The 72,089-nt window shown below is 40.8% G+C and overlaps 3 protein-coding genes across 3 annotated transcripts; all 3 read right to left on the bottom strand.

Moving 5' to 3' along the window:
* Positions 1-36,699: 36,699 nt before the first annotated feature.
* Positions 36,700-37,542, bottom strand: LOC133748704 (vomeronasal type-1 receptor 4-like). Its single transcript, XM_062177638.1, has one exon. It carries the CDS (start codon positions 37,540-37,542, stop codon positions 36,700-36,702), a length of 843 nt encoding a protein of 280 aa, XP_062033622.1.
* A 9,347-nt stretch (positions 37,543-46,889) lies between these two features.
* Positions 46,890-47,813, bottom strand: LOC133748703 (vomeronasal type-1 receptor 4-like). The gene has a single exon (XM_062177637.1). The coding sequence runs from the start codon at positions 47,811-47,813 to the stop codon at positions 46,890-46,892; it is 924 nt and encodes a 307-aa protein (XP_062033621.1).
* An 11,564-nt stretch (positions 47,814-59,377) lies between these two features.
* Positions 59,378-67,972, bottom strand: LOC133748702 (vomeronasal type-1 receptor 3-like). Its single transcript, XM_062177635.1, has 4 exons — positions 67,448-67,972; positions 66,278-66,348; positions 61,508-61,657; positions 59,378-60,350 (listed from the first exon to the last, which is right to left on the bottom strand). Exons 1-4 carry the CDS (start codon positions 67,970-67,972, stop codon positions 59,378-59,380), a joined length of 1,719 nt encoding a protein of 572 aa, XP_062033619.1.
* Positions 67,973-72,089: the final 4,117 nt, after the last annotated feature.

The raw sequence follows: 72,089 nt of genomic DNA, 5'->3' as shown, positions 1-72,089 counted from the left end.
CAAACTCGGGTGGCTTTGGTTACCTGATGAGAGACATTGCAGGGGAATCTGAGCTTACCCTGAGGACTGCACAGATCATATGTGTGGTCCTTGGGACAGAGCAGATGAATATTCTACCCACTGGGGCTAGTGCTCAGGCACTGATTGACATCAAGGAAAAGAGCTCAGCTGACTGGAATTACTTCCATTCTAAATTTTAAAAAAGAGAAGATTTACCACATCAAACCTTTGTATGTCACCTTTGGCACACCCTTAATGCTAAAGAAAGGAATAGAGCTCTCTGGCCACACCCACAACAAGCCTCTAGAGATTCACCAAAAGCAGACAGTCCAATTTATCTAGAGTCATAGTATAACAAGAAAAGCCACCACAGTGGAAAAAAAATAAGAAACCAAAGAATATCTCCACAATGCCAAATAACAAATGCAAAAAGCGAGGAGCAAGAACAAAGAAGACATCATGATGCTCCCAAATGAACATGACACTCCAGTACAAGATGATGAAGATGATGAGATAGAAGAAATACAGCACCAAAAGGGAAACCTGTGGGAGTGAAATGGACACTATGAGAAACAGTAACTTGATCAGCTCTTGTGCTGACTGTTGTTGTACAATGTAATACTTTATCCATTTTAGTATTTTTTTGTTCTAGTACTAGTGGTTGAACTCTGTAATTAACACAGAGTTTTAGGTGTTTAAATTTTAACTGAAAAGTGATCGCGGTTAAATATAGGAATGGGAAAAAGAGAGGGAGGAGATATACAATTTGGGACATGCTCAATCGGACTTGCCCCAAATGATGGAGTTAGAAATGTGCCAGGGAATTCCAATACAATCCCATCAAGGTGGCATGTACCAATGCCATCTCACTAGTCGAAGTGATCAAACTCAGTTCAGAATTGATCACACTGATAGGTATAAGAGTCAAAGGGATCACACAAACAAGACTAATGGCTGCTAATACTAACTGATAAAATCAAAAAGGGAGAGAAAGATCGAATATGGGAAAGGATACACAGCAGACTCATAGAATGGCAGATGTCCTAAATAGCACTCTGGCCTCAGAATCAGCCCTTAAGGCATTCAGATATGGCTGAAGAGCCTATGAGAGTATTTTAGGCATAGAAAGCCAAGACACTTTGGAAAAAAAGAAGACCTAAATGAAAGGTCTCAGCGAGTGTGATCCCAGTGGAAAGAACCGGGTCATCAAGGTAGGAGGTACCTTTCTCTGAAGGGAGGAGAGAACTTCCACTTTGACTACGACCCTGTCAGAATAAGATTGAAGTCATCAAACACTAAAGGCTTCCATAGCCTTGGCAACTCATGACTAGAGCCTAGAGAGATTACTGATGCCATAAACAAGAGTGTCAAATTGCTAAATCAACATCAAGAGTCACTGTGTACTTACGTCCCATGTGGGATCTGTCCTTAATGGGTTGTCCAATGTGAAGTGATGTTATAACTAGTACTGAAACAGTATTTTTACACTTTGTGTTTCTATGTGGGTGCAAACTGATGAAATCTTTACTTAGTATATACTGAATCGATCTTCTGTATATAAAGATAATTGAAAATGAAAAAAAACCTTGGGGTTAAATTGGAAATTACATAAAGAATTAATTGATTTTTTAAAAAAATATATCATGTAGGATCTCTGTCTTTAATGTGCTGTACACTGTTACTTAATGCTATAACTAGTACTCCAACAGTATTTTTCACTTTGTGTTGCTATGTGAAGGCAAACTGTTGAAATCTTTACTTAATATATACTAAACTGATCTTCTGTATATAAAGAGAATTGAACATGAATCTTGATGTGAATGGAAGGGGAGAGAGAGCAGGAAAGGGGAAGGTTATGGGTGGGAGGGAAGTTATGGGGGGAGGGAAGCCATTGTAATCCATAAGCTGTACTTTGGAAATTTATATTCATTAAATAAAAGATAAAAAAGAAGAAATACAGATTTCAAAAAAAATTGATAAGAACATTTAGAAGTTATCAAAAACAAATGCATAAGCTACATAAATCCATACAGGACAGGACAGAAAATTTCTCATTCAAATAAAATCTTAAGGAGGAATCAAAATGAAATGAGGAATTTAGTAGAATGTGAAATTGAGAAATTGAAGAGAAATCAAAATGAAATGAATTCAATAGAACAAATGAAAAACAACTTTGAGAGCATTAAAAACGGAATCAGTTATGCAGAAGAGAGACTATCGGACTTAGAAGACAGAGCACAGGAAAGCATACAGTCAAACCAAAGAAAAGAAGAGGAAATTAGAAATCTAAAAAGTATTGTTGGGAATCTACAGGATACTATTAAAAAACCCAACATTTGGGTTCTAGGAGTGCCTGAAGGCATGGAGAGGGAGAAAGGATTAGAAGGCCTTTTTAGTGAGATAATAGCAGAAAATTTCCCAGGTTTGGAGAAGGAAAAAGATATCCAAGTACAGGAAACACATAGAATCCACAATAAACGTGACCAAAAGAGATCCTCACCACAACACGTTGTAATCAAACTCACCACAGTGAAACATAAAGAAAAGATTCTAAAATGTGCAAGAGAGAAACATCAGATTACTCTGAGGCTCTCCAATCAGACTCATAGCAAACTTCTCATCAGAAACACTACAGGCTAGGAGGGAATGGCAAAATACAGCCCAAGTACTAAGAGAGAAAAACTGCCAGCCCAGAATATTATATCCTGCAAAGCTCTCATTTGTGAATGAAGGTTAAATAAACACCTTTCATAGCAAACAGAAATGAAAGAATTTATTACCACTCATCCTGCCCTGCAAAAAATGCTTAAAGCTGTGTTACACACAGAAACATGGTCATCAATATGAAAGAAGGTAAATGAAGGAAATCTCCCAGTAAAAGATTGTAGGAAGTTCAAAGCATATACTAGAAAATATCTTCGGGAAAATGGCAGGACAAAATTACTACTTATCAATAGTCACATTGAACGTTAATGGACTCAACTCTCCAGTTAAAAGACACAGACTGGTTGAATGGATTAAGGAACAAAACCCATGTATTTGCTGCTTACAAGAAACACATCTTTCCAACAACAATGCAAGCAGACTGAAAGTTAAAGGTTAGAAAAAAGTATTCTATGCCTTGAGAAACCAAAAAAGAGCTGAAGTAGCCATCTTAATATCAGACAAAATAAACTTTAACACAAAAACTGTTAAGAGAGACAAAGGAGGCACTATATAATGATTCAGGGATCAATTCAACAGGAAGATGTAACTATTATAAATGTATATGCACCTAATTACAGGGCACAGGCTTATTTAAAAGATATGTTAAGGAACTTAAAGGGAGATTTAGACTCCAATACAATATGGGATTTACCCCTCATGCCACAATGCCATCCCCATGTTTTTATTCCAAAGCAGAAATTCATGCTCTCTTGTTAACCCCTCTATGGTACTGAGATGGCTTCATAAATATGCTTATACTCCCGGATGGATTATTGTATGAAGAACTCACCATCTTAATGGCAGGTGTTTGGCCTATTGGTTAAGATCCCCGATAAAATTGCCACATCAAACATCTGAGTTACCAGGGTTCTGAACCAGCTCTGCCCCCAACTCAAGTTTTCTGCTCATGCAGACTTGGGAGGAAGAGACAATGGCTCAGTAATTGTGGTTGATAGGAATAGAGTTCCTTGCTCCCAGTTTTTGTACCTGAGCTATTGCATGCATTTGGGTGTGAATCATGAGATGTTGAGCTCTATCTCTGTCACTCTGTCAAGTAAAATGTAAATTAATTAGTGAATTAATGAAGTGACAATCATACTAAGATCCAACCATTGTGTATAGTCACATCCTTTGCACTCTCTTGTTAAGTACAGAGTTCTGTATTCCTGGTGCAGGCACAGCAGAGCCTCTGTACCCTGGAGTCATGGCTCATGAGAATGTAGGGGCTCACAGCAGGAAAACTCCCAGCAAGTAGTGCAGAGGTGTTCACCAGCCACAAACTGGGATTTCTTATAACAATCAAGCAAATATGTAAGATGGAGGAGAGAGTGAATAAAGACACAAAGGAGCTCACCAAGATGAGGATGCTTTGGGTGGCTCTGGACTCTGGGGAGGACCTGGAGGAGATGTTGGTCCCATGGATGTATTGGACCTGCTGCTTGTGCCTGTACAGGGTGACAACCATGGAGCTGCTGGACCACAGCAAGAGGACCACAAAGAAAACATCTCGGAATAACACCAGTGCTGCATAGAGTGTCCCATACTCTATAAGTCTGTCATTATTGCTTGAAGAGCAGTAGCCATAATCAGTTTTCTTTGTGACATTTTGTAGACTCCAGTTTGCACTCACATTCACAGGTACCAGGACATTTAGTATCATGTTCACCATCCAGAAGAGGAGAACTGAATGTCCAATGTACTTGTGAGCCTTTGCTTTGAGCTTGGCCCACCCTTTGTTCCTGGGACTGACAGTGATGGCCTGGAAGATGCTCAAGAGGCAGGTGCTGCTAATGGACACATCTCTGCCCACTCTGTGCACATAGAACACAAGCTTACACCAAATATCACTGAGGAAATGCTTCATCCCCAAAGCTGCCATGGTTTGGGGAACTCCTCTAGAGAGAATGACTAAGCAGTTGGCTACAGCCAGGTGTTTGATGATCTGATCTGTGGACCTAAGCTTGCATCCTGTGAAGAAGAGATAGAGATAATGAGAAAGAAGAGAGAAATTCCCCAGGACTCCTGTAATGGTCTGTGATAAGGAGATTGTCCCCATTGTCCAGTCTCTGGTGACCAATCCATCAGCTCCCAATGCCTGAATATTGTCTCTGAGCCTGAGACTCCTGAATGGGAAATGAGGCAAGAGTTATGTGTATTAATATCAACCAAAGTCAACACTCTCAATTCACAATATCGTCCACTTAAATCCATTCACACTTAAAGGTAGATCTTAAAATGTTTGTGTCTTATTTAAAGAGTGTTGAGGTGATGGTGCTGTGGCATAGCAGGTTAAAGCCCTGGCCTGAAATACTTGCATCCCATATGGGTGCTGGTTCTAGTCCCAGCTGCTCCTCTTCTAATACAGCTCTCTGGGAAAGCAGTAGGAGATGGTAAAAGTCCTTGGGCCCCTGCACCCATGTAAGAGACCCAGAAGAAGCTCCTGGCTCCTGACTTTGGATTAGCACAGCTCTGGCTGTTTTGGCCATCTGAGGAGGGAAGCAATGGATGGAAGACCTCTCTCTGTGTCTCTACCTCTCTCTCTAACTCTTTCAAATATATCCATAAATATATTAAGACACTTACAAAATATGACTAACAAATATGTGGTGAATTTGGGTAATTCTTGTATTCATAAATTCTGAAATGAGCAGTATCTACTTTTTTAATTAAAATTATCACTTAGGCAGCAATAGTCTTGTGATTTGCCTAAATTTTAACTTTGTATTGTGTGATTTCGTGAGTTGAATCTGCATCGTCATAAAATATATAAGAGTATTGATAGTCTTACCAAACTAGTTATCTGTGTTTTTCAAATAACACATAATCATATGATGTCAATTCATTGTAGACTAGTAACTTTTTTATTAATTTTTAGTCCATGTTTAATCTAAATATAAAGATTTATATCACAAGCCAACTTCAGTATGGATTAAGCATTTAGGTATCTTTTGATGTTGTAAATAACTGACTATAGTATTTTTTCTAATATCCTTCTCCTTTAAAATTTATATTTTATTAACAATGGGGTTGCATATTATGAAAGCAATGCAAACAGTAGTTGGCGTTTTTAGTACGAGAAACAGTTACCTAAGTGCTAGTCACATGTTCTGGTATAGACTATGGGACAGGAAACACTGTGATGAAGTCATATATGGAGGAAACTAAGTATAACCACTTTACTGTCATATGCTTTCACTGTGACTCATAGATAATTAATGATTGAGTTTTCCATTTGATGATTTTTAAAGGTTACTGAGTTCTAGAGCTTGTAAACCACATGGAATAGCTAGGTTGCCCAATCCTCTGTATTTTATTACTTGAAACTGTGGAGCTTATGAATGACATGAAAATATTTCCAGTTCAGAACAAATGCTGGAAGAGACATTCGTACATGGAAGCTGCCAGGTGACGGTCATCTACAGGACTTGCTTTCATGTGTCTTAAAAATCTTCCCTTATGTAAAGACCAGAATTAATCTTACCATCTCCATGGTACAAAGGATGTTTTCAGTAGGAACAACCACTGAGCGCTTGAGGATTCAGACAACAGAGTTACAGAAAACCTTGCTGTTCCAGCAACTGCTCCAGGAATCCACAGTTTCCTCCAGGAGCAGAAGATTCCTGTAGGATTTCCAAGTCTCTATCATAAGCACATACTAGATGTGCATTTGTGGTAATTCTGAAAGTGGAGTCTATGATTCCCATCCAGTAGTATGGAACAGCAGATTTACAGGAACCACAGTCTTTACATACCTCAACAGCAGATTTCAGGATTATTTCTTTGAAACCACGAACAGATGTCATTGAGGATGACACTGAATTATATTAGGATCCCCGAGGATTGGAGTAGGGTGTAGGATCCCATCTCCCTGTCCTAGCTCAGCACACATCCCAGAATGCTTCCTCCTTCCTGTGAGGCTGGGGCACAGGACCAGGAGCAAGCACAGGAGAATCCCCTTTCTCACTTGATCACTCACCCAGACTCCAGAGACTTCTTCCTTAAAGCTTCTTTCTTTTCCAAATACATGGAAAACCCCCTTTTTTTTCAGCTTCCAGGATGAAAAAAATTGTTGGCATGACGGTCACCAGAGTTGTACTGAGTGAGTTGGAGGCAGCTGGAGCACTAGAAATGCATTTGTGTAGGTGTGACCTCACCTCCCTTCAGAATGCAATTATCTTTTCATCTGTAGCTGCAGTGAATTGAAAATTGGGGATCTGAGAATACTGTGAAACTTTTTCACTCTTGGTAACTACCAGGACCCAGTGCAGCATTGCAGTTACTATCTCAAAGGAGACTGTTAAAGTCTCACACTGACTTGCTTTTTCTCAGCTCCCTGGAGCAGACAGGGTCTGCCCTAGAGGGAGCAGGAGATCCTGAGCCTGACATGGAAGGGATGGGCAGTGAAACTCCTGTGTCTCCCTGGATGCACAGAAGATTTCTGTCTACCCCACAGTGAGTTCTTTCCCAAACTTCAGACCAGTAAGCCAGTAAGCTCAGCATCATTTATGTAATGAGCAGAGACAATGCTCCTGAGAAAGGTTTTCCGAAACACAGGTGCAATGGAGAACATGATGACCATAGTTTACATTAGAAACCCTCACTCTCTGGTTCTGCATTGTGCTAGCTGGTAAAAGCCACTCCCTGTGATGCCAGCATCCTATAGGGACACCTGTTTCACATTGCATCCAGCTTGCTGGTAATGGCAGGGAAAAGCAACAGATGCTGGCCCAGGTGTTGAACTGCTGGCACCCACATGATAGAGCCCAGTTTAGTCCTGGCCTTGGCCTAGCCCATCTCCAGCCATTGTGGTCATTTAGGGAGTGAACCTGCTGATTTGAGATCACTGTATATAACTCCGCCTTTTGAATAATTAATGTTTCAAAAAGAGAAATAATCCATTGTTCTCTTTTTTAAAGAATATTTATTTATTTCAAAGGCATATTTAGGGAGAATCAGAAGCAGGGAGAGAGAGAGAGATCTTCTGTCCACTGCTTTATTCCTCAAATGGCTGCAATGGCTAGAGCTTTGCCAATCAGAAGCCAAGAGCCAAGAGACTCCTCTGGGTCTCAAATGCAGGTGCAGGGTTCCAAGGTCTTGGACCATCTTCCACCTCTTTCTCAGGCCATAGCAGAGAGCTGAATCAGAAGTGGAGCACCCAGGACTCGAACTGGCACCCATATGGGATGCCTGCACTGCAGGTGGCAGCTTTGCCCCCTATGCCACAGCGCCTGCCCCTTGTTCTATTTATATTAATGAAAAAGTGATTAAATGAAAAAATAAATGGAAGGAATGAAGACAGAGGGTATTTTATCTTTGAAAAAAGTATCAAAAAGAATTGTTACAATCTCTTGGAGGAAATAAATCACTCATTAGCCACTAAAGAAAGAAAGCACTAGATTCACCTGGTATTCCATGAAAAACTTTTTGGAATTAAGGAGGATGTGTGGATTTTACATCAAAGTAATCACTTTTTTAAAAGATTTATTTATTTTCTCTGAAAGTCACAGTTGCACAGAGAGAAAAGGAGAGGCAGAGAGAGAGCGAGAGAGAGGTCTTCCATCCGTTGGTTCACTCCCCAAATGGATGCAACTGCCGGAGCTGAGCTGATCCGAAGCCAGGATCCAGGAGCTTCTTCCAGGTCACCCACCTGTGTGCAGGGGCCCAAGGATGTGGGTCATCATCCACTGTTTTCCCAGGCCATAGCAGAGAGCTGGATCAGAAGCAGCCAGGACTCAAACTAGCACCCACATGAGATGCCGGCACTGCAGGCTGTGGCTGCACCACAGAACCAGTCCCACAAATTATTCCTTATCAGTTTGTAACTCCCTTTCTCATCTCCAGTGAACACAAGAAACTAAAGAAAATAACAACATTGGATATACAGAAGGTTATGAGCACTGCAAAATGAAATAATAATTTAGCAGGCAGATTCTACAATTCTCTCAATTACTAGATAAGTAATCTTACCTCCTCAATTCAAGAGAATTAAATGGTTACCATGATTTTCTGGCCACGCCCCCTTTTTGTTTGTAGTCTTGATTAACTTTATAATTAATAGAGATATTACATGGATTGAAATTCATCCTTTGAAATTTAGTTCAAGGAAATGCACTATTTTCCCAAGCCCACTCTCTGATACACCTTTATTTCCAGGTCAGAATTTAGATTCCTGGTATTGGACAGCCCAGAGACTGTTAATTGGTACCCTGTGCTCAGTGATGGACAGAGACGCCAGAATTCCCTGCCAAAATTCTCACATGTATCGTTCCTTTTTCTGCCCCAAATCTGACATGATAAAAATCCCCATATTTTGATATTAAATATATAGTAATTTGTGTATGAAGAGAATCAAACATAGCATTGAGAATTTTAAATTTCAATACTTTTGTTTCTCCTTATCATCAGCCTTATGATTAATAAATCACTATTTTCCTAACACTATGCATGTTATACTTGGGTGTTACTTCATCAATATGTAATATTACCCAGCAAAAAGAATGTTGCTAATGTGATTATGGTTACAGCTAATTCCTTTTTCTAAAAAAAAATTTTAATATTTATTTTTATTTGAAAAAGTTACAGAGACTGAGGGAGAGACAGAGAGCAAGGTCTTCCATCTGATGTTTCACTTCCCAAATGGCTTCCATTGCCAGAGCTGGACCAGACTGAAGCCTGGAGCCAGGAGCTGTCTCTGGGTCTTCCACGTGGGTGCTGGACCCTAGCACTTGAGCTGTCTTCTACTGCTTTCCCAAGCTATTTGCAAGGAGTTGAATCAGAAGTGGAGAAGCCAGTTTTTGAGCTGGAGCCCATGTGGGATGCTGGTGCTATAGGCGGCTTTACCTGCTAAGCAATAAAACCAGCCCCAGGAACATTTGACGTGATGAAAGTTTCTTTCATTTTGACTCTTTTAAACTTCTTAAGATGATATATTAAAATTTAACAAATATACAGAATGCTGTGCTCATATGGCAGATAGAACTAAACAAACTTGGAGAGAAACACACACCCATGAACACACCATCACAATCATTTACTTAAGTATATCCATCTTTTCCAAAACTTCAGTACACCCTTCTGATTTATTATTTTGTTATTATTACTATCTATAAAAAGGACACTTAAGAGCTACACTTTTAGAGAATTCTCAGTACATGATACAGCACTGTTAACCACACTGTGCTACATGACGGAATTCTGGGCCTTTTTCATTTTGCAAACTTAAAACTTCTTATGTCGTGATCCATGCTTCCAGTTTCTATTCTGTGCAACCCTGCAACCACCATTATACTCTCTGCTTCATTGAACTTACTATATTTTAATTTTTTATAAGAGTTAAGAGAGAGAATCCCCTGAGTCACTCCCCTAAAAGGGCACATTGGCCAGGGCTGGGCCAGGCTGATGCCAGGTGCCAAGAACTGCATCTGGATCTCGCATTGGAGTGCAGGAACCAAGTACTAGAACACTCTTCCCCTGCTTTCCCAGGCCCTATACCAGCATGCTGGATTGGAAGCAGGCCAGCTGGAACTTGAGGAAGAGCTCTGGTACATGATGACAGGATCACGGGCAGCAGCTTTACCCACTGTGCCACAATGTGGCCCCTGAACTTACTATTTTGTATTTCTCATATAAATGAGATCATGTAGTGATTGGCTTTCTGTGTCTGACTCACTTCACTTAGTGTCCTTCATGTCCATCCATGTTGGTCCAATGCTAGCACTTCTCTTCTTAAGGATAGAAAATATTCCATGTTTATATAGCACAGTATCTTTATCCATTCACTTGTCAGTACATACTTAGGTTGCTTCCATATCATGGATATCATGAACAATGTAGTAATGAACATGAGTTAGATGATGTATTAAAGATCTCATTTCATTTCCTCTGGTAACATAGGCACAAGAGGTGTCACAGGGTCATATGATAGTCCATTTTTAATTATTGAGGCACTGCCATGCTGTTTTCCATAATGGAAATTTACATTCCTATCAAAATGTACAAGAATTCACTTTTCTGCACATTCTCCCAACATTTGTTACATTTTCTTTATGTAAGAAGCTCTGTTAGGTTCTCATAACCTGCTAATTTCTGCCAAATACATTACATCAGATTCAGGGGACACCCGTGGTTCTCCATTTCATTGGAGCAAGGAACATTAATAACATTTCCATAATGTAGGCATTACTGTGACAATTACATAGTAATTCACTTTTATTTCTTAAATTATATTCTTTATTTTAAAAATTAAGGCATTTATTTATTTGAATGGCAGAGTTACTGAGTGAGAGAGAGAGAGAAGAGAGAATGAGAGAGAGATGTTCCATCTTCTGGTTTACCACCCAAATGCCTTCAGTGTCCAGAGCAGAGCCAAACTGAAGCAACGAGCCAGGAACTACATCCAGATCTCCCATATGGATGATAGGGATCAAGCTCCAGAACATTTTCCTCTGTTGTCTCAGGCTATTACAGGGAGGTGGATCAGAAGTGCAGCAGCCTAAATAGGAATTGGCACAATTTCAGACTAACCCCCTATGCCATAGTACTATTTCCATGTTCTTTTTTTAAAGCAGAAATGCATGCGGCCTTGTTAACCACAATCTGTTTGGGACAGATCCAGAAATACGCTTTCACTCCTGGATGGATTAGAGCATGAAGAGCTCACCATTGTAATGGCATGTGTTTGGCCTTAGTTAAGATCCCAGATAAAATTGCCACATCAAACATTAGAGTTACCAGGGTTGGATCCCCAGCTGTGCTCCTGATCCAGGCTAGCTGCTGAAGCAGACCTGGGAGGCAGGGATAATGGGTCAAGTAATTGTGGGAGACTCTAATATAGTCCCCTGCTTGCAGTATTTATGTTTTGGACAGCTATTACAGGCATTTGGTTGTGAATCATTGGATGGTTAGCTCTATGTCTGTATCCTCTCTTCTCATGTAGAAAATAAATTAATTAGTAAATTAATGTATTTTGAAACATTGAGAAAATTCATTGTGAATATTCCTATACTTTGCATGGTCTTGCTGAGTAGGGGGTTGTGTATTCCTGGTGCAGGCACAGCAGAGCCTATGTACTCTGGATTCTTGGCTCATGAGAATGTAGGGGCTCACAGTGGGGAAACTCCCAGCTTGTAGTGCAGAGGTGTTCACCAGCCACAAACTGGGATTGCTTAATACAGTTACTCCAATATGAAAGAATGAGGAGAGAGTGAACAAAGTCACAAAGGTGCTCACAAGGACGAGGATTCTTTGGGTGGCTCTGGACTCTGGGGAGGCCCTGGAGGAAACTCTGGTCCCATGGATGTATTGGACCTGCTGCTTGTGCCTGTATAGGGTGACAACCATGGAGCTGCTGGCCCACAGCATGAGCCCAACAAAGAAAATATCTCAGAATAACACCAGTGCTGCATATAGTGCTGTGTACTTTTTGAATCTGTCACTATTGATTGAATAGCAGTAGCCAAGGTAAGTTTTACTTGTGATGTTTTAGTCACTCCTGTTCCCAGTCCAATGCACTGGTACTATGGCATTTAGTATCAAGTTCACCCTCCAGTAGAGTATAATGGAGTGGCCAGTGTGCTTGAGAGTTTTGCTTTTTTATTTTTATTTTTGACAGGCAGAGTGGACAGTGAGAGAGAGATAGAGAGAAAGGTCTTCCTTTGCGGTTGGTTCACCTTCCAATGGCCGCCGTGGCCAGCGCGCTGCGGCCAGTGCACTGCGCTGATCCGAAGCCAGGAGCCAGAGACTTATCTTGGTCTCCCATGGGGTGCAGGGTCCAAGCACTTGGGCCATCCTCAATTGCATTCTCGGGCCACTGCAGAGAGCGAGCCTGGAAGAGGAGCAACCGGGACAGAATCCGGCACCCCGACCTAGACTAGAACCTGGTGTGCCGGTGCTGCTAGGTGGAGGATTAGCCTGTTGAGCCACAGCACCAGCCAGGAGTTTTGCTTTGAGCTTGGTCCACATAGTGTTCCTAGGACTGAGGGTAATGATCTGGGAGATACTCAAAATACAGGTGCTGCTAATGGACGCATCCCTGCCCACTCTGTGCACATAGAACACAAGCTTACACCCAATATCACTGAGGAAATGCTTCATCTCCAAAGCAGTCGTGGTTTTCACAACTCCTCTAGACAGAATGACTAAGCAGTTGGCTACAGTCAGGTGTTTGATGATCAAATCTGTGGACCTAAACTTGCATCCTGTGAAGTAGAGATAGATAATGAGAAATAAGAGAGAAATTCCCCAGGATTTCTGTAATTGCTTGTGATAAGTAGATCGTCCCTGTTGTCCAGTCTCTGGTGACCAATCCATCATCTCCCAATGCCTGATTATTTTCTCGGAGCCTGAGATTTCTGTATGGGAAATGAGGCCAGAGTTACATGTATTAATATTAACCAGATTTAAATCTCTCAATACACAGTATTGTTCACTTACATCAGTTAGCACTTAGAGACAGCTCTTTAATATGCATATTTATGTCTTAAGGCTACCTACAAAGTTTGATTTACAAAAATGTGGAGATTTTTGAGTAATTCATGAATCCATAACTCCTTGAAAGGCAGAAGTATCCATTTCATTTCAAATGAAATTATCACTTGGGCAGCGATAAGCCAGACATTTTTTTCCTTCGATCCAATTAATTTATTTTCCCCTTGTCCTATTATTTTATTTATTTATTTATTTTAAAATTTTTTATTTAGTAAAAATAAATTTCCAACGTACAGTTTATGGATTACAACGGCTGCCCCCCATAATTTCCCTCCCCCTCACACCCCTCCCATCTCCCGCTCCCTCTCCCATTCCATTCACATCAAGATCCATTTTCAATTATCTTTATATACAGAAGGTTGATTTAGTATATATTAAGTAAAGATTTCATCAGTTTGCACCCAACAGAAACACAAAGTGTAAAATACTATTTCAGTACTAGTTATAGCATTACTTCACATTGGACCATGATTTAAGGACAGATCCCACATGAGAAGTAAGTACACAGTGACTCCTGTTGTTGACTTAACAATTTGACAATCTTGTTTATGGAGTCAGTAATCTCCCTAGGCTCTAGTCATGAGTTGCCAAGGCTATGGAGGCCTTTTGAGTTCACCAACTTCGATCTTATTCTGACAGGGTCATAGTCAAAGTGGAAGTTCTCTCCTCCCTTCAGAGAAAGGTACCTCCTTCTTTGATGGCCCCGTTCTTTCCACTGGGAACTCACTCGCAGAGACCTTTCATTTAGGTCGTCCTCTTCTTCTTTTTTTAGTTTTGCCACAGTGTCTTGGCTTTCCATGCCTACAATACTCTCATGGGCTCTTCAGCCAGATCCAAATGCCTTAAGGGCTGATTCTGAGGCCAGAGTGCTGTTTAGGACATCTGCCATTCTATGAGTCTGCTGTGTATCCCACTTCCCATGTTGGATTTTTCTCTCCCTTTTTGATTCTATCAGTTAATATTAGCAGACACTAGTATTATTTGTGTGATCCCTTTGACTCTTAGACCTATCAGTGTGATCAATTGTGAACTGAGTTTGATCACTTGGACTAGTGAGATAGCATTGGTACATGCCACCTTGATGGGATTGTATTGGAATCCTCCGGCACATTTCTAACTCCACCATTTGGGTCAGGTCCAATTGAGCATTCCCAAATTGTACATCTCCTTCGTCTCTTCTTCCCACTCTTATATTTAACAGGGATCACTTTTCAATTAAAATTTAAACACCTAAGAGTAATTGTGTGTTAATTACAGAGTTCAACCAATAGTACTAGAACAAAACAGAGAAAAAATACTAAAATGGATAAAGTATTACATTGTACATCAGCAGTCAGCACAAGAGCTGATCAAGTCACTGTTTCTCATAGTGTCCATTTCACTTCAACAGGTTTCCCCTTTGGTGCTCAGTTGTCACCGATCAGGGAGAATATATGATATTTGTCCCTTTGGGACTGGCTTAATTCACTCAGCATGTTGTTTTCCAGATTCCTCCATCTTGTTGCAAATGACCTGATTTCACTGCTCAGTTAGTTGTCACCGATCAGGGAGAATATATGATATTTGTCCCTTTGGGACTGGCTTAATTCACTCAGCATGATGTTTTCCAGATTCCTCCATCTTGTTGCAAATGACCAGGTTTCATTGTTTTTGACTGCTGTATAGTATTCTATAGAGTACATGTCCCATAATTTCTTTATCCAGTCTACCGTTGATGGGCATTTGGGTTGATTCCAGGTCTTAGCTATTGTAAACTGAGCTGCAATAAACATTAAGGTGCATATGGCTTTTTTGTTTGCCAATTTAATTTCCTTTGGCTAAATTCCAAGGAGTGGGATGACTGGGTTGTATGGTAGGGTTATATTCAGGTTTCTGAGGAATCTCCAAACTGACCTCCACAGTGGCTTAACCAGTTTGCATTCCTACCAACAGTGGGTTAGTGTCCCTTTTTCCCACATCCTCTCCAGCATCTGTTGTGGGTAGATTTCTGAATGTGAGCCATTCTCACTGGGGTGAGGTGGAACCTCATTGTAGTTTTGATTTGCATTTCCCTGATTGCTAGTGATCTTGAACATTTTTTCATGTGTTTGTTGGCCATTTGGATTTCCTCTTTTGAAAAATGTCTATTGAGGTCCTTGGCCCATCTCTTCAGTGGGTTGTTTGTTTTGATGTTGTTGAGTTTCTTGAGTTCTTTATAGTTTCTGGTTATCAACCCTTATCTGTTGCATAGTTTGCAAATATTTTTTCCCATTCTGTCGGTTGCCTCTTCACTCTCCTGACTGTTTCTTTTGCAGTACAGAAACTTCTCAATTTGATTCTATCCCAATAGTTAATTTTGGCTTTGACTGTCTGTGCTCCTGGGGTATTTTCCCAGAAGTCTTTACCTGTACCTATATCTTGCAGGGTTTCTCCAATGCTCTCTAATAATTTGATGGTGTCAATTTGATGGTGTCTGGTCATAGATTTAAGTTTGTGATCCATGTTGAGTGGATTTTTGTGTAAGGTGAAAGGTAGGGAACTTGCTTCATGATTCTGCACTTGGAAATCCAGTTTTTCCAGCACCATTTATTGAATAGACTGTCCTTACTCCAGGGATTGGATCCTTGATCAAATATGAGTTGGCTGTAGATGTTTGGATTGATTTCTGGTGTTTCTATTCTGTTCCATTGGTCTATCCATCTGTTTCTGTACCAATACCATGCTGTTTTGATAACTACTGCCCTGTAGTATGTCCTGAAATCTGGTATTATGATGCCTCCAGCTTTGTTTTTGTTGTACAAGATTGCTTTAGCTATTCAAGGTCTCCTGTGTCTCCATATGAATTTCAGCATCATTTTTTTCCAGATCTCATTATGCAAAATAGACAGCCTGAAGGAATGTTTGACATACTGAAAGCTTTCCAGTTTTACTCATTTTTAACTTCTTAAGTTGATACATTGAAATTGAACAAACATACAGAATGCTGTTCACATACAGCAGATACAGCCTGACAGACTTGGAGAGAAACATACACCCATGAACACAGCACTGACACAAATATGTCCATCATTTCCAAAACTACATTCCACCTTTGTGATTTATTATTGTCATTTTGTTATTATTGCTGTCTATAAAGAGGACACTTAATATAAGGGTCACCCTTGTAGAGGATTTTCACTACATGATGCAGCACTGTCAGCCACAGTCACTGTGCTGCATGGAAGAATTCTGGGCCTTCTTTGGTTTGCAAACTTAAAACTTCTCATCTTGTGTTTCATGCTTCCAACTTCTCTCTGCAGCCCTGCAACCACCATTGTACTCTCTGCTTCTTTGAATTTATTATTTTTTTAAATTTTTTGAAAGGCAGAGTTAGATAGAGAAAGAGAGACTCCACTGATTGACTCCCCACAAAGGCCACAATGGCAAGTGCTAGGCCAGGATGATGCCGGGTGCCAGGAACTCCATCTGGATCTCATGCCGGGTGCAGGGACATAGTACTAGGGCCATCTTCCCCTGCTGTACCAGGTGCTTTGCCTGGGTGCTGGATTGGAAACAGGCCAGCTGGGACTTGAACAAGAGCTCTAAGATAGGGTGACAGCATCATGGGGAGCAGCTTCATCCACTGTACCACACGCAGCTGCTGGATCTGCTATTTTCTGTGCTCTATATAAGTGAGACCATGTAGTGACTGTCTTCCTATGTCTGACTTACTTCACTTACACCGTGCCCTTCATATCCATCCACATGGGTGCAATGCTAACATTTCCTCTTTTTTAAGGCTAGATAATATTCCACTGTTATATAGCACAGTATCATTACCCATTCACTTGTCAGTACATTCTTAGGTTGCTTCCATATCATGGATATCATGAACAATGCAGTAACAAACATGAGTTAGATGATGTATTAAAAATCTCATTTCAATTCCTCTGGCTACATAGGGACAAGTGGGATCACAGGGTCATGTGATAGTCCCCTTTTTAGTTTCTGAGCCACTGCCATGCTTTTTTCCAAATGGTTCCATCCAAATTATATTCCTATCAGAATGTACAAGAATTCACTTTTCTCCAAATTCTCCCAACACTTGTTACCACTTCTTTATAAAGGGAGATTTTATTATGTTCTCAGAACTTGTTCATTTCAGCCAAATTCATTACATCAGATTTAGGGGACACCCATAGCTCTCCAAAATATCCACATTTCTTTGGAGCAAGGAACATTAATAACATTTCCATAATATAGGAATTAATGTGACAATTACATAGTAATTCACATTTATTACTTAAAAGAAAATTCTTTATTTTAAAATTGAAACATGTATTTATTTGAAAGGCAGAGTTACTAGGGGTAAGGGGTAAAACAGAAAGGAGAGACAGAGAGAGAGAGAGAGAGAGAGAGAGAGAGAGAGAGAGAGAGACGTTCCAGCGGCTGGTTTACTACCCAAATGGTTCCATGTCCAGGGCTAAGGCAAGCTGAAGTCTTGAGCCAGGTCTTCATCCAGGTCTCCTATATGGGTGACAGGGACCCAAGCCTTCTAGCCATCAACCTCTGCTTTCTCAGCCCATTAGCAGGGAGCTGGGTTAGAAGTGCAGCAATCTGTGTATGAACTGGCACCAATGTGAAATTTACCCCCATGTCACAATGTTGTCTTGTTACCCACACTATGATATTGGGATGACTTCAGAAATGTGCTTACATTCTTGGATGGATTAGTGCATGAAGTGCTTATGCTTGCAATGGAAGGTGTTTGGCCGGTTGGTTAAGAGCCCAGATAAAATTGCCACATCAAACATCAGAGTTACCAGGGCACAATACCCACCTCTACTGCTGACCCAGGCTTTCTGCTGATACAGACAATGGAGGCAGAGACAATGGCACAGTAATTTTAGTAGCCCCGAATAGAGTTCCTTGCTCCCAGTGTTTGTGCCTGAGAACAGCTAATACAGGCATTTGGGTGTAAATCATGGAATATTGGGCTCTATCTCTGTCTCCTGTTCCATTGTGTACAAAGTAAATTAATTAGTGAATTAATGAAATGAAAATCTTACTGAGAACAATCTACTGTGAATATTCATAAACTTTGTATTCTAGCTAACCTGGGGATTGTGTGTTCCTGGTGCAGGCACAGCAGAGACTGTGTACCTTGGAGTCATGGCTCATGAGAATGTAGGGGCTCACAGCAGGGAAACTGCCAGCAATTAGTGCAGAGGTGTTTACCAGCCACATACTGGGATTGCTTAAAACAGTCAAGCAAATGTGAAAGATGGAGGATAGAGTGCACAAAGACACAAAGGTGCTCACCAGGACAAGGATGCTGTGGGTGGCTCTGGACTCTGGGGAGGACCTGGAGGAGACGTTGGTCCCACGGATGTATTGGACCTGCTGCCTGTGCCTGTTCAGGGTGAAAACCATGAAGCTACTTGCCCATACCATGAGTGCCACAAAGAAAACATCTCGTAATAACAGCAGTGCAACATACAAGGACTGTGTGGATCTGTCTCTTTTGACAGAATAGCAGTATCCATAATCAGTGTTCTTTGTGATGTTTTCATCACTCCTGTTCCCGGAAGTCACAAACATGGGCACCATGACATTTAGTATCAGGTTCACCATCCAGCAGAGGATATTGCAGGACCCAATGTACTTGGGAGCTTTTGCTTTGAGCTCAGCCCACAGAGTGTTCCTGGGACTGACGGTGATGGCCTGGGAGATACTCAACAGGCAGGTGGTGCCAGTGGACACATCCTTGCTCACTCTGTGCACATAGAACACAAGCTTGCACCCAATATCACTGAGAAAATGCTTCATCCCCAAAGCTGCCATGGTTTGGGGGACTCCTCTACAGAGAATGACTAAGCAGTTGGCTACAGTCAGGTGTTTGATGATCAAATCTGTGAGTCTAAACTTACATCCTGTGAAGTAGCGATAGAAATAATGGGAAAGAAGAGAGAAATTCCCCAGGATTCCAGTGATGGTCTGTGATAAGTACATTGTCCCCATTGTCCAGTCTCTGCTGACCATCCCATCAGCTCTCCGTGCCCAATTATTATCTCTGATCCTGAGATTCCTGTATAGGAAATGAAGGAAGAGTTACATGTATTAATATCAACCAAATTCAGCAATCTCTATTCACAGTATTCTCTATTACATCACTTCACATTTAGAAATAGCTGCTAAATATGTTTCTTTATATCATGTTTCAAAAGAATTGAGTATGTGACTGTTAGGGCTACTTACAAAATATGCTATATGAAATGGGATTTTGAGTAATTGTTGTATTAACAACTGCATGAAAGGCACCAGTCTCCATTTCATTTGAAATAATATTTTCACTTAGGTAACAGCCATTTTTCTAAATTTTAACTTTCTAATGTGTAATGTGGTGAATTGATCATGGTTGATCTATTAAAAAATGTAGGTTGTTTAACCATCTTGCTATTCTTATGAAAAGAGTTAGCTGTGTTCTTCAAATAACACATACTCATGCATATTTCATTGCATTGTCAATTTAGTGTAGACTAGAAGTATTTTATTTTAGCAATTAATGCAAGTTTAACTCTATACATAATGATTTACAGCATAAGCCAACCTAAGTATTGATTAAACATTTTTGTCTCTTTTGAAGATGTAAATCAACTGATTATAGTATTTGTCTGATGTATTCCTTGAAAGTTGTATTTTATTGCACTGCATTGTGGCACCAACTAATTAGCAAGCATGAATTTTTCACCCAAGAGTGAAAAAAAAGAAAATCTACCATGGCTTGAAGTTAAAGAGCAGAACTCCTGATTACCATGGTATGACTGATCAAGAGACCAATAATTAAAAACCTCAGCAGGCCTTGTTCACAATATGCAGAAAAAAAGTGCTGCAGTTTAGATACCTCTGGAATTTTTCCACAGTGTCACAGGTTTGTAATACTTGAAGCCCTACATTTCTAAGAATATATTTCTTGCTCAGTTGTTTCAAGCAAACCCAAGAGTGTAATTTTTAAAGGGCCCACGGTGTTTTTTCCAATGACAGACCAGCTTCTTTTTCCTGCAGTTACTGATGTAATTTCTTTTTTGTTGTCAAACATAAGGTACCAAATATGATGTAATAAATTGTTTTGGAAAACAGTTGTTTGAATATTTCAACTAATCTCTGTTGGGCGTCCGTGAAAATACACAGGTGGAAACAGAGGTGCAAGCCCGAGGCAATGCAATGTGCTCTAAGGCTAGTGGAGATGGGAGATTTTTAGAATGAGATATTGGGTGCAAGCTGGTGTCAAGGAACTCCATAATGAAGTAGAATGCTGTTCCTGTATTAATATTCATTGAGGGCTAGGATAGTGGCAGGTACTATGAATGTAATTCATAATTTGAAAGGAAAACTATAAACTGATATTTTGATTGGAAAATGAGCCTTAACACGTTAAACCTGTATCCTGAGAACTAGCCTCAGGCTCAGTATTCTCATTGCCTTTGCAAGATCTGAGCAAATAAGATGAAGTAAAATGAATCCACTGTATGTATAATTGACTTTTTGTGGTACTGTTAGTTTATAGAAAGTATACTCTCTAAAGGGACTTTTTAGAAGACCTGATCCTTTTACCGACTTGAACAGTGGTGCTAATATCAAGCTTTCACAGTAGATGAACTGCATTCCACATTCCAGTCTAACAGTTTAGTGATGTAAAGAGAAGTAGAAGCTAAACTACAGTGCTTTGATTTGTTTTATTAACTGGCCCTGTCTCAGGAACATCTTTAACAGATGGTAAGAAAACAAACTTTTTTTGAACTTCTCCTATGAGTGGCAACTGAAGTTCTTAATTGTTGGGAAAGAACACTAGTGCTACCTCTGCCACTAATGAGGTGTTTGGAGGAGGCACCAGCCATTTAATTGGGGGAGTTTGTGTGAATTTTGTCTAAACTCAACTGTATATTGAAATGAACTTCATCTATTTGTCTTGATAATGTTCAACTGATGTAGACTGTCTTAGAGTGAATATTCATATGTACCCAGAACTTTAAATGCAGATGTCACCCATGAAGAGCTAAGTTCCCAACATGTATATTGTATTCCAATTCAATTTTACTGGAACTATTGAATAAACCTTTTATTTTCTTTCAGGTTTATTTGATAGTGGATACATTGTCTGGCGTCAGAGGACCTTGAATGTGTTAATTTTATGTCCAGACATCACCCCCAAAACATTGTACTGTACTATCTTGCTCTGAGTAGTGTCAACTGGATCATCTCACATTTGCCTCATTCATTGTATGAATTTCCAATGATATTGTGGGGAGAAAACAGGGTTAGAGAAACAAGTGGAAAAATGCAGTGGTATTGTAATCTAAACAAGTGCCTTATGTTTATTGCTAAGAACTGGTGTTATCAACCCTTTTGGAAAGAAAGGGTCCCTTGACATGTATTAACATAGGAGTAAAATTCTTTTTGTTTTTCTTTAAAAAATTGTATTTTATTAAATCAAATCTATTCTTTGGAAGGCAATGCAAACAAAAGTTGGCTTTTTTAAAAATGCATAATAGTTCATCTATTTTTCAGATTTATTTTCTAATAGTTGTCTCTTATTATTTCCTTACTTTTTTAAATTTTGTTTAAGAAACAAGTTCATGCATTTAATTAGTATCAGAAACTGATATCTAAGTGCTGGTCACATGTTCTGTTGTAGACTGTGGAGCAGGAGAAAATGTGATGAAGTAATGTATGGTGGAAACTAAATACTACATTAATATCATATGCTTTTATTGTAACTAATCATTAATTAATGGTTAAGTTTTCCATAAATATGATTTCTGAAGGTTACTGAGTACTAGAGCATGTAAGCAACATGGAATAACTAGGGTGTCCAATCCTGTGTAGTTTGTCACTTGAAACTGTGGAGTTTGTGAATGACATGAAAATATTTCTGTTCAGAACAAACGCTGGAAGACACATTCATAAGTGGCAGCAGCCAGGTGATGTCCTTCTCTACAGGACATGCCTCATGTGGTTTCCCTTACGTAAAGAGTGGAAATAATCTCACCATCTCCACGGTACAAGGATGTTTTCAGTAGGAAACTGTCACTGACTCCATTGAGAATTCAGACAACAGAGTAGAAGAAAACCGTGCTATTCAGCCACTGCCCCAGGAATCCATGATTTCTTCCAGGAGTAGAAGATTCCTGTGGGGATTTACAAATTTTATCATAAGCACATGACAGATAGATGAGCATCTCTGATGATTCTGAAAGTGGAGTCTATGACTCCCATCCAATAGGCAGAACAGAGGATTTACAGGAATGGCAGTCCTTAAATACATCAACACCAGATTTCAGGATTATTTCTTTAAAACCAAGAACTAATGTCATTGTGGATTACACTGAATTACATTAGGAGCCCCCAGGATTGGAGTAGGGTATAGGACCCCGTCTTCCTGACCTTCTTCAGCACACATCTCAGATTCCTTCCTCCTTATTTATTTATTTATTTTATTTTTTTGCCAGGCAGAGTTAGACTGTGAGAGAGAGACAGTGACAGAGAGAAAGGTCTTCCTTCTGTTGGTTCACTCCCCAAATGGCCACTATGGCTGGTGCTGCGCTGATCCAAAGCCAGGAGCTGGGTACTTCTTCCCACTCTCCCATGTGGGTGCAGGGACCCAAGCACTTGGGCCACCCTCCTCTTCCCTTCCAGGCCACATAAAAGCTGGACTGGAAGAGGAGCAACCGGGACTAGTACTCGATGCCCCAACCAGGACCAGAACCCGGGGTTGGGGTGTGATGCCACAGGCGGAGGATTAGCCAAGTGAGCCACAGCACCAGCCAGATTACTTCCTCCTTGCTGTGAGGCTGGGGCACAGGACCAGGAGCAAGTACAGGAGAATCCCCTTTCCCACTTAATCACTCACCCAGACTCCAGAGACGCCTCCTTGCTTACAGCTTCTCTCCTTCGCACTGACATAGAAAGTCCCCAGTTTCTTTCAGCCTCCAGGACAAGCGTTGGCACAAAGGTCCCCACAGTCAGCATTGGGTGGGCTGGAGGCAGTTGCAGCACTAGAAATGGTGTGCACCTGTGACCTCACCGCCCTGAAGTGGTGCAATTATCTTTTCACCTGCAGATGCAGTGAAAATAAAATTGGGGTTCTGAGAACATTTGTGAAAACTTTTTTCCTCTTGCTCATTACCAAAAGCAATTAGAACTCTATAGTAATCATCTCCATGGAGAATGTGAAGTCTTTGAAGTGAGTGGCTCAAAATTTCCCCAGCTCCCTGGAGGCAGACAGGATCTGGCCAGGAGGGAGCAGGACATTCTGATGTCTGCCAGCAGAGGGAGTGGCAGGAGACTCATGGGTCTCCCAGCATTTGTAGATTTCTTTCCTCACAAGACTGAGTTCTCTCCAACTTGAGACCTCCAGGCTCAGTACCATTGATGTGATGAGCATAGCAGAGTTAAGGATGCAGCTGGGAGAGGCTTTCACAGATAACAAGTTCTGTGAAGAACTTGATGACCACAGCACACATGAGAAACCAGGGGCTTTGTTAACAATGACAGTCTGTTTGGAATTGCAGGAGATTATGGGAGTTTTATAGGAAAACATTCTTTATCCCAATTTAGCTTTCTTTCTCTTCTCCGGTAGATATAGGAAGTTGAAGAGAATAATATCCACAAACATACAGAAGTTAATGTGGGCTGGGGCTGTGGCTCAGTAAGTTAAGCCTCCGCCTATGACACTGACGTGCTCTATGGCTGCTGGTTCATGTCCCGGCTACTCCTCTTCAAATCCAGCTCCCTGCTAATATGCCTTGGCAAGCAATAGAAGATGGCCCAATTGATTGGGCCCTTGTACTCATGTGGGAGATCCAGAAGAATCTCCTAGCTTCAAATCAGCCCAGGTCTGCCTTTATGGCCATTTTGGGAATGAACCAATGGGTGGAAGATCTCCCTCTCTCTGTCTCTTACATGATTTGTCTGTAACTGTGCCTCTCAAGTAAGTAATTCTTAAAAAATGAGTTAATGACAACAACAAATACTAAAAAAGGATAAAGTATTACATTGTACTACTTTATCCTTTTTTAGTATTTGTTGTGTTGTTGTTTTTCTAGTACTAGTGGCTGAACTCTGTAATTAACACACTATTATTCTTAGGTGTTTAAATTTTAACTGAAAAGTGATCCCTGTTAAATTTAAGAGTCGAAAAAGAGAGGGAGGAGATGTACAATTTGGGACATGCTCAATCAGACTTGCCCCAAATGATGGAGTTAGAAATGTGCCGGAGGATTCCAATACAATCCCATCAGGGTGGCATGTACCAATGCTATCTCACTAGTCCAAGTGATCAATTTCAGTTCACAATTGATAGCTCTGATAGGTCTAAGAGTCCAAGGGATCACACAAATAATACTAGTGTCTGCTAATATTAACTGATAGAATCAAAAAGGGAGAGAAAGATCCATCATGGGAAGTGGGATACACAGCAGACTCATAGAATGGCAGATGTCCTAAATGGCACTCTGGCCTCAGAATCAGCCCTTAAGGCATTTGGATCTGGCTGAAGAGCCTATGAGAGTATTGTAGGCATGGAAAGCCAAGAGACCATGGAAAAGAAAAAAAAAAAGAAGACCTAAATGAAAGATCTCTGTGAGTGAGATCCCAGTGGAAAGAACAGGGCCATCAAAGAAGGAGGTACCTTTCTCTGAAGGGAGGAGAGAACTTCCACTTTGACTATGACCCTATCGGAATAAGATCAAAGTCAGCGAACTCTAAAGGCTTCCATAGCCCTGGCAACTCATGACTAGAGCCTAGGGAGATTACTGACGCCATGAACAGGAGTGTCAAATTGTTAAGTCAGCAGCAGGAGTCACTGTGTACTTACATCCCATGTGGGATCTGTCCTTAATGTGTTGTCTAATGTGTAGTGATGCTATAACTAGTACTGAAACAGTATTTTTACACTTTGTGTTTCTGTGTGGGTACAAACTGATGAGATCTTTACTAATTATATACTGAATCGATCTTCTGTATATAAAGATAATTGGAAATGAAAAAAAACTGATGTTAAATTGGAAATGGCATAGAAAATTAATTAATTTTTAAAAAAAATATTATGTAGGATCTCTGTCTTTAATGTGCTGTACACTCTTATTTAATGCTATAACTAGTACTCCAACAGTATTTTTTTTCACCTTGTGTTGCTATATGGGGGCAAACTGTTGAAATCTTTACCTAATATATACTAAACTGATCTTCTTTATATAAAGAGAATTGAAAATGAATCATGATGTGATTGGAAGGGGAGAGGGAGCGGGAAAGGGGAGGGTTGTGGGTGGGAGGGAAGTTTTGGGAGGGGGGAAGCCATTGTAACCCATAAGCTGTACTTTGGAAATTTATATTCATTAAATAAAAGTTAAATAAAAATAAATAAATAAAAAGTAAGTTAATGAGCCCTCATAAGTGAAACCTTGATTTAACGAGGAAATGTTTAAATTCCCTTACCAGATAAGCCATATTGCCTCCTTAATTCAACAAACTTGAATAGTTATCATAGTTTTATATCTATCTATATATATATGATATATATCAATATAATATATATAAGTATATATAATTTAATATATATTTAAAATTTTAGTTATCTTGGTTGATTTTGTAATTAATGAGAAAATGCCACATAAATTCAAATTTATCCTTTAGTTTTTAGTGGAAACAAATCCTTGATTTTCCCCAGTTCTACTGCCTAATTACCCCCAACTACCAAGTCATCTTTGGAGACTTGGTTTCCGGAGGCTACGAGCTGTTGCTTGGGACCCTTTGCTCAGTGATGGACAGAGGTGCCACAGTTCCCTGCATGTTTTTTGTCTTGAGATTTTTAATGCCCAAATCTGGCATGATAACAATCCTCATTATCTTAAACATTATTTCCGGAATATTGTATAAGTATAAATTTTGAATATCTACTATTTTTTTTTAATTTGACGCAGTTAGACAGTAAGAGAGAGACAGAGAGAAAGGTCTTCCTTTTTCCGTTGGTTCACCCCCCAAATGGCTGGAGCTATGCTGATCCGAAGCCAGGAGCCAGGTGCTTCTCCTGGTCTCCCATGAGGGTGCAGGCGCCCAAGCTCTTGGGCCATCCTCCACTGCCTTCCCGGGCCACAGCAGAAAGCTGGAGTGAAAGAGGAGCAACCAGGACTAGAATCCAGTGCCTGTATGGGATGCCAGCGCTGCAGGTGGAGGATTAACCAAGTGAGCCACGGCACCAGCCCCAATATCTACTATTTTATAAATATTAAATAACAGTAAACATCCAGTATTTTATAAAAATCATAATATTTATTTAAATATTTACATATCTGTTAATACATTAATATAATATACTAGAGTATATATTATTTCTTAGGTATCGTACTTGTCTTATTAAGAAAGAGTTAAAAATAGCATTATGGAATTTAAAATTTTGCACGAGCGTGAGCGAGTACACAGGGCCAGCGGCGATGTCAGAATTTAAAATTTCAGTCGTCTTTTGTTTTTCCCTTATCATCAACTTTAACAGAAATTAATTCTGGCAGAATTTTATGGGTATATCAACAATTTCATTTAAAACTTTTAATTTTCACTTATAATTCAGTAGTGTATATGGATTTCTTTCATCAGACGTTACTATGTGGTTACACTACATTATCATTTAGCCAGAGGGACATTCCAGCTGTAACCAGGCTGGCATCTATTTTTTATACAGCACTTTTCTGAGGAATGTTTAACGTGAAGAATGCTTTTTAAACTTTGATGTCTTTGAAGTTTTTAAATGGACTCATTTCAAATTTTACATACCACCATATTGCTGTACATATATAGTATATATAGTTTAATGCACTTGGACATAGATGTGTACCTGTGAAGACATCAACCTATTCTTCGTCCCCAAAGTTCCTTCCAGTCTCTTCATTTGTTGTTATTATCCCTGTATTTGTGCAAGGGCACCTCACAGAAGTTCTACCCACTTATTAATGACTTTAGTGTGGTATACCATATTGTTGGCCACGGTCACTGTGCTGGATGGCAGAATTCCAGGCCCTCTTCATCTTGCATATTAAATGTATTGAGACAGCCGGCACTGCTGCTCACTTGGTTAATCTCCACCTGCAGTGCCAGCACCCCTGGTTCTACTCCTGGTTACTCTTCTTCCAGTCCAGCTCTCTGCTGTGGCCCAGGAAGGCAGTGGAGGATGGCCCAAGTGCTTGGGTCCTGCACCCGCATGGGAGACCAGGAGGAAGCACCTGACTCCTAGCTTTGGATTGGCGCAGCGCGCCAGCTGTAGCAGCCATTTGGTGGTCAACAATTGGAAAAAGGAAGACCTTTCTCTGTCTCTCTCTCACTGTCTAACTCTGCCTGTCAAAAAAAAAATGTCTTGAGACATTTAACAATGTGATGAATCCCTGTCATTTTCCTCACTCCACAACTCCTGACAGCCACCACTGTACTCACCACAGTTTGAATTTATTATTTTGATTCCTCTCGTAAGTAAGTGGGATAATGTAGTGACTGTCCATGCATCTCTGGCTTATTTTACTGTCACAGAGTCCGCCATGTTCATCCATGATGTAAATTTCAAGATTTCCCTCTTTTTAAAGTAAAAAAAAATTCCACTGTGTTACACATCTCAATCTATCAATTCACTTGAAAATGGGCATTTATGTGGCTTCTGTGTCTTGGATATTGTGAACATGCAGTCATGAGCATGAGTGCTGATTAAGGCTCCAAATCCTCATTTCATTTCCTTTTCCTGTATACCCAGAAGTGGGATTACTGGCTCATCTGATAATTCCTTTTTTAATTTTTAAGGAGCTGCTGTGGTATTTTCCCATAACATTTCATCCAGTTAACATTCCCACAACTATGTACAATAATTCATTTTTTCCAAATTCTCCCCAGCAATTATCTTTGCTTTCTTCTTTCAATCTCTCTCACTCTCTCTCAGTAACAGCTGTCCTATAAAGTCTGTGATGATGTTTTTAACCTGCAAGGAGCCATTGTTGGGGGACTCTCTCAGGGGCAATGACTAGGCACCTGGTTATAGTCAGGTTCTTGAGAATCAAGACTGTAGACCTAAGCTTGCACTCTGTGACATAGAAATAGGGATAATGGCAAAGAAGAGAGAAATTCCCCGGAATTCTTATGAGAGTTTCTGAGAAGTAGATTATGCCCATGGACACGTCCCTGGTGACCATCTCACCAGCTGCTGATGCCTGATGCTTGTTTTCTGAGCCTGGGAGCCCTGCAGGGGAAGAAGAGGCCTGAGCTGCATGGGGCATGCAAACTGAAACACAGCATCTTCCCCTTAGTCTCCACTTAGATACTTTTACTGCAACGCTTCGCTAGTTCCCAGGCATCCCAAAGTTGACTGTGTCCCTTTAATAAGCATTCACAAAATAAGAATCACTGACAGGAAGGCAGAACATGCCTATGCCTTACGTCCTTTAAAACTCTGAGAAGAGCTGATGCTGTTGTGCAGTGGGCTAAGCTCCACCTGTGGTACCGGCTTCCCATATGGGTGCCGGTTCGTGTCCCGGCTATTCCACTTCCAATCCAGATCTCTAATATGGCCTGGGAAGTGGTGGAAGTTGACCCAAGTGCTTGATTCCCTACACACATGTGGGAGACCTGGAAGAAGCTCCTGGTTCCTGGCTTTGGGTCAGCCTGGCTCCACCATTGCAGTCATTTGGAGTGAACCAGCAGATGGAAAACCCCTCTATCCATTTCTCCCTCTGTCTGTAACTCTGCCTCTCAAATAAATAAATAAAATCTTTTAAAAAACTCCGTGAGATAAGTAGCACTATTTTCACTGTAAAGGAAGGAGTCACTTGTGTAGACTAAGGTATTGAATTGATTCTTCTCAGTTTCACACTTTCTTGAAAAAAGTGGAGAATTGAATCTATCAGGGCTGGTCATATTATGCTACAGAATATTCTTAAAATGATGCTGGCATTTATTTTTATGTTCATGCCTTGTGGTTTCATTTTACATTGTTGATATTTTACTTTAGAAATTTGTTTGGATTAAGTTCCCATATGTGTGAAAAGATTTGATATGTACAGATTATGAATTATTTTTAAAAGATTTCATTTATTTATTTGAGAGGTAGAGTTATAACCAGCGAGAGGGAGAGACAGAGAAAGGTCTTCCATCCACTTGTTCACTCCCCAAATGGCTGCAACGGCCAGAGCAGGTCTGATCTGAAGGAAGAAGCTTCCGAGTCTCCCATGCAGGTGCAGGGACCCAAGGACATGGGCCATTTTCTCCTGCTTTCCAGGCCATAGCAGAGAGCTGGATCAGAAGGGGGGCAGCCAGGACTTGAACTGTCACACATATGGAATGTTGGTGCCACAGGCAGATTAACCTACTGCATCACAGTGCCAGCCCCCAAAGGAGTTTTAAAGACAAGATACTTGCTTCTGCATGAAACAGCAACAGGCCAGGATCTGCTTTTATACCCACATTGAAATTGCACCTATCATGGGAATCACTGAACATTATATTGTGCCCTAAAATACAGAACTCTAAGCAGTATGTGACAAAATGTGGTGGGACAGAATCTCAATGTTACATCTTTCAAATCATGTACTTACATTTGATTAATACTTGACTCAAGTAGAAGTATTGCGGTTAAGGCAAGATTTGTAAATCAGTAAAATATAAGGTATAAGGAAAAGATAGTATATAAGGTGTTCAATTTTGTTTGTTTATTTTCAAAATTTCATTCCTATTTGCAGTTATGCATGGATTTTCTTCAACCAAGGCAGTGGGCATTGCCTTCCCAGGCACATTAGCAGGGAGCTGGATGAGGAGATGGAGCAGCCGGAACTCAAACCAATTGCCATATGGGATGCCGGTGCTGCAGGCAGCAGTTCAACTCACTGTGCCACAGTGTTGGCTCCAGTACCAGGCATTTTCAGTCTGTCTTGTACCTAGCCCTAACAATAAGAGTTCCTAAGAAACACATATATAGTGTCTTTGTTAATGCTGCCAAAGTCAGGTTAGAGAAGGAAAGAAACAAGAGGACACAGAGTGAAAGAGAAATTCCATGGCATTGAGAAAGGCACTAGCCAGACCCAACCGGTCAAGTCTAGCAGGGAGTGGTGTGGTATTTTCAGATCACCCAAGCTCTCCATTGATTTGGCAATATATTGCACCCACCCTCTCCTGCTAGGAAGAGAAGGAACAGCAAGCAAAGCACAGCATCCCATTTCAGAATGTCTGTTCCAGTCCTGGGTGCTCTGCTTCTGATCCAGCTTCCTGCTAATGCAGCTGAGAAGTAATGCAAAGTGGCCCAGGAGTTGGGCCCCTGTACCCATTTGGGAAGCCAGACTAGAGTTTTAGGCACCTGGCTTCATCCTGACTCAGAACTTGCTGTTGTGGCCATTTGGCGAGTGGACCAAGAGAAAGAGGAACTCACTCTCCCTCAGCTTTCTCCCTCTGTTGCTTTGCCTTTGATGCAATTAACATACTGAGTAAATAAATAATTTTTCATATTATACTCCATAAAGTTATAACACATGCAATAAATATTTGTCAAAAACTTAAATCTGATGTACATATATGAAATTTTATCCCTTTTCTCTAATGTCAATTTTTTTAAAGATTTATTTATTTATCTGAAAGTTAGACTTACACAGAGAGAGGAGAGGCAGAGAGAGAGAGAGAGGTCTTCCATTCAATGGTTCACTTCCCAATTGACCACAAAGGCCGGAGCTGCACTGATCCAAAGCAAGGACCCAGGAGCTTCTTCCAGGTCTCCCACATGGGTGCAGGGGCCCAAGGAATTGGGCCATCTTCTACTGCTTTCCTTGGCCATTGCAGAGAGCTGGATGGGACATGGAGCAGTCGGGTCTCACACCGGTGCCCATATGGGATGCCAGCACTTCAGGCCAGGGCGTTAATGTGCTGTGCCACAGTGCCAGCCCCACAAATGTCAGTTCGATTGCTAATTTGTTTTCATGTCTGTCTATGTACACAATATATGTTTATCTTCAGAACCCAATTTATTATCTAAAAATCTAATTTATAGGGCATTTCTTCTAAAAATATAAGTATATATATAGATAATTACAATGATTTCCTAATCCCAACTGAGATAACATTAAAGATGTGAACAAACACAAATGATTAGAGCAGCTCACACATATATCTGGGAAACATTCTGAGAAGTAGACTGTGGAACTGAAATTATCAGAGCATTTCCCAAGGGATTGTCTTCATCCCATAGAGCTGCCACAATAGAGTACCACTTACAGGAGACATAAATAGACACCAACATATTTTCATTGTTCTGGAGGTGAGAGCTTGAAGACCAAGGTGCCTGCATGGCAGGTTATATCAGGAGTGTCTTCTTTTGACTTGTGAATGATTCCATCTGGCTAGGTGCTCTCCTGATCTTTTCTTTGTTTATTCATAGAGGTGGGAATGGTGGAGAGGTCTCTGTTTTAGTCTCACAGGAGGTTAATCCTGAGAGCCACATTCATCACCTCATGTGACCCAAATTACCTCTGAAAGGACCCCCATCTCCAAATACAATCACAGTGGAGTTAGGGCTTCACAATGTGTGGAATATTTGCCCAATGGACATGTATGGTCTGAAGAGCATGTGAGGATAGGAAACAGGGAGGCCAGAGGATGGTGGAGGGGCCACGGAGGGCTTGATGAGACCTCTTATCAGGTAGACCAGGTGGTGGAGCCCATGGGTTCCTGCAGCTGCTGTCAGCTGATTCCCACTCTGGAATCTTTGGATCACGTTCATCACTCTGTGATGTAGGCCTTGGATTCTGAGTGAGGATCCGCCTGAACAGTTGCAGATGACAGTGGTGTTATTGTTTTGAGATGAAATTTAATGCACTTTGACTGTAGCTGAATAAGAAGTAACTTAATTCCTAATTTCCTATCCACAGTATTTTTCTCTCTTTAAAGGAATAGCATTTCTACTACTCTGGGAAGTTTTCCATGATTGTTTAGAAAAGTACTTATCCTTACAATAATCCATTTTTTGCATAGAATATTATATTTTATGTAAAATCTGTTGTTTTCACCATTTCAGGTTACATAAATAAATGGTTTGATCTTACCATATATCGATATCATACAAACTTTAAAGCCATTTTGTAAAGAATTTCTTGCTGATGATATATAGTTTATTTTCAAAGTGTATTTCCTAATAAGATTTCTGCAGTTAGTGTCTACACTCAATCCAGCTTCTACTAGGGCTACTTTCTGTGAGTAGCAGAATGTGACATGTGACTGCTGATGGAGGGTATTGCATTTGTACTTATAGTAGATACTGGCCATCCCCAGCAGGGTCACACTGTCTGCAGGACAAGAGTGTGAGAATACAAGGTGTCCTGGAGGGCTGGGCAGAGTAAAGAGAAGGTTTCATTTTTCATCTCTTCCCAGTAAGGCTCTGCTTCCCTCTCCTTTCACTTCTGTCTCCAAGGGAAAGCCTGAGCCTGAGTCTTGTCTGTTTTGTGCCCATGTATGCACCATGGGTATCCCTACAGTGCTGGGAACTTTTAGTCTGTCTGTACCTAGCACCCCTTCCCCCATGGAATCTTAGAAGTAGGAATGCAGCAAAGAAACTTCCATCCACAAAAGTTTTAAAAGTTAGTGTTTCTCAGACAGGAAAGTGCCGAGGTAACCAACAGAATGGGAAAAAAATATTTGCAAATTATACAACTGATAAAGGAATAATAACTAGAATCTACAAAGAGATCAAGAAACTCCACAACAACAAAACAAACAACCCACTTAAGAGAGGGGCCAAGGACCTCAATAGACATTTTTCAAAAGTGAAAATCTAAACGGCCAACAGACACATGAAATTATGTTCAGGGTTACTAGCCACCAGGGAAATGCAAATCAAAACCACAATGAGGTTTCACCTGACCCCAGTTAGAATGGCTTACATACAGAAATCAACTAGGCCAGTGCCATGGCTCACTTGGTTAATCCTCTGCATGCAGCGCCGACATCCCATATGGGTGCCAGGTTCTAGTCCCGGTTGCTCCTATTACAGCCCAGCTCTCTGCTGTGGCCTGGGAGGGCAGTGGAGGATGGCCTAAGTGCTTGGACCCTGTACCCGCATGGGAGATCAGGAAGAAGCTCCTGGCTCCTGGCTTCAAATCAGCACAGTGCCAGCCATGGCAGCCACTTGGGGAGTGAACCAATGGAAGGAAGACCTTTCTCTCTGTCTCTCTGTCTCACTGTCTACAACTCTACCTGTCAAATTAAAAAAAAATAAAGAAATCAACTAACAACAGATGCTGGAGAGGATGTGGGGGGAAAAGGACACTAATCCACTGTTGGTGGGAATGCAAACTGGTAAAGCCACTATGGAAGACAGTTTGGAGATTCCTCAGAAACCTGAATATAGCCCTACCACACGACCCAGCCATCCCACTCATCGAACTTTACCCAAGGGAAATTAAATTGGCAAATAAAAGAGCCATCTGCACCTCAGTGTTTATTGCAGCTCAATTCACAATAGCTAAGACATGAAATCTACCTAAATGCCCATCAACAGAAGACTGGATAAAGAAATTATGGGATATGTACTCTATGGAATACTACACAGCGGTAAAAAAAAAAAAAAATGAAATCCGGTCATTTGTAACAAAATGGTGGAATCTAGAAAACATGCTGAGTGAAGTAAGCCAGTCCCAAAGGGACACATATCATATGTTCTCCCTGATCTGTGACAACTGAGCACCTAGAAGGAAACCTGTAGAAGTGAAACTGACACTATGAGAAACAGTGACTTGATCAGCCCTTGTTCTAACTGTCAAGGAACAGTTCACTTACTATTTTATTCTTTTTAGTATTTTCTTTTTCTACTTAATACCACTGGTTGAACTCTTTAATTAACACAGAATTATTCTTATGTGTTTAAACCCAGCTAAAAATTGATCCTGTTAGAAATAAGAGTGGGAATAAGAGAAGGAGGAGATGTACAATTCAGCACAAGTTCCTTGAGACTTAACCCTAAGGCTAAAGCTAAAAACTTGCCAAGGGAATGCAAATCCCATTAAGTTGGCAGGTACCAATGCCATCTTACTGGTTAAAGTGACCAGTTTAAGTTCATAACTGATCATAAAGATCAGATTAAGTGTCAAAGGGATCACATAAATAAGAGCAATGTCTGCTAATACTAATTGATAGAATTAAAAAGAAGGGAATGGCGGCCAGCACTGTGGTGCAGTAGGTTAAAGCCCCAGCCTGCAGCACTGGCATCCCATATGGGTGCCGGTTCAAGTCCTGGCTGCTCCACTTTCGATCCAGCTCTCTGCTCTGGCCTGGGAGGGCAGTGGAAGTTGGCTCAAGTCCTTGGACTTCTGCACCCACATGGGAAATCTGGAGGAAGCTCCTGACTCCTGGCTTCAGATTGGCTCAGCTCCAGCCATTGCATCCATTTGGGAAGTGAACTGGCAGATGGAGTACCTCTCTCTCTCTGCCTCTCTATTTCTGTAATAGAGCCCCTCTAATAAATGCATAGAATTTTTAAAAACATTGATAATATATAGAGGTGAAACTGGCACTTTGAGATGCATTGATTTTGAAAAGCTTTTGCCTTGATTGTCAAGAAACAACACTTTTGTTTGTTTGATATTTTTCTTCATATTTATCAGTGAACGCTCTTCTTAGTGTAGAGTTAATTTTATGAATATAAAAATTAAATGAAAAATTGATCTCTGTAGAGGATGGGAGTGGGATAGTAAATGGAGGGAGGTGGGGTAGCGGGAAGAATCACCATGTTCCCAAATCTGTATGTATAAATGCATGCAGTTGTATTCCTTAAACAAAATAAAATTTAAAAATTAGTTAAAAATAATAGAAAAAGAAAAAACATTTTGGAAGTATTTCATGGAGCTGACTTAAAAATAACTGAACAGAAGTAAACTTTCACAAGGTAGAATCTTACTCAGCAATGCTAATTAGTAACCTACAACTGAAATAGTGTGGATAAATTCACAACTAATATAAGACAAGATCCTCCCACCAAGGTTAGAATTGTGAAATCCATGCCAACAGGGGCTTCAGAAAAATTGGGGAAAATGTGTGTCAAGAAAATTCTAGGCATGAATTTAAGAAAATTTTAGCATCAAAAGAAACTTATTTTTACTCCATTTTCCAAGAAAGGTTTGAGGTACACGTGTATATCTACAATATAAGGATTAAAACACAAAAAGGAAAATCATTCCAAGTAATTATAATCAGGTAATTATACCATCTGCTAGGAAAATAAGTAAAATAGAGATTTAGAAACCTAGAACAAATTAGAGTAAGACAATGGGAAGTACGGAATGAGGACACACAAGAAGATGAATTCATTCTTATATATATGTATGCATGCCCATGTAGGATTTTTAAGTCATTTTTTTAATTTTTATTTGACAAAGAGCATTGTATATATTTACTGGTATCATATGCTGTTTTGATACATACACTGTGTATTCTTCAAAACAAGGTAAATATATCTATCTCCTCAAACATATATCATTTCTGTATGGTGAAAACAATAAAAATATTTTCTGTTACATTTTTATTTGCAGATATATACAGAACATTATTTTCCCTGTAGTCCTGCACTGTAAAAAAATATATGCATTTACATTAACCATAAAGACTATTGATAAAATTCACATTTCATAGTGAATTCACTTGGATCTTATTAAAGAGATGTACAGAACATGTGACATTCATGGGGCCAGAGCCATGAATTCCACACTAATCTTTGCTCCACGGGAGCTTTCTTCCTCGTCTGTATTTCAAAGCCCACCTGAAATGCTGCTCCTGCTTTGTGGAGCTGATTATACATTCCCGTAGCATGTTAATTTCTGAATAAATCCATTATGTCAGATTCAGGTGACACTCATGACTTGTTCATAATCCTCACATTTCTTCCAGAGGCTGGCACACTAGTCATTGTCCATATTTCAAGAATTTTTGTGAGAACTACATAGGAATTCAGCTTTAATTATGAATCCATGTATTGCTTATTTTAGACCAGAAATTCTAGCTATTGGTCCAGCACACTGTGGTATGGGACTGTTTCAAGAGACACACTTAGACTTTGAGAGGGATTAAGGAGTACAGACCACACACTGTGGAGGCTGGTGTTAGGCCCAGCAGTTAACATGCTGATCACATGACCTTCTCCAGGAGCAGGGGCCTTGGTTTGAGACTCAGCTCTGACCCCAGCTGCAGCTTCTGCCTACACAGACCCCAGGAGGCAGTGGTGATATCTCCAGCAATTGAGCTCCTGGTTCCCATCTTTGCCCCCTACACAAGACTGGGATACACATTTGGGAGGTGAATCATATGATGACAAGCTCCATCTCTGTCTCTCAAGTAAATAAAGGAATGAATAAAATTTTAAAATTATAAAGAACTACCAACTGTGAATTTGCATACAGTTTACATGCTCATGCTAAGTAGGGCATTCTGTATTACTTGTGTAGTCACAGCAGAGCCTGGGTACTCTGGAGTCATGGCTCATGAGAATATAGGGGCTCACAGCTGGGAAACACCCAGCAACCAGGCCATAGGTGTACCCAGCCACAAACTGTGATTCTTTAAAACAGTCACGCAAATGTGAAAGATGAAGGTGAGTGCACAAGAAGACACAAAGGTGCTTACTAGGGTGAGGATGCTGTAGGTGGCTCTGGACTCTGGGGAGGACCTGGAGGAGACGTTGGTCCCATGGATGTATTGGACCTGCTGCCTGTGTCTGTACAGGGTGAAAATCATGAAGCTACTGGACCACTGCATGAGACGTATGAAGAAAACATTTTGAAAAAATACATGTGCTGCATGGAACAATGTTAAGTGTTTTCCAGAGTTCATAGCATAACAGTATCCGTGATCAACTTTCTTTGTGATATTATTGTCTTTCATTTTGCCAGTCATATACACAGGCACCATGACATTTAGTATTATGTACAGCATCCAGCAGGAAATAGTGGAGGGGCTTATGTACTTGTGAGCTTTTAGTTTAAGCTCTGCCCACTTGGAGTTCCTGGGGCTAATGGTGATGGCCTGGGAGATGCTCAAGAGGCAGGTGCTGCAAATACACACATCCCTGCTCACTCTGTGCACATAGAACACAAGCTTGCACCCAGTATCACTGAGGAAATGCTTCATCCCCAAAGCTGCCATGGTTTGGGGGACTCCTCTAGAGAGAATGACTAAGCAGTTGGCTACAGTCAGGTGTTTGATGACCAAATCTGTGGACCTAAACTTGCATCCTGTGAGGTAGAGATAGAGATAATGGGAAAGAAGAGAGACGTTCCCCAGGATTCCTGTAAGAGTTTGTGATAAGAAGATCATCCCCATTGTCAAATCTCCAGTAGCCATCCCATCACCTCCAATGTCTGATTATTGTCTCTGAGCCTGAGATTCCTGTATGGGAGATGGGGCATGAGCTCCATGGATTAATATCAACTGAAATTCAGTTTTCTCTGTTCACATAATCTCTGTTTGCATCAGCTCACACCTAATCATAACTGATTAATATTTTGAACATGTTTCCAAAGACTTGGATATATGATCTTTAAGGCTATTTACACATTGCTAATTACAGACATGAAGAGACACATGCACTGATTCCTGTGTTCTTCATAACTCCATGAGAAGGTAGCAGGATTCATTTCATTGGAAATAAAATGCTCACACAGGCAGCTTCAGCTTAGTGATGTGTCCAAATTTAAGCTTTATTTTATGCTCAAAGTGGAATATTGAACCTGCCTGGGCCTGTCCTAAAGCACTCAAATTAAAAGCATCGTTATTCTAGCAGAGCTACTTAGCTGTGTTCTTCAAATGACACATATGTACACCTTTCTATTTTCATGCCTGGTCAATTGATCTTAGACTGCTGGTATTTGTTTCATCATTTTCTGTGTATTAGCTTACCTTTATGCATGAGAGTTTGCTGGATAAGCACGCATCAATAATTATTTACATTCAAGTATCTTATTAAGATGCAGGGAACCTGAAAGTTGCCATTTGAAACTCATCATTACAGCATAGCACTTTTAAAAAAAAAAAAGTCTGCGCTTATGTGAAGATAAAAAAATCTTACTAAATCTGGGAACATGAGTATTTTCCATAGGAAATATCACTGTATCCATTGAGTAGTTCATACAACAGAGTTAGAAAAAGCATGTCTATTCCAGCAGCTGCCACTTAGGCCCACAGTGTCAGCCCAGAATTGAAAGAATCATTTAGTTTTGACTTTTCTAGATCACAGTATGTTCAGTTCTACAGGCGCATCTCTAGGAATTATGGGTCTGTGACTCCCACGGTAGGCTGAACACCAGATTTATTTTGGAACTGCAATACATACAGACATTGGACAGCAGATTTCATGATTTTGTTTTATTAAACACGAAGAATCATATCACTGTGGATGACACCAAATTACTTTAGGAGCCATCAGGGACTGGAGTAGGGTGTAGGACGTCCCTGTCCTAGCTCAGTCCACATCTCAGAATCCTTCCTGTTTCCTAAGGTTGGGGCACAGGACCAGGTGCAAACACAGGAGAATCCCATTTCTCACCTTATCACTCACCCAGACTCCTGATTGCCTCTTCACCTGAAACTTCACTCTTTCTCACTGACAAAGAAAATCTCCAATTTCTATCAGCTGCCTGCAGTCCTCTGCGTGAAGGTAACCCCAGTCAGTACTGGATGGGCTGGAGGCAGCTGGAACACTAAAAATGGTATGTGCCTGTGGCCTCACCTCCCTGCAGAGCTGCAATTATCTTTTCACCTTGCAGCTGCAGTGAAAATAAAATTGGATATGAAAGATATTTGTGCAAACTTTGCCTCTTGCTAATTAAAGAAAACAATTACACCCTGTAGTTACAATCTCCAAAGAGGCTGGGAAAGTCTTTGAAAGTGGCTCTTCCTGTTCTCAGCTCCCTGGAGCAGACAGGGTCTGACCTGGAGGGAGCAAGAGATCCTGAGTCTGACATGGGAGGGACTGACAGCAAAGCTCCTGTGTCTCCCTGGATTCATATAGATTTCTTTCTACTCCAGTTTGAGTTCTTCCCATAACTTCAGACCCCTAAGTGCAGCAATGGGGAGAATGCTCCTGAGAAAGGTTCTCAGATACACAGGTGCAGTGGAGAACGTGATGAGCATAGCTTACATGAGAAGCCATGGATTTGTCTGACACTCAAAGATAGTCTGTTTGGAATCGTAGAGAACATGGGGGTTTTATAGTAAAAATGTTTTACCAGTATTTTCCTTTCATTCTAATCTCCCATAAACACAGGAAGCTAAAGAGAATAACATCCATAGACATTCACAAGTATGTGAGCGCCCCAGAGAAGCTATGACATAGCAGGAATGTTTTGTGATCATGTTTCCCTTAACTACCACATCAGCCATCTTACCTCCTCAACTTAGTACATTGGAATGTGTATCACGGTTTTCTCTCCCCATGTTTTCTTTATGCTTAATTGTTGGCAGTCTTGATTGATTGCATAGTTTGAGAAAAGGTAACATATAAGCTAAAATTTGCATTTGTTTGGAAGGAAATACCGACTGCTTTTTCCTATGTTGTTATCTAATAGCTGCCAGTTCCCAAGCGAGACTTTAGATCCATGACCCTTATGTTCTCTATGATCGGTGACAACTAACTGAGCACCAAAGGGGAAACCTGTGGGAGTGAAATGGACACTATGAGAAGCAGTGACTTGATCAGCTCTTGTCCTGACTGTTGATGTACAATGTAATACTTTATCCATTTTAGTATTTTTGTTTTGTTTTGTTCTAGTACTAGTGGTTGAACTCTGTAATTAACACACTATTATTCTTAGGTGTTTAAATTTAACTGAAAAGTGATCCCTGTTAAATATAAGAGTAGGAATAAGAGAGGGAGGAGATGTACAATTTGGGAACATGCTCAATCGGACTTGCCCCAAATGGTGGAGTTAGAAACGTGCCAGGGGATTCCAATACAAACCCATCAAGGTGGCATGTACCAATGCTATCTCACTAGTCCAAGTGATCAAACTCAGTTCACAATTGATCACACTGATAGGTCTAAGAGTCAAAGGGATCACACAAACAAGACTAGTGTCTGCTAATACTAACTGATAGAATCAAAAAGGGAGAGAATGATCCATCATGGGAAGCGGGTTACACAGCAGACTCATAGAATGGCAGATGTCCTAAATAGCACTCTGCCCTCAGAATCAGCCCTTAAGGCATTCAGATATGGCTGAAGAGCCCATGAGAGTATTGTAGGCATGGAAAGCCAAGACACTCTGGAAAAAAAAAGAAGACCTAAATGAAATGTCTCTTGGAGTGAGATCCCAGTGTAAAGAACGGGGCCATCAAAGAAGGAGGTACCTTTCTCTGAAGGGAGGAGAGAACTTCCACTTTGACTATGACCCTATCGGAATAAGACCAAAGTCAGCGAACTCTAAAGGCTTCCATAGCCTCAGCAACTCATAACTAGAGCCTAGGGAGATTACTGACGCCATAAACAAGAGTGTCAAATTGTTAACAACAGGAGTCACTGTGTACTTACTTCTCAGGTGGGATCTGTGCTTAATGTGTTGTCCAATGTGAAGTAATGCTATAATTAGTTGTGAAACAGTATTTTACACTTTGTGTTTCTGTGTGGGTGCAAACTGATGCAATCTTTACTTAATATATACTAAATCGATCTTCTGTATATAAAGAGAATTGAAAATGAATCTTAATGTGAATGGAATGGGAGAGGGAGCAGGAGATGGGAGGGGCACGAGTGGGAGGGAAGTTATGGGGGGGAAGCCATTGTAATCCATAAGCTGTACTTTGGAAATTTATATTTACTAAATAAAAAAAGATGCATGACCCTGGACAATGCACAGTGTGGTTCCTCCCTGTGCTCTATATCAGACTGTTGCTGGGGGTCCCTGCTTGATTTTTCATAACTTCAGACTCTTTCTGCCACAAATATGACATGAAAATAATACATTTACTGTGATATATCTTTTTATTTTTTTCTTAATTTTCTCTCACATATAAGGGAAAACAGGTGATATTGGTGATTTTGTGTCCCTTATTTACTCAGCATGATGTTCTGCAGTTCAATGCATTTTGTTGCAAATGATAGAATTTCATCTTTTTATAGATGAATAATATTCCATTGTGTATGTATGTCACATTTTCTTTATCCATTTCTGTAATATTGACACATTGACTGATTACATGTGTTGGCTGTTGTGAACAGTGCTGCTAAAAAGATGGAAATGCAGCTGTCTCTTTGATGCAGTGAATAATGTCTATTGGATACATGCTCAGAAGTAGGACAGCTGGATTGTATGGCAAGTCTATTTCTAGTTTTCCAAGAAATCTCTATACTGTACTGTTTTCCACAGTGGCTTCCTTAATATGCATTCCCACCAACAGTGTATAAGTGTTCCCGTATTTCCACATCCTCGCCAGCATTTGTTACTCTCTGTGTTTGGATTTCAGCCATTCTGATGGGGGAGGTGATACCTCATTTTGAGTATGATTTGCATTTCCCTGATGGCTGGTGATGTTGAGCATTATTTCTTATATTTGTTGGCCATTTGTAATTCCTTCTTTTGAGAACTGTGTTAATAAGACATGTGTAATTCCATGCAACCCTTAGCAAATGTCCTTTACACATTTCTTAACTGGAATTTTTGTTTTGGTTGTTGAGTTTTTTAGTTGCTGATATATTCTGGATATTGCTCTGTTGTCACATACGTAACTTTAAAATATTTTAATTATTCTATCGCATATCTCTTCACTCCATTGACTTTTTCCTTTGCTGTGCAGAAGACTCTGAGTTTGATATGATCCCGTTTGTTTTGTTATGCTTTTCTTGCCTATGCATTGGGGGTCTTGTCCAAGAAATAGTCCCCTACCCCAATGTCTTGGAGTGTTTCCTCCATGTTTTCTTCCAAGAAATTCATAGTCTTAGGTCATAAATTTAGGTCTTTGATCCTGAGTAGATTTTTGTGTATGGTGAGAGATATGGAGCTAATTTCACACTTCTACATATATACATCCAGTTCTGCCAGCATCATTTGTTGAAGAGATTACACTTGCTGAAATGAATGGTCCGAGCACTTTTGTCGAAGTCAGTTGCCTGGATGTATGTGCATTAATTTGTGGCCTGTCTGTTGTGCTCCACTGATCTATGCATCAATTTTTATGCCAGTACCATGCAGTTTAGTTACTGTAGCTTTGTAGTTCACTTTGGAGTCAGGTGTTGTGATGCCTCCAGATTGGTTTGTGGGAGAGGGGTATTCAAGATCATTTTGGCAATTCTGGGTCTTTTGTGACTCCATGTGAATTTTAGGATTGTTTTTTCTAACTCTGTGCAGAATTTCATTGGTATTTTGATAGGGGTTGCATTGAATTACACATGCCTTATTAAGATACTTATACATAGCATTGCAAACTATATAAGGTGAGTAGTCGTCTGCTTTTTCCTAATCTTTATGGAAAGTAAAGATGGCAATACTTTATGGATATTTTGACTAGTTTCTTTAAAAATACAGTTTTCCTGAAATAATCACTGGTTCCATAATATTGTATACAAATTTCTTTCCTCGGCTGTTACTCCCATGGATATATTACATTAGATAGCAAAAGGGACAGTCTCAGTATAATTAATTTTACAGCTGTGTTTTATAAATCAATTCATGAATTATGCTTGACATGAAGAAAGATATTTACTTTTAGTCTTTGAAATATGTTAAATTGACACATGATAAATTGAACATGTGTACAGAGTGCTGCTCTTATGTAGTGTACACAACTTGCAGAAACTGGAAATATGCAGCAAGTAAAAACCTGAAACATCCTCACCTCCCAACGTCCCTGCCACACTTTTTATTTGTTGTTATTTTTTTTTTGTTTGACAGGTAGAGATGTACACAGTGAGAGAGAGAGAGAGAGAGAGAGAGAGAGAGAGAAAGGTCTTCCTTCCGTTGGTTCACTCCCCAAATGGCCACTACAGAAGGCGTTGCACCGATCCAAAACCAGGAGCCAGGTGCTTCTTCCTGATCTCCCGTACAGGTGCAGGGGCCCAAGCACTTGGGCCATCCTCCACTGCCTTCCTGGGCCACAGCAAACGGCTGGACTGGAAGAGGAGCAACCGGGATTAGAACCCCGTGCCCATATGGGTTGCCAGCGCAGCAGGTGGAGGAATGAAAGATAAATAAGTGTATGCCATGTAATTTTATGTATTTAAAACTTTTAAACAAGATGAAGGTTATCTATCGTCTTAGATGTCAGAACAGTGGTTTACCTAGTGGTGGTAGTCACTGATGGAGGATAAATTTAGCTCTCAAGGGAGACAGTTGATTTTTTTTTTTAAGGATCCAGATGTTGTTATAGAGGTGTACTCAGCGTGTGAAATTTTAGGCTACCTGTATTTGTGACATTAGTTTTTTTTTTTTTTTAAAGAAGCCAACATTCAAACTAAGTTAGCAGAATGTTAATAGGTAAATGTTGAGTTAGAATTGTATCATTCAGACTGAGATTAAAATTATTAAGTAACCATGTTATGATTAGTTTAAAGTATACTGTGATTCTGTATTAAAACTAAGAGGCAATCGAGGCCGGCACTGTGGTGTAGTGGATAAAGCTGCCACCTGCAATGCGGCATCCCGTATGGGCACTGATTTGAATGCCAGCTGTTCCACTTCCAATCCAGCTCTCTGCTATGGCCTGGGAAATCAGTAGAAGATGGCCCAAGTCCTTGGGCCCCTGCACCCATGTGGGAGACCTGGAAGAAGCTCCTGGCTCCTGGCTTTGGATCGGCCCAGCTCTGGCCATTGTGGCCATTTGGGGAGTGAACCAACAGATGGAAGACCTCTCTGTCTCTCTGCCACTTCCTCTCTATGACTCTGCCTTTCAAATAAATAAATAAATCTTTGAGAAAAAAACTAAGAGGCACTGAATACACAACCTCCAAATAAAACGGGCAAACTATAGAAATATTTAAAGATTAATACAGATGAAGTTGAGATAGAAAAATCAAGAATTTATAGCAAGCAGAATGCAAAGAACACGGTAAATTGCTAAATCTGATAATCAATATTGACATTATGATATTAAATATAAATAGATTAATTATTCCTGTGAAAGTCAGGCATTTTATTATGTTCAAAGAGAAATATTTTCAAAGTAGCTAAAAATCCTATCCCAGTCCAGCCATCATGGCCATCTACAGGGTGAAACAGCTGAAGCCCTCTCACTCTGTCTCTCCTTCTGGTCACTATGTAACTCTGACTCTCAAATAAATAAATAAATATGTTTTTAAAAAGGATTAAAATAGAAAAAAGAAAACTATATATACCTATATATACCGTGTAATTTGCCATCATTCACACAATCTATAATTAAAAGGCATAGAATATTAAAAATATTTAAGAAATTTTTTTCGTGTTTTTTTTTAACTTTTATTTAATGAATATAAATTTCCAAAGTACAGCTTATAGATTACAATGGCTTCCCCCCTCCCATAACTTCCCTCCCACCCGCAACCCTCCCCTTTCCCACTCCCTCTCCCCTTCCATTCACATCAAGATTCATTTTCAATTCTCTTTATATACAGAAGATCAGATTAGTATATATTAAGTAAAGATTTCAACAGTTTGCCCCCACATAGCAACACAAAGTGAAAAAATACTGTTGGAGTACTAGTCATAGCAATAAATAACAGTGTACAGCACATTAAAGACAGAGATCCTACATGATATTTTTTAAAAATTGATTACTTTTGTATGCAATTTCCAATTTAACACCAGGGTTTTTTTTCTTCATTTTCAATTATCTTTATATACAGAAGATCGATTCAGTATATGCTAAGTAAAGATTTCATCAGTTTGTACCCACACAGAAACACAAAGTGTAAAAATAATGTTTCAGTACTAGTTATAGCATCACTTCACATTGGACAACACATTAAGGACAGATCCCACATGAAACATAAGTACACAGTGACTCCTGTAGTTGATTTAACAATTTGACACTCTTGTTTATGGCATCAGTAATCTCCCTAGGCTCTAGTCATGAGTTGCCAAGGCTATGGAAGCCTTTGAATAAATTAAGGTATAGTTAGGAAATTGACTATGTGCAACCCATGAGTATGTAAGAAATGGATGAATCTAATCTCAAATGTATACACTTTCATATCAACCATGAAGGACTAATTAATTCTAATAGTTTATCAGGTAGATATTTTTAAGGTATATGGGTTAAATACAAATAATAAAAAGGGAAAATATATCTTATGTAAATTAAACCAATTAAGTACTACTCATGGCAATATTCATATAAGGATAAAGCAATTTGTTATTATTTTAACAAGTATTATTTTTCATTTCTTTTTTCATTTATAATTTCCTAACAGCATTGATTGATGGAAAACAAACATAATGTGACTGATTATATATACATGTATACACATGTGACTACAAAGACATGTACATGCAAATATGTACACATACAAATATATTGCTTTTATATCTAATATGTGTCAGGTGTTTCTAAGTTTCTCACATGAGCTAACACTATGTGGTTTCTATTTTTGTGGCACAAGATTACAGACACACATTAGGCCAGATTAATTTTACTTTTCAAATATTTGAATCTTTGATATCTTACATAAGCTTTATGGTATAAACAGAGAGCATTAATAAATTATCTCCCTCAATGAGGACAAACTATTCACATTCTTTTGAAAATGCTCAGGCCAAAAATGCTACAGGAACCAAATGGATTCACATCTTATCACTTCCAAAGACTCCTCCCACACTCCCTCCCCCACAGGATTATTTCCTGACTTGACAGACAGGAGAGGGCACCATGGGACCTGCTTCCTGTCATTCTGCCAAACAGGCATCCTCACATCACAGAACCAATGGACGTACAGATCCCCAGCCCATGCCGTTTACACTCTGCAGCATCACTGTTTAAAACAGGCAACATTCCCTTGAACTCTGGAAACTCTGAAAACATCCACTTAAATGAGCAACTCCAGTTCAGGTTGAATGTATCTACATGCAAATGACTACTATTTCTCCAAGAATATCAACACACTAATACTCTGAAACTGAACTACCCTCCAGGTAAACTCCATGCTCTTCATGATTCCATGGGAGAGTTTTTGTTTCTTCAGTATCTTGAGTGATGTCTCAAATTGTGTCCATATTTGATGGAAACATCCCGCCCTTCCACAGCCACTTAATGTCTGGACATTTTACTGTGCCAGATGAAAGTTACACTCCATATCGCCGAGGGATTTATTGTTTTAACTCTGCATAACCTCTTCTTAGCTCCTCCATTGCAACCATTAATAAAATTTCAGTTATGTAGGTATTACTGTGATAATATCTCACATTTTTCTTTAAAAATACTATTCAATAGAAGAGGGAAGAGGAAGAAGGATGAGAGTGTGGGTGGGAGGGAGGGAGAGTGGAAAGAGCAACTATATTCCCATATCTATACTTATGAAATGCATGAAGCTTGTATACCTTAAATTTTAAAAATGAATAAAATATGACTTCTATAAAAAATAAAATTATTCAATTTACTGTTTATTTTTGAGCAAAGCTCAATTGTCTCATAGACAAGGTTCTTGTAAAATAACTGTTTCTTGAAATTAATTTTGTGTCTGAGGAGGATTGAAAAGTAAGCGGCCAGCCAATGAAAATATACATAGTTTACTTCTCAGAGCACAGAGGACTTTGCTGCCAGGGAAGGCAGTGTGTGGGTACCCTGGAGTCATAACTCATGAGAATGTAAGGGCTGACAGTTGGGAAACACCCAGCTATCAGTGCAGAAGCTTTCACCAGCCACATTTTGTGAATACTGAAAAAGGCTAAACAAAATTGTAGAAAGGAGGACAGGCTGCACAGCAGTACGAAGGTGCTCACCAGGACAAGGATGCTTTGTGTGGCCCTGGATCCTGGGAAAGATCTGTGGGAGAGAGCATGTATGTATTGGACCTGCTGCTTGTGCCTATACAGGATGAAGACCATGAAGCTGCTGGCCCAGAGCATGAGCCCTACAAAGACAACATAATGGAATAACATCAGTGCTATGTGCAGTGAGACTGTGATTTTCACATGAGGCATGGCAGAACAGTAGTCATAATCCATTTTCCTTGTGATATTACTGTTTTGCCATTTGCCAGTGACATGCATAGGTACCATGACACTTAGCATCAAGTTCAAGCTCCAGCAGAGAATAATGGAGGGGCCAACGTACTTGGGAGCTTTTACTTTAAATTTGATCCACCTGGAGCTGGTAGGACTGATGGTGATGGCCTGGAAGACACTCAGGAGACAGATGCTGCCAATGGACACATCCCTGCTCACTCTGTGCACATAGAACACAAGTTTGCACCCAGTATCATCGAGGAAATGTGTCATTCCCAAAGCTGCCATGGTTTGGGGGACTCCTTTCGAGAGAATGACCAAGGCATTGGCTACAGCCAGGTGTATGAGAATCAGATCTGTGAGCCTAAACTTGCATCCTGTGAAATAAAGGATGAGATAATGGAGAAGAAGAGAGGAATTCCCCAGAATCCCAGCCAGCGTCTGTACTAGAAAGACTACTCCTAGGGCCAGGTCCCTCGAGGCCATGCTGTCAGTTCCCAGCCTCTGCTGATCAACTTCTGAGTGAGAATCCTGCAAACGAATACGAGGCAGTGACCACACAGTACTCTCATTTTCCTCAAAAAGATACGGAGAAGCTAAGTAGGGAGAGTTAGTGATGTGTCTAATCTGAACAACATGTGTGGTTCAAGAGGGGGCTTGGAATTGGCTGGCTGTTCAAAGCAGTGCACTTGAAGGTGATGCTGCAGACCTGTTGGCTGTGTTCCTCACATAATGCAGTGTCTATTTAGTCATTCTCATACCTGGTGGTTTTTATCTTAGGTAGGTAATGTTACTACTTTTTCTATAAGTCTGCATGACTGAATAAGGACTAAAGCTGTAAGTTAATACCAGCTATGAATAAGATTTATATACCTTAAAATTCAGATTAGAATTATGAAATAATTCTCTAGGATCCATTCCATAAAAAGTTCTGTTTAAAAATGCAAAAGTGCCTCTTTATTGAGATGGCCTTTGACAAGGATTTCTTTTTTTTTAATATTTATTTACTGACTTATTTGAAAGTCATAATTAGAGAGAGAGAGAGAGAGAGATTCCATCCACTGCTTCACTCTCTAAATGGCTGTAATGGCTGAGGCTGGTCAAGGGCAAAGCCAGGAGGCAGGAGTTTCTTCTGGGTCTCCCATGTGGCTGCAGGGGCCCAAGCATTTGGGCCATCCTCTGCTTCAGCTGGACCGGAAGTGGAGAAAATAGGACTCCAACCGGCACCCATATGGGATGCTAGTGCAACAGAGGGCAGCTTAACCCACCATGCCACAGTGCCAGTGACAGGGATTTCTTTTATGCCTAAAAGAATTGGCACCTGTCGCAGGAATCATAGAACACTATGCTACACCCTAAACTATGCGACATGAAATACCAGTATATGATAAAAGAGTGTAGAGTAGAAACTAAAAGTTACTAATTTCAGATCATGTACTTACATGGATTAATTCTTGACACAAGTAAAATCAGTAGGATTCAGGTGAGATTTCCAAAACATACTAAATTACAAGCTATCCAGTAAAGAGAATATGTAAGATGTTAAGCTTTATATATTTTATAAGTTGAAATTGTAAATTTTGGAATTGATGTGAAATATATTAAAATCAGAGACTTCAGCACAGGAAACATTTGTGCCCAAGAGCTGCTATCTGGAATCCCGTGTGTAGAATTACCACTTCCTCATGTGCTCACTGCCTAAGCTGAAAATGGGAAACACTCTTTCCAGTATCAAGAGACCATGGATATTTTCTGAAGGAAACAACCAGTGTCTCTTTAAATAATTCTAGCACCCAGAATTGCAGGGTGTGTCTCCTCCCAGCAGGTGCCATCTGGACACACCAGGTCTGCACAGCACCAGGTGGTTCCTGTGGGTACACATCTCTGCTGCCAGCTTGGTGCTGTGAGTGCACTTTTGAGGGGCTGCTTTCATGGTACAGTAAGTTAACTACCTCCTGTGATGCCAACTTCCCATTTGAGCATGGTTTCAAGACCTGGCTGCTCTGCCTCTGGTTCAGTTTCTTGCTACTGTGCCTTGGAAAGCAGAGGAGAATGGCCCAAGTGCTTGGGCTCCTGCCACCCACATGGGAGATGTGGTAGGAGTTCCAGGCTCCTAGCTTTGGCCTGGCCCAGTTGTTGTGGGCATTTGGAGAGTGAACCAATGGCTGGAAGATCTCTTTCACATGCTACCTCTCACTCTCTCTGTGTGCCACTCTCTCAAATAAATAAATAAATCTTTAAAGAAAAGATAGTGCATATTCAGTCACCCTGAAAACACTGTGTGAATATGATCAGGTAGATTGAACAACAATTTAATGGGGAACTGAAATTCTTAAACATATTAAAAATCAAGCTTGATATCGATTTAATTAAATTTCACCCATCAGTACCATTTTGATAGCCTTTTTATGGTAAAAAAACAAACTTTGTTTTTACAATCAATTTTATTTTAAAAATATAAATTTCCTCAAAAGAATACATTACTCCATTTCATTGATGGTAAAAGGCATTGTTGAACAGAAAGAAAGCCTAAACATCTCCTGTATCTTAGCAGAGATGGGATTCATGAAGTTAGGGTCATCTTCTCACTGGATGACTGGACACAGCCCTTGCCTACTTTCCTGCTCTACTGTGGTCTTTGCATTTTTCATTTGCTGAATTCTCCGTGTGGTGGAGCATTATGCCTTGGACCATAATCTAAGTTAAAAATGTTATCTCAAAAACAATAAAGTAAACGTTAACTTGAAAAAAAGTTTATAAACCTGTAATAGAAACATGTTTCTACAGGAGTAAGGTTGTTTCTTTACAACCTCATTTTAACCATAGAACAAAATTTATTTTAGTTTTCAGTGTTAAACATGTAAAAATTAAGATTTAAACATGAAAACATGCAGCACAACACAGGTGGTTTTGGTTTATAGTAAATGGCACAACTGCCTTTGGGGGCTGCTGTCAGGTTAGGCCCTCATCTCTCTACAAGCTCTGCTCAGGCCTCAGAATGATCTCTGCTTCCGGGGTGGCTGTGCCAGCAGGCTGGATTCCCAATGCAAACCCCCTTCTAACAGGATATCTTACCTGGCTGCAGATTAGCAAACCTTGGCTTCAGACCCTCTGTCTCAGGCTGCAATGGCAAACACCTGTCTCCTCTGATAAGGAGAGCGAGGGCTCAGGCTGATGTTCACAGCATCAGCACTTGTGTTGGGATGGAGACCTTGGGAAATGGTGTGTTATAATGTGTGATGTCGCCTCCCCTCAGAGCAGCCATTATCTCATCACCTGTCCTACAAACAGAAGACAGGCCTGGGGCAATGAGGATATTTGTGAAAAATGCTCCCCAGTTCCTTGTGACCAAAAACCAATTAGAGGTTTGTAGTTGCCATCTGCCAAGAGACTATGGCAGTGTCTGAGAGTCTCCTTCATTTCCCTGATGCCTGGAGACATGTCACACAGGGAGGCAGTAGCTCTTTCTGGGGTCTGAGACAAGAGGGGCTGCCTCACGCTCATGTGTCTTCCCAGGTTCTGTGTTGTCTGAGAAGTTTTCCTACTTCAAAGTGTGTTTCTTCCCCAAGCCATCAGGCCACTGAGCTGATGAATCATTTAAGTTAGCAGAAAATTATAACAGCACATCCTCTGAGGAAGATATTCAATGGGGTACAAGCAAAAGAAGAAGATGAAATTTCTCTTTGAAAGCATTGGACTTTAGCCCACAGCTCAATCTCATTTCATGTGGAAATGCAGGGGCATGACAGAGAGCGTGTTTGTGATGGAGCAGAGTGATGTGAGGGCCCAGGAGTGGCCAGCGGTGCACAGGGAGAGATTGTGAGGGGTGCGACAAGACAGAATGCAGAGGGAGAGATGGGAAACAGGGTCCAAGGAATGAGAGTGTTGAATTCACAGAGCGGTCAAAGTGTGGGGTTGATGCTCCAAGGGTGCCAGGTGTGCAAGGTGACTGCACAGGAAATGATGTGTGCGAGCCAATGAGGTGTGCATGGGGTCATGGGAATGAGACTGTCCAAAGGGGTGGCTCCCAGTGTAGAACGCGGCTAAGAGCAGAGTAGGTAAATGGCACATGAGACTTAATGTCTATGAGAGGCAAAAGGATAATGACAGAGAGGCTGACAGGTGCCACCTGTGGGTCCTAGGGGCGACCTGTAGCCCAAGGCAGAGGTGGAGGGTGGAGGGGGGGTGGAACCTGAGTACTAAGCAGGGATCACGAGCACAGGGAGACAAAATGGGATCAGGCTGTGAAATAGACCGGGAGGGTGGTGGAGATGGTGGGGTAACAGGAGCAGAATCTATGGCTCAACCAACCCAAGCCGTTGCTGTCTTGCACCCTTGGTCATCCCTCCTGCCTTTCATCCTCTCCCTTCTCTCCCACTTCACTGCAGAAGCACATGCAGTGACCTGCACTCAGAGCCCCCTCTGCCCAGCTGCCCTCTGGGCAGCACCAAGGCCCTAGGACTGGGCATCAAGAACCACTGTGCAAGCTGGCAGTGCACAGGGTGCCCAAAGAGCCCAGCTCCCTCGTGGGCCCTTGCAGAATGTCCTCAGAGACCTGCTTGTGCTTCTGGCCCTACATCCTTCTCTCCAGACTCCAGTTTTCCCTGAGTCTTCACTGCTGCTGTTCCCTCTGTTCTGAGTCTGGGTGCCAAGTGTGATCAGTGCAGGTGCTCGCTAATGCGCTCAGTTAGGAATTTCCTCCCCTCAGTCTCCATCCCCAGCGCCATCTTCCTTTCTCAGAAGAGCTCAGAGGACGACAGAGATCAGGGTGGCTGCTCCTTCTGCTCCTGGGGAATCACAGTTTCTTGACACCCAGACACAGTAATAAATAAAGGACAAAAAGGACTTAAAATTTCATGAATAAATTTTTCAATAAAATGTTTTCTCCATTCCGTTCTGTATTCTTTGTAGGCTTCTTGGGATCTTCCCATGTTAAGAACAAGTAAAATCCAATGGTCACATGTAAATGAATGATTAAATACATTGCAGAACCAGAATTCTGCCTTTAAAAAAAATGTTCACCACTCCTCCATCTACATATTAGTAGCACTCATCACACTCTTTCCAGCATTTGACAACAATGAACTCACATAATTCATGTGAGTTGCAAACACAGATTCATGCCTATAGGATTGCCTCAAGTATATGGGAGCACAGGTACAAACTCAATTAGAGCAACTTTTTGGATGTTGGCATGGTGGTACAGTGTGTTAAACCCCTGACCGTGATGCCAGCATCCCACACTGAAGCAGCAGTTTCAATCACGGCTGCTCTGCTTTTGATCCATGTCCCTGCTAATTTATCTGAGAGAGCAGAATATGGCCCAAGTGCTGCATCCCTGCCACACACATGGGAGGCCTGGATGGAGTTCCAGGATCTTGGTTTTGGCCTAGCTCAGCCTAGTCTGTTATCCATGAGTTATATTAAATCTGATATTTTTATGTTAATTTTTAAAATGCAAATTAAAAAATAAATTTTAAAATTTCACCCTATTAAGAATTTTGCAATTATTATCTTCAATGAAGCCAACTTAACATGAATTCATTTCAGTGAGCAGGAGAATGTGCTGTGTGACAGCTGATTGAAGGGGGTTGCATTTGCACTTAGAATAGACAGTGGCACAAGGCCATTGCCAATCCTTACCCATATGGAGGTGGCAGCAAGGTCACACTGTACCCTGGGCATGGGTGTGGAGAATTCAGGTGTGCAGATGGAGTGAGCTGGGGACAGCAAGCACAGTGGGGAGGTTTTATCCTTCATCTCTTCCCCCTAAGTCTGTGCCTCCTCCCTCTTCTTGCACTGTCCAGCAGGCGGGGAGAGGCAGGTTTTAAGCTTCACATTCTTGCTGCCCATGCAGGCACCCATGGGAAGCCCCACAGACCTGAGTACATTCATTGTGTTTTTCACCTATCACTTCCTCTTATGCTGAACCACAGAAGATAGGAAGGTGAAAGGGTCACTTGTGTCCATCAGAGCTATAAAAGTCAGTGTTTCTCCTTCCAAAAACTCCCATGAATCAGCAGTTTCATCTTTAATGTGCCAAAGTCTGAGAAGAGAAGGAAGTGACCAGAGAACACAGTGTGTGAGAACAACTCTGTGCTAGCAAGGATGACACAAGCCAGGCCCATCCGGTTAGTGTCCAGCAGCTTGCTGGCTGCTTTCAACTCAATCAAAGAATGGTGCCATATTTTCAGATCTCTCACAGTCTCAGCTCGTGAACATTCTGCTCCAAGAAGAGAATGAACACCAAGCAAAGCATTTTCAGGTTGCGTATTTCAATCCCTGGAATAAGGACAGTCTATTCAATAAATGGTGCTGGGAAAATTGGATTTCCACGTGCAGAAGCTTGAAGCAAGACCCATACCTATCACCTTACACAAAAATTCACTCAACATGGATTAAAGACTTAAATCTACGACCTGAAACCATCAAATTATTAGAGAGCATTGGAGAAACCCTGCAAGATATAGGCACAGGCAAAGACTTCTTGGAAAATACTCCAGCAGCACAGGCAGTCAAAACCAAAATTAACTATTTGGATTGCATCCAATTGAGAAGTTTCTGTACTTCAAAAGAAACAGTCAGGAAAGTGAAGAGGCAACTGACAGAATGGGAAAAAATATTTGCAAACTATACTACAAATAAAGGGTTGATAACCAGAATCTACAAATAAATCAAGAAAATCCACAACAACAAAACAAACAACCCACTTAAGAGATGGGCCAAGGACCTCATTAGACATTTTTCGAAAGAGGAAATCCAAATGGCCAACAGACACATGAAAAAATGTTCCAGATCACTAGCAATCAGAGAAATGCAAATCAAAACCACAATGAGGTTTCACCTCACCCCGGTTAGAATGGCTCACATTCAGAAATCTACCAACAACAGATGCTGGAGAGGATGTGGGGAAAAGGGGACACTTACCCACTGTTGGTGGGAATGCAAACTGGTTAAGCCACTATGGAAGTCAGTCTGGAGATTCCTCAGAAACCTGAACATAACCCTACCATACAACCCAGCCATCCCACTCCTTGGAATTTACCCAAAGGAAATTAATTTGGCAAATAAAAAAGCCATCTGCACATTAATGTTTATTGCAGCTCAATTCACAATAGCTAAGACCTGGAACCAACCCAAATGCCCATCAACAGTAGACTGGATAAAGAAATTATGGGACATGAACTCCAAAGAATACTATACAGCAGTAAGGAACAATGAAACCTGGTCATTTGCAACAAGATGGAGGAATCTGGAAAACATCATGCTGAGTGAATTAAGCCAGTCCCAAAGAGACAAATATCATTTGTTTTCCCTGATCGGCGACAACTGAGCACCAAAGGGGAAACCTGTTGAAGTGAAATGGACACTATAAGAAACAATGACCTGATCAGCTCTTGTCCTGACTCTAGGTGTACAATGTAATACTTTATCCTTTTTAGTATTTGTTGTTGTTGTTGTTGTTGTTCTAGTACTAGTGGTTGAACTCTGTAATTAACACACAATTACTCTTAGGTGTTTAAATTTTAACTGAAAGGTGATCCCTGTTAAATTTAAGAGTGGAAAAAGAGAGGGAGGAGATGTACAATTTGGGACATGCACAAGCTCACTTGCCCCAAATGGTGGAGTTAGAAATGTGCCAGGGGATTCCAATACAATCCCATCAAGGTGGCATGTACAAATGCCATCTCACTAGTCCAAGTGATTAATTTCAGTTCACATTCGATGGCTCTGATAGGTCTAAGACTCAAAGGGATCACACAAACAAGACAAGTGTCTGCTAATACTAACTGATAGAATCAAAAAGGGAGAGAAAGATCCATCATGGGAAGTGGGATACACAGCAGACTCATAGAATGGGAGATGTCCTAAACAACACTCTGGCCTCAGAATCAGCCCTTAAGGCACTTGGATCTGGCTGAAGAGCCCATGAGAGTATTGTAGGCATGGAAAGCCAAGATACCATGGAAAAGAAAAAAAGAAGAAGACCTAAATGAAAGATCTCTGTGAGTGAGATCCCAGTGGAAAGAACAGGGCCATCAAAGAAGGAGGTACCTTTCTCTGAAGGGAGGAGAGAACTTCCCCTTTGACTATGACCCTATCGGAATAAAACCAAAGTCAGCGAACTCTAAAGGCTTCCATAGCCCTGGCAACTCATGACTAGAGCCTAGGGAGATTACTGACGCCATGAACAGGAGTGTCAAATTGTCAAGTCAGTAGCAGGAGTCACTGTGTACTTACATCCCATGTGAGATCTGTCCTTAATGTGTTGTCTAATGTACAGAGATGCTATAACTAGTACTGAAACAGTATTTTTATACTTTGTGTTTCTGCGTGGATACAAACTGATGAGATCTTTACTAATTATATACTGAATCGATCTTCTGTATATAAAGATAATTGGAAATGAAAAAAAAAACCTGGTGTTAAATTGGAAATGGCATAGAAAATTAATTTTTTAAAAAATATTATGTAGGATCTCTGTCTTTAATGTGCTGTACATGTTATTTAATGCTATAACTAGTACTCCAACTATTTTTTTCATTTCGTGTTGCTATATGGGGGCAAACTGTTGATGAGGTGAGCAATTTTGCATCCCGTGCACCCTCTCTTTCATCTTTCATGTTTGTTCCACTGTCTTAAGCAATCCCAGTTTGTGGCTAGTGAACACCTCTGCGCTAATTGCTGGAAGTTTCCCCACTGTGAGCCCCTACATTCTCATGAGCTATGACTCCAGAATATCCTGACTTTGGTTGGATAAGGGATACAAAACCCTCCAAACTTATTATAGGTATGTAAATTGCATGTATATTCACTATTTGTCTAGTCACTGCTCTTCCCCATGGATTAAATGCATTTCTGAGACTTCCACATAAGAGTGACTGCTTGTGCTTTAAATAATAAACCGAACATAATTGCAAATGAAATATTCTATAATTATATTAATGTAATAAAATTTTCTTAATATCATTAGTGATACAGTTTGGAGTGTATGTAGTGTCAGAACAGTGGATTCTGAAATTGGAGATTATGGCAAGGTCATTGAGCATGTTGACTTTGACTTGACATGATGCATTTTCCAGATATTAACTAGTTGGGAATTGTACAAGATGGTCTATGAAACAGAAACACAACTAGAAACATTTCCTTCAAAAGCAGAAGAAAGCTCTGAAAAGACAGTGAAGAGTCTGTAATTAAATCAGAGGGAACTGTGACGTCTGTCTCTTGCTGTTTGTGATGCGCGTCTCTCTATCAAGTCACAGCACTGTGATCTGGGAGCAGCTTCCGGGCTGGCTTTAACTCAGTGGTTTCTTCCTCTACTGATTCAGACCTAATCACCAACTCAGTGGTTCGAGGCCTGCAGGTGCTTCCCCAGTCCTATTGCCACTACCCCCTTGTTAAATAGAACCAGGAGTTCCTGGAGAGGTGGCAGATTCTAGTGCTGGGACTTAAACAAACAATTACATTTTTAATTACTTTAAAAAAAACCAGAGGACAAAGCTCATTTCCAGAGAGTAAAGGCATAGAAGTCCCAAGTAGGGGTTTTGTATTTTATCTCCCTAGAAGAATGCTTGTAATTTAATATCTGACTATATGAGGGGGGTTTACTTAAGACACATTCATGCAGAAATGGTCAGGTTGACTGAAAATGGGAAAAAGGAGAGTACAGAATTATGCTTTGATGATGTTTGAAAGTATCAAGTGAATGTTGAATATTCTTTTAATTCCATTTATCCAAGAACTTTTTGAGGTATTCTTAGACAATTATATATAAGATTTACAAGAGAAAAAATAAACAATCCATGTTATTTTAATTAGCTAATTATGCAACAAGTTACAAAAAATGAGTAAAATCTAGAAGTTGAAAATGAGCTAGAGGAAATAAATAAAATTGGCAGAATAAGACAATGGGAGAGCTACAATAAATGTCACACAAGAAGATGAATCAATCCCTAAGTATATACATAAATTTTGAAAGAATTTTTATTTTTGTTTGACAAGTATTGTAAATGCATATGCTGTACCATGTGACTTGTACCATGTATGTTATAATGTTCAGAAAATGTAAATATATTTATCTCCTCAAAATTTATTATTTCTGTATGGTGAAAACATTCAGGATGTTTTCTAGTACCTTCTTGTTTCAAAAATATATAAACTAATATTGCAGCCTACAGCCATGCAGTGTGAACTAGGACAATAGTGTGTCACTTTTACATTACTCTTTAAGACTATTCCCAGTAAGTCAAATATTTTTACAGAATTCAATTGGATTTCATTAAAAGCCATGTACATAAAATATAAAGATATAAAGTAAACATTTTCATGCAAATCTCACCAATGGAAGAACGACCTTGGCACTGTGTCTGGGTTTCAGGTGCTCTGAATTGAGCAGCTTCCAAGAACGACTCCCTTCTCAGAGATCTGTGTCAAATATGAGTCTCAGGCACTGATGCTCAAGCAGGTTATGATAGCCGTACTCCCGCAGTCAGGTACTGGGAGCAGGCCAGTCACGGGCTGGATGACCACTGATCTGGAGAGTCTCTGACTGAAGACCACTCTCAGTCTACATAACCATCCCCCTTCTTGTGCCTCTGTTCAGCTGAGGTTGGGTACTAGGAGTTTCTGTCCTAAAGGGAGTTAGAGGTGAACTTGCAGAAGAAGCTTTGCTTTAGGTGGGTGAGAGCTACATGTGTGCTGGGGTGGTCTTGTCTCTGGGATTCCCTGGGCCAGGACTGGGGATCCGCAGGTTGTGTCGCATCATACAGCTGAGGGACAGGGAATGTCCACTCTGCCAGACCACCAGGGGGCCTTTAGCTGCCATTGACCTTACAGCCAGGGTTTATCTCCTGCATTGTACTACACATGGAAACAGACACATCATAATAGAATAAACTGTGAAGTTAAGATGGCTTGCTGTTATTCTTTTTAGCATTTCTTTGGACTACTTGTTTTTTTAATTTTTTAAATAATTGCTTGATAGAATACCAACATAATTTGACTTCATATGTCTACATCAGCATATACAAACACATATTCACTTTGTGTTTCTATGTGGGTGCAAACTGTTGAAATCTTTACTTAATATATACTAAATTGATCTTCTGTATATAAAGAGAATTGAAAATGAATCTTGATGTGAATGGAAGGGGAGAGGGGAGGGTTATGGGTGAGAGGGGAGTTATGGGAGGGGGAAGCCATTGTAATCCATAAGCTGTACATTGGTAATTTATATTCATTAAATAAAAGTTTAAAAACACATATGAACACAAATATCCCTGTCTAACACATAGAAATAAAAACAGGCTCCATGGGGCCATTCTTCCTCTTCTGATTTGATGTTGATTTGAAGTGGGACCCCTGCTTTGCGGAGCCTTTGTCTCAACCCCATAGCTTGCTCACTTCTGACAAAATCGTTATATCAGACTTGGGTGACACCCATGACTTCTTCATAAATCCGCATTTCTTGTTGCTGCCAGGAACATTAGTAACATTTTCATAATACAGGAACTGACATGAGAATGACATACTAATTTGTTTCTAACTACTGACCAGCTCATTCCTTTTTTAGCACAGAAATTCAGGCTGCTAATTTACCCCCACTCTGATACCAGGACTGCTTCAGAAATGTGCTTGCACTTGCAGAGGGATTAATGAATAAAGAACTCATATCTGGGGCAACATTTGGCCTGTTGGTTAAGATGCCAGAGAAGATGGCTGCATCCCATATTGGAGTTAACAGGGTCCTATTCCCAGCTTTGCCAGTGACTCAAGATGCTTCTTAAGACAGAGGATGGGAGATGCTGGGAGATGCTGGAGTTGGCTCTATTCATTGGGTTCTTGTGATCAACGAAAAACCTCAACTAAGTGCCTGGCTCCAGCTTCGTCCCCATTTCTGGGCTTTTACAGGCATTCCAGGAGTGAACCAGAGGATGATGAACTCTCTTCCTGAATATCAAGTAAATACCAAGTAATAAGGCTTAGCTAGTTAAACTTGAAACATACTGAGAAGAAGCCACTGTGAATACACTTCAACTTTGACATATTTCCTAAGCATAGAAATCTGTATTCCTTGTGTGAGCACAGCAGCACCTGGGCACTCTGGAGTCATGGCTCATGAGGATGTAGGGGCTCACAACTGGAAAAATCCCAGCAATTACTTCAGAGGTGGTCACCAGCCACAAACTCGGGCTGCTTAAAACAGCCAAGCAAATGTGAAGGATGGAGGAGAGAGTGCTCAAGGACACAAAGGTGCTCACCAGGACGAGGATGCTGTGGGTGGCTCTGGACTCTGGGGAGGACCTGGAAGAGATGCTTGTTCCAAGGATATATTGGACCTGCTGCTTGTGCCTGTATAGGATGAAAACCATGAAGCTGCTGGCCAAGAGCATGAGTGCCACAAAGAGAGTATCTCGGAATAGCACCTGGACAGCATACAGCAAGTCTAAGAATTTTGTACGACTCACAGAATAGCAGTAGCCATGATCAGTTTTCTTTGTGATGTTTTTGTCATTCCTGTTTCCAATCACATGCACAGGTACCAAGACATTCAGTATCAGATTCAGCATCCAGCAGAGGATAGTGGAGGGGCCAATGTACTTTTGTGCTTTTGCTTTGAGCTCTGCCCATCTGGGGTTCCTGGGACTGATGGTGATGGCCTGGGTGATACTCAAGAGACAAGTGCTGCCAATGGACACATCCCTACCCACTTTGTGCACATAGAATACAAGCTTGCACCCAATATCACTAAGGAAAGGCTTCATCCCCAAAGATGTCATGGTTTGGGGGACTCCTTTGGAGAGAATGACTAAGCAGTTGGCTACAGACAGGTGTTTGATGATCAAATCTGTGGACCTAAACTTGCATCCTGTGAAGCAGAGATAGAGATAATGGCCAAGCAGTGAGAAATTCCCCAGGATTCCAGAGACAGTTTGAAGTAAGAAGATCATCCCTGTTGTCAAGTTTTTGATGGCCATCCCATCAGCTCCCAATGCCTGATTATTTTCTCTGAGCCTGAGATTCCTGTGGGGGAAATTAGGCATGAGTTTGTGTATTAATGGCAGCTGAATTCAACATTCTCTTTGTATATTTTTCTCCAGTAGCATAGATTCACCCTTGGATTTAATTGCTTAACATTTTTATTTATGTGCATATTTCCAAAGAGTACAATCTATAACATTAAGGCTCCTACAAAATATTTATTACAGGTATGTAGAGACACATGTAGTAATTCCTAAATTTGTCATAAGTTAATGGGAAAGGAGCAGCATACCTTGCATTGGAAATCAAATAGCACTCAGGCAGCTACACATTACTGATTTGTCTAAATTTAAAGAAAAGCAGGTAAATTCACCTGGTATACTCCAACAAATGTAATGAGCTGTGTTCTTCAGGATGCATATATGTATATTTAGTCATTTTCTCACCTAGCCAATACAATGTAGACTAGCAGCACTGGGTCTTAACAGTTTCATACAAGTTTATTTCTATACAAGATATTTATTGTATAAGCCAACATCAATAATTATTAAACATTTAGGCATCTTTTTAAGATGCAGATAAATTGATTATCCTACAATTTTCTGGGGTCTTCTCCTTAGCAAATCATGTTTTAGTAAGTCAAATTGTTTGATATAGGGAAGGCCATGGAAACACTACTATGCTATTCTCTAGGAAGAGATGATCCACAAGGACTGATCCTATGCTCTGCCCTGTACACTGGAACAGGAGACATCATGTATTGTGTTTCATATATGATAGAAAATATACATCCCTACAGTCATGTCCTACAATTATTTATTTATTAAAGTATAAGTGAAAGCTATTCCATCAGGTGAGATTTCTGAAAGATACTGAGTATAGAGCACATACACCTTATGGAATCTAAGAGGGTTAAATCCTGTGTGTTTTATCACTTAAAGTTGTGCAGCTTGCAAATGGCATGAAAATATTTTCAATCCAGAGAAAATGTCAGAAGAGACACTAGAATGTGAAGCTCCTTCCTACAGTGAACACTACCTTTCATTAACCAAGCTTCCCTTACTTCAACGTGGAAAACAACCATACCATAGTAAGGAACCATAAGTGATTCCTAGGAAACAAACACTGGCTCCATTACACGGCTGGTAGAGCAGAGTCCAAGGAAACCTTTCTATCCCAGCAGTCACCCCTGGGCTCACCATTCATGCCCAGCTCTGGAGGACCTCGGTGGGTTTGTCCTCATTAAACCACAAGCGTGTGAGTCTACAGGCTCCTCTCTAGTAATTCTGAGAGTGGAGACTTTGGCTCCTGTGAATCCACTGAGCAGCGATGAATTTGGAATGACAGTCCTGAAACACAACACACACCAGTTCTCATGACCGTGGACCAAATCCCAAAACCAATGTCATCGTGGATGACACCAAATCACATTAGGAATCCCCAGGGGTTAGTGTGGGGTGGAGGACTGTATCACAGCAAATACATCTTTCTGTTCCTTTTCATATTTGTATGAACACAACAAGCCACTGAGCCTGTGCTGGCTGAAGTGCCCGTTCAAATGGATAAACAAGGCTTGCTGAGAACTCAGAGTCTGGCCTTGAAGAGCCAGCTGCGGTAGCAATGGAATCTGGCCCTCCTCCTAGGTCAGCAAGGCAAGGTTGGTGGGGGCTCTAGACTGGCTGGACTTGCTCCTCATTACCATTCACAGACATCACTTAACACAGTGCTTGGTGTCTGTCAGTTCTCAGCAAAAAGAAGGCTTTGTGCCTGTGCAGTCCTACAGAACACACAGGCACATCCTTATGATAAAGTCAAGCCCTCAAGCTGGTTTTCCAAGGAACAGAGCTCATGTGCAAGACACCCTTGAGGTCAGACCAGCACCTGGCTCAGCAGCCACAGCTCCTTTCCCCCTCCACTACACCCCAGACCTCTGCATTTACTGGAGGGACTTCTGCTCTGCCCCCGCCTCACCCCTGAGAGCTTTACACGGTCTCTTTTGTACCTTCAGATTCTGTTCCTGTGATGTTGATTTGGCATCAGGCAGAGCTAGGGTGCTTCCAGTAACAGGACCCTGTCTCCCTGTCCTAGCTCACAAATCTGAATCCTTCCTCCCTCCTGTGAGGCTGGGGCACAGGACCAGGAGCAAGCACAGGAGAATCCCCATTCTCTCCAGATCACTCACCCAGACTTCTGACTGCCTCCTTATGTGAAGCTGCTCTCTTTTTCACTGATATAGCAAATCCCCTGCTTCTCTGCTACCAGGACACACATTGGCATGCAGCCCACCACAGTCATAAGGAGTGGGCTGGAGGCAGCTGGAGCATTAGAAATGGTGCGTGCCTGTGACCTCACCTCCCTGCAGAGCTGCAATTATCTTTTCAACTGCAGCTGCGCTGAAAGTGAAGTTGGGGTTGAGAACGTTTGTGAAAATGTTTTTCCCTTCTGCTAATCACCAGAAACTTTTACAGCATTGTATTATTATCTCAAAGGAGACTGTTAGAGTCTTACACTGACTTTTCCTCTTCTCAGCTCCCTGGGGCAGAAAGAGTCTGACCTGGAGGGAGCAGGAGATCTTGAGTCTAATGTGGAAAAGACAAGAATTGAAACTCCTGTGTCTCCCAGGATTCATAGATTTCTGTCTACCCCAAACTTCAGACCACTCAGCTCAACTTCATTCATGTAATGAGCAGAGCAGTGTGGGGAATGCTCCTGAGAAAGTGTTCAAAGACACAGGTGTAATGGAAAATGTGATGAACGTAGTTTCCATTAGAACCCGCTGTTCTTCGAGTTGGTGTTGTGGCTAGGTTGGTAAAAGCCACCGCCTGCAGTGCCAGCATCCTATGTGTCCTCAAATGCTCCACTTTGGATGCCATTCCCCTTCTAAGGGCCTGAGAATACTAGCAGAAGGTGACTTGGTCCCATGCGAACCACAATGGAGACCCCAGTGAAGCTCCTGGCTTTGGCCTTGCCCAGCCCCAACCACTGTGGTTATTTGGAGTGTGAAGGTGCTGGTGGGAGATCTCTCCCTCTTTCTGTAACTCTGTCATTCAAATAAATACATAAATGTATAAAACAGAGGAGAAACCATTTTTCTATTCATAGTAATAAAAATGTGATAAAAAATTAAAAAGAAAACAAAGGAAGGATGAAAGATGGAGTTTTATCTATGAAAAAAATATAAAGAAAAATGGATTTGTACAGCAACTTGCAGAAAAATAAATCACTTAATAGCCACTGGGGAAAGAAAACACTGCATTTTTCTGGTACTTCCTGAAAAATTCTTTGGAATTACACAGAATTTAGGGATTTCATTCCAAAGGATTCTTCATAAGTTTGCACCTTTCTTTCTCATCGCTAGTGGAAATTGAATTTAAAGAGAATAATATCAGTGTATATGCAGAAGGTTATGAGCCCTCAGAAGTGAAACCATGGTGTAACAGGCAGATTCTCAAATTCCTTTAATTCCTAGGTAAACCATCTTATCTCCTCAATTCAAGAGAATTGAATGGTTACCATGGTTTTCTGGCTCTTTTTGCTTATTTCTTATAGTTCTTGATTGACTTTGTAATTAGTGAGGAAATGCAACATGAGTTGAAATTTACTCTTTGAGGGGCAGTGCTGTGGCATAGTGGGTAAAGCCACCACCTGCTGTGCTGGCATCCCATATGGATGCCTGTTCAAGACCTGGCTGCTCCACTTCTGATCCAGCTCTCTACTATAGCCTGGGAAAGCAGTAAAAGACTGCCCATGTCCTTGGGCCCCTGCACCCATGTGGGAGACCTGGAAGAAGCTCCTGGCTCCAGGCTTCAGATCGGCACAGCTCTGGTTGATGCAGTCAATTGGGGAGTGAACCATTGGATGGAAGACTCTCTCTCTCTCTCTCTGCCTCTCCTTCTCTCTGTGTGTAAGTCTGACTTTCAAATAAATAAACAAATCTTTAAAAAGTAATTTATTCTTGAAATTCAAAACATAGCAATATACTATTTTCCCCAATTTGCTAATACACCTCAAATTCCAAGTCATATTTTAGAGTTGTGGTATTGGACAGCCCACAGACTGTTGGTTGATACCCCGTGTTCAGTGATGGACAGTGTAGCCAGGATTCCCTGTTGGATTTCTCATATGTCTGAAGCCTTTTTCTGCACCAAAGCTGACATGATACAATCCCCAGATTTGATATTTAATAAATAGTAACATGCATTATTTACAGAATAAAATGTAGCATTGCAGAATTTAAGATTGAGTTTTTTTCCTTATCATCAGTGTTATAAAAACAAAAGTGGTACATTTTATGGATATTTTGAGAATTCAAAATACATTTTTTCATGAAATAATTCACTAGTTTCATGTCACTATGCATATTTTTCCTAGAGAGATTACTTTTTACCTATGAGAGCAGAGTTAGAGAGAGGGAGACACGGAGACAGACCTATATTCCATCTGCTGGTTCACTTCCCAAATGGACACAACATCCAGAGCTGGGCAAGACAGAAGACAGGAGCCAGGAGCCCAATCCAGCAGCCCCACATGAATGCAGGGGCCTAAGTGCTTGGTGTCTTCTGCTATTTTTCCAGGTCATTAGCAGTAAGCTGGGCAGCAGTGGAGCAGTGGGGACCTGACCTGGCCCTGATAATCAATGCCAGAATTGCAGGCAGCTTTACCTGCAGTGCCACAAAACCAACCCTAGGAATTCACATGAAAAAAGCTTTTTAATTTATTAAATTTTTGAAGAGACACATTAAAATGGAGCATACATACAGAAAGCTGTACAGATAGAGGGATTACAACCTCACAGACCTGGAGAGAAACACACACCCATGAACACAAGGCCATAGTCACTGACGTGAACATGTCCATTATCTCCACAAGCTCAGTCCACCCTTGTGGTTCATTATTATTTTAATTGAAGGACACTTAACACAGGCTCTACCCAGTCAGAGGATTGTTACTATGTGATCCAGCATTGTTAGCCATATCACCACGCTGCATGGCAGAATTCCAGGCCTTCTTCATCTGCTAACTTAAATCTTCACATGTTGTGATCATGCTTTTCATTTCTTCTCTGTGCAGCCCTGCAATGTTCCTTATACTCTTTGCTTCTTTGAATTTAATAGATGTTTTTATTTTGTAAGATTTATGTTAGGTATCTAAAAGGCAGAGTAATACAGAGAGAGAGAGAGGGAGAGAGAGAGAGAGAGAGAGAGAGAGAGAGAGAGAATCTTCCAACCACTGGTTCACTCTCCAAAAGGCCACAAAAGCCAGGGATGGGCCAGACTGAAGCCAGGAGCCAGGAACTACAACTGGATCTCTCATGGGGGTTCAGGGACATAGTACTATAGTACTAGGGACATCTCCCGCTGCTTTCCCAGGCATTTTAGCAGGGAGCTGGTTTGGAAGCAGGCCAGATAGAACTTGAACAAGAGCTCTGATACGTGAAGACAGCATCACAGGCAGCAGCTGCACCCACTTTGCTTCAACAAGGCCCCTGAATTTACTATTTTCTACTCCAAATGTAAGTGAGATCATGTAGTGATTGTCTTTCTGTGCCTAACTCACGTCACTTACAGTGTCCTTCATGTCCATACATGTGGTGCTATGCTAGCATTTCCCCCTTTTTAAGGCTAGATATTATTCCACTGTTAAATAACATGACACATTTATCCACTCACCTGTCAGTACATACTTAGGTTGCTTCCATATCATGGACATCATGATAAATGTAGTAACAAACATGAGGTAAATGATTCATTGAAGGTCTCATTTCTTTGGATTACATAGGCACAAGTGGGGTCACAGGGTCATATGATTGTTCCATTTTTAATTTCTGAGCCTCTGCCATGGTATTTTCCATAATGGCTCCATCCAATTTACATTCCTATCAGCAATGTACAAAAATTCACTTTTCTCCACATTCTCCCGACATTTGCTACCGTTTCTTTATTTAAGGAGCTTTGTTACGTTCCTCTAACTTGCTGCATTCTGCCAAGTACATTACGTCAGATGCTGCAGACACCTGTGGCTTCCCACAGTCTCCACATTTCTTGTTGGAGCAAAGAACATTAAAAACATTTCCATAATATAGGAATTAATAGGACAATTACACAGTAATTCATTTTATTACTTTAAAGCATATTCTTTACTTTTGAAATTAAAACATTTACTTATTTGAACGCTAGAGATACTGACACACACACACACACACACACAGAGAGACACATGTTCCATCAGCTGGTTTACTACCCACATGCCGTCAATGCCCGGGTGTTGAGCCAAGCTGGACTCAGAGCCAGGAGCTTCATCCAGCTCTCCTATATGGGTGACAGGGATCCAGTAGCTCAGGCAATCACACTCTACTTTCTCAGGCAAAATAGGGAGGTGGATTAGAACTGTTGCAGTCTGTATACAGCTGGAGCCAATATGGGTTTAACACTCAATGCCACAATGCCAGGCTCACGCTCTTATTTCAAAGCAGAAATCCATGCTGTCTTGTTAACCACTCTCTGGTACTGGGACAGATCCAGAAATGTGCTTACACTGCCGGATGGATCAGTGCATGAAGTGCTCACCATTGTAATGACAGGTGTTTGGCCTGTTGGTTAAGATCCCAGATAAAATTGCCACATCAAACTTCAGAGTTACCAGAGTTCCATACCCAGCTCTGCTCCCCACCCTAGCTTGCTGCTGATGCAGACCTGTGAGGCAGGGACAATGCCTCTGTAACTGTAATAGACTTTAACAGAGTTCCTTGCTCCCAGGTTTGTGCCTGAGACCAGCTATTACAGGCATTTGGGGGTGAAGCATGGGATGTTGAGCTCTATCTCAGTCTCCCCTCCTCTCTTGTTCAAAGTAAATTAATTGGTGAATTAATGAAATGAAAATCATACTGAGAATAAACCATTGTGTATAGTCACACCCTTTGCACTCTCTTGCTAAGTACATAATTCTGTATTCCTGGTGCAGGCACAGCAGAGCCTGGGCACCCTGGAGTCGTGGCTCATGAGAACGTAGGGGCTCACAGCTGGGAAACTGCCAGTGATTAGTGCAGAGGTGTTCACCAGCCACACACTGGGATTTTTAAAAACAGCCAAACAAATGTGAAAGATGGAAGAGAGAGTGAATAAGGACACAAAGGTGCTCACCAGGACGAGGATGCTGTGGGTGGCTCTGGACTCCCGTGATGACTTGGAGGAGACGTTGTTCCTATGGATATATTGGACCTGCTGCTTATGGCTGTACAGGGTAAAAACCATGGAGCTGCTGGACCACAGCAAGAGGACCACAAAGAAAACATCTCGGAATAACACCAGTGCTGCATGCAGTGCTCTATTTACTGTGAATCTGTCACTATTGGCTAAATAGCAGTAGCCATAATCAGTGTTCCTTGCGAGATTTTTGTCCCTCCTGTTCCCAGTCTCATGCACAGGTATCATGACATTTATAACCAGGTTCACCATCCAGAAGAGTGTAATGGAGGAGCCAATGTTCTTGTGAGCCTTTGCTTTGAGCTTCGCCCACCCTGTGTTCCTGGGACTGACAGTGATGGCCTGGGTTATACTCACCAGGCAGGTGCTGCCAGTGGACATATCCCTGCCCACTCTGTGCACATAGAACACAAGCTTGAACCCAATATCACTGTGGAAATGCTTCATCCCCAAAGCTGCCATCATTTGTGTTACTCCTTTAGATAGAATGACTAAGCAGTTGGTTCCACCAGGTGTTTGATGACTAAATCTGTGGACCTAAACTTGCATCCTGTGAAGTAGAGATAGAGGTAATGGGATAGAAGAGAGAAATTCCCCAGGATTCCTGTAGTAGTTTGTGATAAGTAGATCATCCCCATTATCAAGTCTCTGGTTTCCATACCATAAGCCCCAGATGCCTGAATATGTCTCTGAACCTGAGATTCCTGCATGGGAAATGAAGGAAGAGTTACATGTATTAAAGTCAACAAAACTCAAGTCTCCATTCATAATTTTTTCATTTCATCAATTCATACTTAGAGATAGCTGCTTCATATGTCTCTATGCCATGTTTCTAAAGAGTTGAATATGTAACTGTTAAAGCCACTTACAAAATATGATTCACAAGTATGTGGTGAGTTTGAATAATTCTGTATTCATAACTCCTCAAAAGGCAGCAGTATCCATTTTTTGAAATAAATTTATTACTTCATCAGCTAGAGGACTGCGAGTTTTCTAAATTTTAACATTTTAATGTGTAATGTGCTGATCTGAACCTGGATGGTCTTATAAAAATGTAGGTAAGTTAACCATCTTTCTATTCTTACAAAACTTTTTAGCTGTGATTTTCAAATAGCACATATTTACACCTATTTTATTATTATGGCAATTTATTGCTAACTAGTAGTCATTTGTTTCATCATTTTTAACGCAAGTTCAACCCCACAAATAAAGATTTATAGCCTAAGCCAATGCAAGTACTGATTAAAGATTTAGGTATCTTTTGAAGGAAGAAATCAACTGATTATAATATTTTTTCTGATGCGTATCTCCTTGAAAAATTGCATTTTATTAAATCAAATCAGTTCCATATTGGGAAGACAATGTGAACAGTTATTGGATTTTTAGTACTAGAACCTGATACCCTAGGAGTGGTCACATATTCCATTATACACCAAGGGGCAGGAGACACCATCTGTGATAAAGTCATGTACAGTGGAAACTAAATATTACCACTCTAATATCATATGTTTTAATTATGACTAATAATTATGATTAAGCTTTCTATCATAAGGAATATCTAAAGGTTACTGAGTAATAGAGCATGTAAACCACATGGAATACCTAGGGTGTCCAATCCTGTGTAGTTTGTCACTGGAAACTGTGAGCTTGTGAATGACATGAAAATATATGCAATTCAGAACAAATGCTGGAAGACACATTCGTACCTGGCAGCTGCCAGGTGACTTCCATCTCTACAGGACATGCCTCATGTGGTTTAAATGTCTTCCTTCATGCAAAGATGGGAAATATCTTATGATCTCCGTGGTACCAAGGATGTTTTCAGTAGGAAACAGTCACTGACTCCATTGAGGATTCAGACAACAGAATCAGAGAAAACTTTGCTATTCCAGCCACTGCCCCAGGAATCCATGATTTCTTCCAGGAGTAGAAGATTCCTGTTGGGATTTCCAAATCTTTATCATAAGCCTGTGACAGATAGATGTGCATCTCTGATAATTCTGAAAGTAGAGTCTATGACTCCCGTCCAGTAGAACGAATAGCAAAATTTAAATAAACCATAGTCTTTAAATACATCATCACCATATTTCAGTGTTATTTCTTTAAAACCAAGAACCAATGTCATTGTACATGACACTGAATTACATTAGGAGCCCCCAGGATTGGAGTAGGTTGTAGGACCCTGTCTTCCTGTGCTAGCTCAGCACACATCTCTGAATCCTTCCTCCTTTTGTGGGGCTGGGGCACAGGACCAGGAGCAAGCACAGGAGAATCATCTTTCTAACCTCATCACTCACCCAGACTCCAGCGACACCTCCTTGCTTAAAGCTTCTCTCTTTCACATGGCAGAAAATCCCCAGTTTCTTTCAGCCTCCAAGACAAGCATTGACATAAAGGTCACCAAAGCTGTAAGGAGTGGGATGGAGGCAGCTGGAGCACTAGAAATATATTCATGACTGTGTGACCTCACCTCCCTGAAGAATTCAATTATCTTTTCACTTGCAGCTGCAGTGAAAGTGAATTTGGATATTAAGGATATTTATGAAAACTTTTCCCCTTGCTAATTATCAAAAAAATTAAAAGCTTTAGTTATAATCACCAAAGAAGCTCTGCAACTCTTTGAAAGTGACTCTTCCTGTTCCCAGATCCCTAGAGTGGATGATCTGACCTGGAGGGAGCAGGAGATCCTGAGTCTGACATGGGAGGGACTGACAGCAAAGCTCCTGTGTCTCCCTGGATTCATGAAGATTTCTTTCTACTCCAGGGAAAGTTCTTGCCCAAACTACAGACCCCTAAGCGCAGCATCATTCATGTACTGAGCAGAGCAATGGGGAGAATGCTCCTGAGAAAGGTTTTCAGAGACACAGGTGCAGTGGAGAAGGTGATGAACATAGCTTACATGAGAAGCCACTGGGTTTGTCTTACATGCAAAGACAGTCTGGAATCACAGAGACCATGGGGGTTTTATTGTAAAAATGCTCTACCAGTATTTTCCTTTCTTTCTAATCTCCAGTAAATACAGGAAGCTAAAGAGAATGGCATCCATAGACGTTCACAAGTATATGAGCACCCATCAGAGAAGCTATTTTGTAGCAGGCATGTTTCATGTTTCCCTTAACTATGAGATCAGCCATGTTAACTCCAAAATTCAACATATTGGAATCTATATTGTGGTTTTCTACCCTCATGTTTTCTTAATGCTTAATTGTTAGCAGTCTTGGTTGATTGTGTAATTAATGAGAAAAGGTAACATATAAGCTCTAATTTATGCATGTGTTTTTAGAAGAATTATACCAAATTTCTTTTTCCTATGCCGTTATCTAATAGCTGCCAGTTCCCGAGTGAGACTTTACATCCGTGACCCTGGACAGTGCACGGTGTGGTTCCTCCTCGTGCTCAGTGATGGACAAGGTGCTGGGGGTTCCAGCTTGATTTTTCATTACTTTAGACTTTTTGTGCCCCACTTTTGACATGATAATAATTCATTTATTGTGATATTTCTTTTTATTTTTTTCTTAATTGTATCTCCCACATATAAGGGAGAACAAGTGGTATCTGTGTTTCTGTGCCTGCCTTATGTACTCAGCATAATGTTCTGCAGTTGCATGCATTTTGTTGCAAATTGTACAATTTCATTCTTTTTTATAGCTGAATAATGTTCCATATGTATACATACCATATTTTCTTTTCTTTACCCATTTATGTTACCATGGACACGTTGCATGATTACATATTTTGGCTATCGTGAACAGTGATGCTATAAACATGGTAGTGCAGCTGTCTCCTTGATACAATTAGTCACATCTATTGGGTACCTGCTCAGAAGTGAGATAGCTGGATCACATGGCAAGTCTACTTCTAGCTTTTTTTATTATTATTTGACAGGTAGAGTTATAGACACAGAGAGAAAGGTCTTACTTCCATTGGTTCACTCCCCAAATGGCTGCTATGGCCAGTGCTGCACCAATCCGAAGCCAGGAGCCAGGTGCCTCTTCCTGGTCTCCCATGTGGGTACAGGGGCCCAAGCACTTGAGCCATCCTCCACTGCCCTCCCGGGCCACAACATAGAGCTGGACTGGAAGAGGAGCTGCCGGGACTAGAACCCAGTGCCCATGCAGGATGCCGGAGCTGCAGGTGGAGGATTAAACAGTGAGCCATGGTGCAAGCCCTACTTCTAGCTTTTTAAGAAATCTCTGTACTGTACTGTTTTACACAGTGGCTGCATTAATTACACTCCTACCAACAGAGCATAAGTGTTCCCTTACTCCCTGTGTTTGGATTGCAGCCATTCTGATGCATGATACCTCATTATAATTGTGATTTACATCACTGATGGCTAGCAATGTTGAATGTTTTTTCCTTGTATTTGTTGGCCTTTTGAAATTTCTTCTTTTGAGAACTGTCTATTGAGGTCCATTACACATTTCTTAACTGGATTTGTTGTTTTTGTGTTGATTTTTTTAAAGTGACTAATGTAGTCTGGATATTAATCCATTGTCAGATAAGTATCTTAAATATATTTTCCCCATTCTTGTGCCTGTCTCTTCATACTATTGACCATTTATTGCTGTGCTAAGAC

This window comes from Lepus europaeus, chromosome 19 (assembly GCF_033115175.1).
Source record: "Lepus europaeus isolate LE1 chromosome 19, mLepTim1.pri, whole genome shotgun sequence".
Taxonomy (NCBI): Eukaryota; Metazoa; Chordata; class Mammalia; order Lagomorpha; family Leporidae; genus Lepus; species Lepus europaeus.
This window is presented reverse-complemented; position numbering and strand designations above follow the sequence as displayed.

Coding starts and splice junctions, on each gene's coding strand:
- LOC133748704 (XM_062177638.1), bottom strand. CDS start 37,542: ATGGCTACTGGAGATTTGACAATGGGGATGATCTTCTTATCACAAACT.
- LOC133748703 (XM_062177637.1), bottom strand. CDS start 47,813: ATGGCCTCGAGGGACCTGGCCCTAGGAGTAGTCTTTCTAGTACAGACG.
- LOC133748702 (XM_062177635.1), bottom strand. CDS start 67,972: ATGGCAGCTTTGGGGATGAAGCATTTCCACAGTGATATTGGGTTCAAG. Junction 61,658..66,277: donor TACTTGGCAGAATGCAGCAA/GTTAGAGGAACG, acceptor GTTGTGTTTCAG/GACTGTCATTCCAAATTCAT. Junction 60,351..61,507: donor TCCAGAGCTGGGCATGAATG/GTGAGCCCAGGG, acceptor TTTCCCCCACAG/GAATCTCAGGCTCAGAGAAA.